Below are 60,948 nucleotides of genomic sequence, written 5' to 3'. Positions count from 1 at the left end.
TTTTTTTGCTATCCCAAGTAACTCCTTCTGTTGTTGTATTGTCAGTCGCTTAAATGCTTCTATGAGGTCATTATCTTGTGACAAGCCTGGTTTGTTGGCTGAATTGTATCCCTGGCTGCGTCCTCTTCCCCAGCCACGACCTTTCTGTTTTGCCCTGCACGTCTTGGCCCAGTGACCTTCTTTTCCACAATAATGACATTTTCCGGGTAATTTTCCGAATAACTGTTTATCGGAATCCTGGGATTTCCATCCCATAGCCTGAACAGCTCGGACTTTAGCTCCCATATCCCGATCTAATTGGTTACATCGATCCACCAATGCTGCAAAGGTAGTTCCTCTACCTTCCCAGTCCGGTAACACTACCTTAAGCATTTTGGACAGTTCTGGCTTTAGACCTGCCACGAAAGCTGCATTCAGGGCTCCAAACACTTGTTCATCCATTTCCTCATCCGTATTATTCATACCCGAATGTTCTAGCCATGTGCATCTAAACCGCTCGTCATACTCCAGGACCTCCTCTGTTTCTTTCTGTTGGCAGGCTGCAATTTTTCCCCAGTCTGTCTTAGCTGGACTGAAGGCATGCAGCCAGTGTTTAATCGCCTCCCATCCTGCGTCTAATTCTTGCTTATCCTGCCCCAAAGCTTCTTGTACCTTGTTGTGCAATTTTCTTCCCTGTGTTTTTGGCACCATTATGGTCAAAATTTGCACTCCGTCCCAGGGATGAAGTTGATATATATTTCTTAAGCGGTCCAATTGGTCCCCCTTTCTTTGGATTGGGCAATTCCTTGGACCATTTATCAATTTTCTCTGGGTCTGCCGGATCATGAAATAAGTATTCTGCATACACCCTTTTCCTCGTTTTTTTGGTTCCACCCTCATCCGCAGTCTCTTCTGATTTGACTACAACTCGTCTTTTTTTAAACGGGGCAAAGCGCACCCCTAATTCTTCATCCTCCAACCCTGTATCGTCAGAGGATTCAGAATCCGTATCTATTCCTCGGTCGTATCCAAACATGGGTACCCTGGAAATTGACCGATACATTTTCCTTTTCCGATTACTGTCTCTTGACCTAATGATTTTTTCCATTCTTTAATTTCACCTTTAAGATCTTTAACTTCCGCTTCCAACTTTTCAAGTTCAAGTTTTTTCTGTCGCAGCTGTGCACAAACAGCTTGCAATTGGTCCTTTGTACTGGTCAGGTCCCTATCATGTTGGGAACGCATTATAATTTCATTCCGCTTTCGGATCTGTCCCATAACGGCTAGGGACCATCGGATTCGCTCTTTATTTTTCATACGGGTCGTTTTTCCCCAGACCCTTTTAATCTCGTCCAAGGACCATTGTCCTTTGGAGGTTCCGTACTTTTGTTCGATCTTAATACAGGTTTTAGATAAGTTGAATTGTTGCTCTATGTATTCTTTCAACTGTTCGAGGATTTCATCTATCGAAACCTCAGGTGGTGCCTGCCCACCTTTAACAGTTGTAGGCAATTCTTTGCTCTTATCTTCTGCTGCCATAATACTTATTTCTTTACTGGGGTCTCGAGTCGTAGGCTTTTTAGCCGATCAGTGGGTCGGTGATTAATTATCTAACACACCGATAAAATTAGACGTCTATGGGACCTCCAGCCATAGACCAGAGGGTTCGCAGACCGGAGGCTTTCGAAATCGCGTAGAAGGAGAGGCGAATTTAGACTTTTGACCGAGAACTTTTATAAAGAGGAGTCCTTACCTCAGTATGTAGGTCCGATGTCAAAAATTCAGTTTCTTCCCTCAGCGATCGTGTTCTTGACGCCAAAATTGTTAGATCTCTTAATTTTCAATGAAATGCGAACTCCGGTTGTAGTTTTGAAATAACTTTTATTCTGGCAGCTGCAACAAGCTCTTGGCTTTAAGCCAGGCCTTTGTCCTTCTGAGAACACATGGCCAAAATGGCTGTTCATATACCTGATCAGTTTACAGAAAAGAACGCGCCTTCTTTGACCTTATTGGCTCAATTGATAGTTTGTTAACCTTTAATTGGCTCGCTACCAAAGGTCCTAAAATGTCAAGTTGATTGATGACTTAATGCAACATGCTCCCACTCACGTAGCAGCTCTGGCTTGGGGTCTGTGAATTCTCACAGCCTGTCTGAATGCAGCCTGTTTGAATTCTCTATCATTCAGTAAGACTTTCACCATCATGGGTGGCGGTTTAGTGTATGAGCTGTGGACCTCAGCCACATGAACTCTCTAAACTTCAGCATCCATGGTTGTTCCCCAGGCCTCATCCTGCATTGCAGACCCCTCGTCTGGTTCCTCTGACTCGCAGACTAGCCTTGCTACTGCCTTTTTGCACATCCTGGCCAAGTATCCACTGACATTACAAATCCTACAGGTATAAAGCTGGAACCTGCAGCTTTTGGCAGTGTGTCTGCCCCCATCTCCAGCATGAGCTGAGATTGCCGTTAACAAAAGGACTATTCCCAGGCATTCCTCTCTGATGGCCCGCTTAGCAGTTTCTCAGCACTCTGAATGGTCCCATCACAGGATGCATTGTTCCTCGTGATGGCGTGAATTGCCGATCCCCTTTCCATTGTCCCTGTTGTGGGCCCACCCTGGATTTTGTTGCTGCCTGGGCGGTGTCGAATTGCCCTTGCCTGTCTGCCTGGGTGGTGTCAAGTTGCCCTTGCCTGCCTGCAGGGTTCTGTATCACTTTTACAACATTAACTCCCTGGTTCATCGCAACGTTAAAACCAGGGCTGCGTGTATAAATTAGCTTGGTCTCCTCTTCCCCTGCCATAAAGATCTGAGCTATCGACGCCGCCCCTTCTAAAGTCAGGTTCTTGGTCTTTATAAGCCTCCTGAAAATGTCGGCATGGTTAATGCCTTCGATGAAAAAGTCACTTAACATCTCCCCCCTGCAGGCATTGGAGTACTTACAGAGACTGGCCAAACGCCGCAGTTCCGCCACGAAGTCCGAGATGTTTTGACCCTCCCGACGCCGGTGAGAGTAGAACCGGTGCTGGGCCATGTGTACGCTACTTGCCGGCTTGAGATGCTCACTGATCAGCTGGCTGAGCTCTTCGAAGGACTTGTCCGCTAGCTTTTCGAGTGCGAGCAGGTCTTTCATCAGCGCATACGTCTGTGGACCACAGCTGGTCAGTAGATGTGCCCTCTGCTTGTCAGCCGCTGTCTCTTCCGCCAGTCCTTTGTGATAAAGCTCTGCTGGAATCTTTCCACAAAGTCGTCCCAGTCCTCACTCACACACTAGCGTTCCTCTGTGCCACTGGTGGCCATCCTCGTGGTTCGATGATTCCCGTTTCTCGTCGCCAGATGTAGTGTCTCTGCACCTTGTTACAAACTCACACAAGGCATGTATATATCAGACACGGTCACTCTGTGACCTTCACTTTATTTCCAGGACCAAAGAGTGCTGACCCTGGGTGGGACCTCCCCTTTTATACCTGGAAAGTGAGGTGAGGAGTGTCTCCCGCAAGCTCACCCCCTGTGGTCAGGGTGTGCATTTCAAGGGTACAGGTACAGTGTGCATGAGTTACAGTTACATAACTATTGTCATTGCAAGATGGTGAAATCCATGACAGATAGAATGCATAATCATGTCATCCAGTACATCCACGGCAACCATAGAGAATCTCAATGTCATATTCGCGACACATGGTCTATCTGACATAGTGGTGAGCGACAATGGGTCATGTTTCACCAGTCAGGAGTTTCAGGAGTTTATAAAACTTAACGGCATAAAACATGTAAGGTCAGCACCGTTCAAGCCTGCGTCCAAAGGGCAAGCAGAACGTGCAGTACAAATTATAAAGCAAAGCATGAGGAGCGTTACCAAAGGGTCACTGCAAACCCACTTGTCTTGCATACTGCTGAGTTACAGGACAAGACCCCACACACTCACAGGGGTCTCGCCTGCTGAACTCATGATGAAAAGAGGTCTTAAGACCAAGTAATCTCTTGTACACCCGGATTTAAGTAATCATGTTGAATACAGAAGACAGAGTCAACCACGGTACCACGATCGCACAACTGTGTCACGCGAGATTTCTGTTAATGATCCTGTATATGTGTTGAATTATGGTCAGGGTCCCAAATGGATCGCTGGTATGGTCATGGCCAAGGAGGGCAACGGTGTATTTGTTATTGGCTCAAGAATGGGCAAACGTGCAGGAAACACATGGATCAAACAAAGCTGAGGCACACAGACGAGCCAGAGCAATCGGACGAAGAAACCGTCGATGACCAACCAACCTACCAGCAGCCTTCAGTGGACTCAAGGGTCATCAGTGAACCCAGAATTTCCATCACGGAGTTGTTCAATAAAAATGGACTTGCAATTCCTGACAGGGCCACTGCCACCCCCAACAAGTCAGCCATCCAGCCACCAGCCACAACAGACACCACACATTCACCCAAGGCCGGAATCGAATTGAGACGGTCAACCACCGGACCGTCTCAACCTGTGAATGACTGTGATAAGATCTCAGAGGAGGGTATTGTCATGTCTGTTTGTAGCCACCAGATGGTGTAATTGTTGGAGGCCACTGAGTAGCACGCACATGGTGCTGCTCTGGTGTAAAAGGCCAGCCATTTTGTGAGTCAGACACTTTGGGGCTAAATAAAGCAGAGCAAGGTTGTACCTTGCTTAGTTAAACAGTACTCAGTTTGAACCTTTATTGCATACATAACAGTTTAAATAAATTAAGAACATAAGGAGGAGGAGTAGGCCAAAAAATTAGGTATATTTTCTGTATTGCAATTATCTAACCGCATGCCCCACTTTATTTTCTCAAATATTCTTGTGTGAAAATCCAGCCATCATGAAATCCGATACAAATTAAATCAGCTATAGCCTAGCTGTTTCCTCCACATGGAGATTGCACATTGTGTCATATCTGCTGAGTATTAAATCTAATACATTTTCCTGATTAATATTCTGAATGAGGAAGCAATTGTTGCCAGTATCAACAAATAACTTGTTCTTGCCTCCTTCTGAACTACCAACTATCAGACCACTTTAGGGAAGGATAATTAAAATTTCCCATGACACGCTATCCTTTAGATCTATCACTAACCAGTTTTCAGGTACCTATAATATCTAAATTCATCATGGATACATGTGCCTGCAAATCTTAATTTTATTCTTATTGTCTACCATTAGCATAAAATTTTTTTGAAATGTTCTATTGATGCCTCCCATTTGATTTTCACCTTCCCTTCGCCCCACCCAACTAAATGTAGAATTCTCACCTCTACGTCAGAAGATCATGGGTTCAAGCCCTACTCCAGTGACAAGGGCACATAGAAATTTCCTTGGGGTTCTCCTACCCATCTGCTGTAACTTTGGAAGAGTCACGGAAACATCATTTATCTGGGGTTTCCACAGCTCTTCCTTCAGTTACAGGAGACTAGCTGGAGAACCCCCATGGAAATTCATCCCCATAATCTAGGCTGACGCCTCAGTGCAGTACAGAAGGAACACTGCTGTTTTTTTAAATCATTATATATGATTGTTCATTATGAATGATTGTGCTATGTTACCTAAAATTAAGCTCCTGTAAAACAAAAATTGAACTGTATATGGAAAAAGAGAAGATTCTCATGCCAGTGGCAGACCATCAACATCGACAAGGTGACTAGCCAACCTGTGCGAGGAACAGAAGGACCAAGTCATCGTTTGGATCTGCAGACCCAGATAGCATCTGGAAGGACACAGTGTTCAAGGTCACACTATTATGAATTGTAGAAACAGTAAATAAACTAAGAAAGGATTTAAATCAAATATGTTTGGTTCCGAACTCCCTCTTCTGAATCAAAACAAAATTAATGTTGAGACAGGCGAACAGAATATTAATCTACAATTTGGACAGCTGTAAATTGAGACCGCCTCTGGGTTTAATATAACACATTATTGGAGGTGCTGCCTTCAGATAAGATGTTAGCCCAAGGCTCCGTCTGACAAGTGAGATAAACAATCCCATGGTATTAATCAAAGAAGAACCGTGGAATTTGCCTGCTGTTGATGGCAATTATTTATTCCTCAGCCAGCAATGCAAATTAAATGGTCATTTATCTCACTGCTGTTTGTGGGAACTTGCTGTGTGCAAATTGGTGGCTGCATTTTGACCATAATACCACCCTGTATTACACTTCAGATAATTGATTCTTAAGTGCTTTTGGAACATCCTGAGGGCATGAAAGGTGCTATACAAATGCAAATACTTTTCTATAATTGAAATTACTGCAATAGAACTTAAAAAAATACTTGCATTTCTCTTAAGGCTATGAATATAATATTCTATAGCCAAAAGGCACCTAAAAAAGGCTATTCAAAGTATAACGAGCATCAATTTGTTGGTAATTTTTAACTTTTTTTTTTCAAATTAATTTGGGCGCCGCTGACTAGGCATTTATTGCCCATCCTTAGTTGCCCTAAGAAGATGGTGGTGAGCCACCTTTTTGAACTGCTGCAGTCCACATGGTGAACAGCGCCGACAAAGCTGTTAAGTGATTGATTTCACTGAGTGGCTTGCTCGGCCACCTCAGAGGACAGTTATGGAGTCAACCATGTTGGTGTGTGATTGGAATTACATCTTGGCTAGATCAGTTACGGACAGCAGGTTTCCTTCCCTAAAGGATATAAATGAACCAGTTGACTTGTTCTGACAATCTGACAGCTTCATGGCTTTTTTTTACTGAGACCAGCTTTCCATATTTTTCAACTGAATTCAAATTCTCCAAACTGCCCCAATAAAGCAACTGATAGAACATTGGGTATATCTGCAACTTTAATTACGACGTTCATATCTCATTGCTCTGGTACTTAAATCAACTTTTCTGAGTTTTGACCGTTTGGCATGTATGCTGAGAAATGTGCAGGTATGACTCTTATTTCTCCACTTGGAAGATGCTAGTTCTCTGCAATGTTGCTCCCTACAAGGAGCAACCAAAATTGGGAACTTGCTGGAATGAAGATTGACAAAATCAAACCCATGTTTTCATCATTGGATCAAAGTGCTTCCTCCCGATTCGATATTGTAGGCTGCTTTAAAAAAATGTATTCTTGGGTTAAAGGCGTCGCTGAGAATGTGATGGCGAACCTCCTTTTTGAACCACTGCAGTCTGTGATAGAGTTCTGGGATTTTGATCCAGCAACGATGAGGGAGTGGGGTTATATGATTTAGTCAGGATGGTGTGTGACTTGGAGGTAGTGGTGTTCCCATGCGCCTGCTGCCCTTCTATGTGGTAGAGATAAAAAAAGAGAAAATACTGGAAATACTCAGCAGGTCAGACAGCATCTGTGGAGGGAGAAATCGAGTTAACTGTGTTTCCCTCTACACAGATGCTGCTTGCCCTGCTGAGTATTTCCAGCATATTTCTGTTTGTATTTCAGATTTCCAGTATCGCCAGTATTTTACATAGACATAGAAACATAGAAAATAGGTGCAGGAGTAGGCCATTCGGCCCTTCTAGCCTGCACCGCCATTCAATGAGTTCATGGCTGAACATGCAACTTCAGTAACCCATTCCTGCTTTCTCACCATACCCCTTGATCCCCCTAGTAGTAAGGACTTCATCTAACTCCTTTTGAATATATTTAGTGAATTGGCCTCAACAACTTTCTGTGGTAGAGAATTCTACAGGTTCACCACTCTCTGGGTGAAGAAATTCCTCCTCATCTCGGTCCTAAATGGCTTACCCCTTATCCTTAGACTGTGTCCCCTGGTTCTGGACTTCCCCAACATTGGGAACATTCTTCCTGCATCTAACCTGTCTAACCCCATCAGAATTTTAAACGTTTCTATGAGGTCCCCTCTCATTCTTCTGAACTCCAGTGAATACAAGCCCAGTTGATCCAGTCTTTCTTGATAGGTCAGTCCCGCCATCCCGGGAATCAGTCTGGTGAACCTTCGCTGCACTCCCTCAATAGCAAGAATGTCCTTCCTCAGGTTAGGAGACCAAAACTGTACACAATACTCCAGGTGTGGCCTCACCAAGGCCCTGTCCAACTGTAGTAACACCTCCCTGCCCCTGTACTCAAATCCCCTCGCTATGAAGGCCAACATGCCATTTGCTTTCTTAACCGCCTGCTGTACCTGCATGCCAACCTTCAATGACTGATGTACCATGACACCCAGGTCTCTTTGCACCTCCCCTTTTCTTAATCTGTCCCCATTCAGATAATAGTCTGTCTCTCTGTTTTTACCACCAAAGTGGATAACCTCACATTTATCCACATTATACTTCATCTGCCATGCATTTGCCCACTCACCTAACCTATCCAAGTCGCTCTGCAGCCTCATAGCATCCTCCTCGCAGCTCACACTGCCACCCAACTTAGTGTCATCCGCATTTTTGGAGATACTACATTTAATCCCCTCGTCTAAATCATTAATGTACAATGTAAACAGCTGGGGCCCCAGCACAGAACCTTGCGGTACCCCACTAGTCACTGCCTGCCATGTGTTAGAGGTTACTGGTTTGGGAGATGCTGCGTCCATCTGCATTTCTGAGCGACGCCCTAAACTAAACGGGTGGGGGAGTGCAGTGAGAGCAGAGCACATCAGAGCATTCACACGTACACACACGCCATGTCCACACAACACCCAGTCCGGCCCCGTGACGTCAGCCGCGCGCGCGGCCACGCACTCGAACCTTACGAGAGCTCGCGCGGGGTAGCGTCAGCCAGCGGTTTCACTCATGCGCACTCTCCTTTAGTGTCCTCGCAACACAATCCGCACACATGCGTAGTGCCATTCTTTCGCGCACTTGAATGTATTGTAGCATGCCAGTGTTTTTTTTTAAATTGCGCGTGCGCAGTGTCTTTCTTTCTTTTTCCGTGTCGGTACGTCGCGGGCTGGTCGTCGCTGTCGAGTCGGGCCGACCTTAGGGTGAGATTGCCGGGCAGTTTTTTTTTATTAGGGAGCGGCTGACGAACTCCAAACGTCCTTCGCAGCGAGTCCATCTTCTCCTCGCCGTGACTCTGCTGCCTGTTGTAGAAGCGCGGGTTTTCGGGCGGTAGTTGTGCGTCGATGCAAATGGCGGCGAGCCTGGCGGGTAGGCCGTGTCTGCGCCTCCAGGCTGGGCTTGGGCCGGGCCGGGCCTGGCGTACGGGACGGGCCCGGGCTCTTCGGCAGTGGCTTCTTCTTCATTAGGGAAAGACGCCTTGTTTAAACCAGCACAGGCCACTGTGGCATTTGACGATTTTTTTTTCCGGAGGCCAGATGGCCGCCATCCCACCGGCTCTCCAGCCACGCGGTCTCCTGGCTTCCGCGCCGTGTGGCGGCTTCTCGCTGCGCCCTACTGACCCCTGTGTGGAGATTTGATAGAATCGCAGCAATATCGATACAGGCCCATCGTGTCGGTCGAAAACGAGTTACCCAGTGTCTTCCTACCTCTTTCCAGCACTATGTCCATAGACCTGTAGGTTATAACTCTTTAAATGCACATCCAAGTACTGTTTAAACGCGGATTTCTGCCTCTACCACCTTTTCAGGCAGTGAGTTCCAGATCCCCACCACCCTCTGGGTGAAATCTTTCCCCATCTCTCCTCTAATCCTTTTACCAACTACTTTTAAGTCTATGCCCCCTGGTTACTGACCCCTCTGCTAAGGGAAATTGGTCTATGCAGTCCACTCTATCTAGGCCCCTCATAATTCGCCACAATTAAATCTCCCCTTAGCCTCCTCTATTCCAAAGAAAACAACCCCAGCCTATCCAAACTTTCCTCTGCACTCTGGTGCAATCATCTATGCCTTGGCTAATGAAGGAAAGCATTCCAGATGTCTTTATAACTACCTTATCGATCTGCCCTATCTTTAAGGATCTGTGGACATACTTTCCAAGGTCTCCCTGTTCCTACACACCTCTCTGTATCCTCCTATTTATTGTGTATTCCCTTGTCAAATTTGTTAAAATCTCAATAGCCTTGGAATGTTTCACTACATTAAAGGCGCGATTATAAATACAAGTTGTTGCCCCTTCCCAAATGCATTACTTTTCCAGATAGAATTCCATTTTCCATTTTTCTGCCCAAATGACCAGTTTGTCTATCTTCCTGCAGCTTAAAGCTTTCCCCCTCATTGTCAACCACATGGCCAATTTTTGTGTCGCCTGCAAATTTCTTTTATCATGCCCCCTACAATTTAAATCTAAATCATTAATATATACAGGGTACTACAAAAAACAAGGGACTGAGAACAGCCCTGTGGAACCCCACTGAAAACAAAAGTTTCAGTCGCAAAATCTTTCAAAACTCTAGCATGTAGGCCATCAGGTCATGGGATTTATCAGCTTTCAGTCCCATTAATTTCTCCAGTGCTTTTTTTTTACTAATACTAATTTCTTTCTGTTCCTCATTCTCGCTGGTCCCTTGGTACTCCATTATTTCCACTAACACTTGCAGCTGACTGACTACCACAGGCAGGCAACTTCTGTTAACTACATTTTTAAAGTTCTAGGTTTAAATCAAAATGTTAAACTAAATTTCACTTTTTACAGTTTCTACTTAGCCAATACATACCAGAGATTCCCACTCTTTCCAAATTCCCAAATAAGCACTCTGCACACCTGTATATCCCTGACCAGGTATGAGTAGCAGGTTTTCTTTGAACCATTTGGGTTTTTATGCCAATTTAATGAGACTCTCCTATTTAGTAGTTTATTCAAAGCAGGGACTAAAATACAGATATTTATACCTGGACCTTAAGAAAGAAAGACTTGCATTTATATAGTGCCTTTCACGACCACCAGACATCTCAAAAGCACTTTACAGCCGATGAAGTTCTTTTGAAGTGGAGTCGCTGTTGGAATGTGGGAAATGCGGCAACCAATTTGCGCACAGCAAGGTCCCACAAACAGCAATGTAATAATGACCAGCTAATCTTTTTTGTTATGTTGGTTGAGGGATAAATATTGGCCAGAACACTAGGGATAAACTTCACTGCTCTTCAAAATAGTGCCATGAGATCTTTATCATGTTCACCAGACTGATTCCAGGGATGGCTGGGCTGTCATATGAGGAGAGACTGGATCAACTGGGCCTTTATTCACTGGTGTTTAGAAGGATGAGGGGATCTCATAGAAACATATAAGATTCTGACGGGACTGGACAGGTTAGATGTGGGAAGAATGTTCTCGATGTTGGGGAAGTCCAGAACCAGGGGACATAGTCTTAGGATAAAGGGTAGGCCATTTAGGACTGAGATGAGGAGAAACTTCTTCACTCAGAGAGTTGTTAACCTGTGGAATTCCCTACCGCAGAGAGTTGTTGAATATATCCAATGAACTGGCATCAAGAGGGAGTTAGATATGGCCCTTACGGTTAAGGGGATCAAAAGGTATGGAGAGAAAGCAGGAAAGGGGTACTGAAGGAATGATCAGCCATGATCTTATTGAATGGCGGTGCAGGCTCGAAGGGCCGAATGGCCTACTCCTGCACCTATTTTCTATGTTCTGAGAGAGCAGACCTCGGTTTAACGTCCCATCCGAAAGACGGCACCTCTGATGGTGCAGCACTCCCTCAGCACTGCACTGGAGTGTCAGCCTAGATTTATGTGCTCAAGTCCCTGGAGTGGGACTTGAACCCACAATCTTCTGACTCCAAGGCTACCCACTGAGCCACAGCTGACACAAGTGATTTGTGATCCTTTGCTGGAATATCCTTTTATTAATTGCTGCCTAGCTATAGTTAGTGCTATTTGACTGAGAATTAAATGTCTGGAGCCGACAACTGTGTTCAAAAAAGGTGGAATTAGAAAACTTCAAATCTGCTTTTATAAACAATAGCAAAATCATTTTGTTTTTTACTCCACAGAACCACCATGCAGCTGTTTCTACGCACACAAAATACCCACACACTTGATGTGACTGGGGAAGAGACAGTTGGGGAACTTAAGGTAGGCTTCCTACTACACAGTAAATTACTTTTTGAATTTTAAAATCTTAACTGTTAAAATAGTACACAGAAGGAATTGTTAAATATACAAATGAAAAATCACCTGATACCAAATCTCATGGCAGATTTGAGTACTTAGGGTTTAAAGAAGATTATTTTTTGAATTGGGTCTTTAGAAACAAGTAAGCATATCTCATGATGTACATTCTTGCATTTTATGAAGTCATTATACAATAAAGTGTACACTTGAATAGAAAAGTTGAGGCCATTGTATATCTAAATATGCAATACACCAATTTACATTTGTAGTTTGTGAAGTTGCTATGCACCCTTGCCGCACCGTGCCTGCAGGAGGAATGCATCACCACACCATTTCTATTTCCATTTGAAGTGTAGCTCAGGAGCCAAGGAAGCTTGTTTGGTCCTGGGTTTTGTGGTTATTTGGGGGTGCGAAAAGTGGGGAGGAGCTCCTATGTATTGGAGCTGCCACTACAAGGCTAAAAGTAAAATCCCAATTCATTCGCAGTTAACTTGATTAGATTTGGAATGTAATGTCTCAGATTGGACCATGGCTATCTTCGGGCTGCAAATCTGAAGCACACAGCACTTAAGATTGTTTTGCATGTTAGTCGTGTATGCTTGAAGATGTACTGTTTAAAATTTGGTATGAATATAGATAGGCTTTGTGATGGGTAAGAAACCCAAACTTGGTGCCAGTGATGGGAAGTAGATGTATAACACAATTTCCTGTGGGAATATGTGAATAGCATCAGTTTTATTTGCAAATTGATATTTACTAAATTTTAATTTTTAAAAGTGCTGTAACTGTATAGTGCAATGGGTTAGCATGCTGTCCTTTCACTTCTGGGTCTTGGGTTGAATCTAGATCCAATTGATGGGGAAATCTCTGTCGCTGTGAGTCCTACCTGAAATGAGTAGTCTCTTGTCATTTTGTAGGGCAGCAAATCCAGAATGGTGGCTGTTTACTGAGAGATTCACACTAGTACCATGTGGGAGGGCTCTTTTGGTGTTGGAGAAGGACAGGAACTTATGTGTGTTGTTGTCACAAAAGTGAATAATGTTCCATTCTGTAGTGCTGGCATCGTTTAGCTTAATGATATAGCTCCCCTCCAAAAATAGTATTCAGTTAAAGGTCTGGGGGGGGACATTCACACTGGCTACAGGGTGATGCTAAAGAGGGCAGACAACGTCTATGGCTGTTCAATTCAGTCTCAGGACCTAGCTGTCTAACCCAGTTCCTGGTGGTTTCAGGCGTAAACTGCAGGGCAGATTTTGTCTTGTTCAGGTCCCAAAAGAGCAAGTTTTCTGAGGGACAAGAAAGGTTTTTAAAAAAAAAAATTAAATGTGTAAACCAAAAATGAGTTAATGCTCCTGGAATATAATGACCACTTGCATTGATGTGTGTTTAATATATCAAAATGTTCTGAGGTGCTTCATAGATCAAGAAAAAATAGGATAATCTTGGCTCCAGATTATAAATATATTGAAGAAATGATCAGGTACACACCATAATATCGGCACCAAAGTAATCCCCTCAAACTTAGATTGTTGACCAACGATGACTGAATGGGCATTCGCACACAACACTAATGTGGGAGGGATTCACCCAGAGTTCACTTGCTAGATTGTCGGCACGTTCTTCGGATCTCCGCTTTGGCAGTACTTATTCTTTTAATTGCTGTTGTTGGCGCTGTAGGTCATTCTCTTGTTTGCAGTTGTGGAAAGTTTAGGAGGTTTGTATTCGTCAGGAGGAGATCACACCCAGACCTATAGTAAATGGGTCAAATCTGAGGTGTTTAGATTAAGTGGGTTTTAAGGATCAAGATTATACTTGCATTTATATAAAGCCTTTTCAGCAAAATGTCCCAATACATTTTAAACAAGTAAAGGCACAATTTTTAGCTTGTGTGTTGGGCTAATAGCACAAAATCATGCACTTCTCTGCTGTCTTCTCTATCATGTGAATCTTAAAATGTGCATTAGAGATTCTTGAAGGAGAATTCAATTTGGCCCGAGAATTGTTTTGTACTGCTGAATCTCTCTCTTTAAAATCTAGGCCCATGTTGAATCCCTGGAAGGAGTCTCCGCTGTTGACCAAGTGATCCTTTTGGCTGGCACTCCCTTAGATGATGACGCCATCATTGGCCAATGTGGCATCACTGAGCACTGCACTTTAGAAGTAGTTGCTCGATTGTTGGGTGGTATGTATTTTATTGACTTTAATTTCTCTGCTTAAGTGATGTAGTGCTGGATTATAGGATTTCATTGAATTTGCAGCTTAGAAACATGTCATTTGGTCCAACTGGTCTATGTTGGTGTTTTGGCTGCACACAAGAGCCTCCTCCCACCCCACATCATCTAAACCTATCAGCATGGCCATCTATTCCCCCCCCATCATAACACAAGAAATAGGAGCAGGAGTAACCATTCGGCTCCTCAAGGCATTCAATAAGGCCATGGCTGATCATCTACCTCAACTCCACCTTTCCTGCACTATCCCCATATCCCTTCATTTCATTAGTATCCAAAAATGTATCGATCTGTCTCTGGGGTAGAGGATTTGTAACCATTGTGAAGAAATTTCTCCTCCCCTCAGTACTAAATAGCCATCCCCTTATTCTGACACTCTGACCCCTAGTTCTAAACTCCTGTTAGGGGAGACAGTCCCCCAGTATCTACCCTGTCAAGCCCCTAAGAATTTTATATGTTCCAATGAGATCACCTCTCTAAACTCTGGGGAGTCTACTCAATTTCTCCACGCAGGACAATCCCCCTATCCCAGGAATAAGTCTAGTGAACCTTCGTTGCACTCCCTCTAAGGCAAGTAGATCCTTCCTTACATAGAGACCAAAACTGTACACAGAACTCCAGGTGTAGTCCCATCAAGGTCCAATATAGTTGCAGTAAGATGTCTTTACTCTTGTACTCCCAATCCTTTTGTAATAAAGGCTAACAGGCCATTTGCTTTCCTAATTGCTTGCTGTACCTGCATGTTAACTTTGTGATTTGTATACAGGTCCCTCTGAATACCAACATTTCCTAATCTCTCCATTTAAAAAAAAATATTCTGGTTTGCTATTTTTTCCTACTAAAGTGGGTCACTTCATCCATCTGCCATGTTCTTGCCCACTCCAGTTAAACTGTCTGTATCTCTTTCCAGCCTTACTTTCCCACCTAGCTTTGTATCGTCGGCAAGCTTGAATACATTAAACTTGGTTCTCTCATCTAAGTCATTGATATAGATTGTAAATAGCTGAGACCCAAGCACTTATCCTTGCGGTACCTCACTAATTACAGCCTGCAAACCTGAAAATGACCCATTTATTCCTGTTTGTTGACCAATCCTCAATTCATGCTAATATATTACCCCCAGTCCCAGGTGTCCTAATTTTGTGTAATAACCTTGTTTGGTACCTTATTGAATGCTTTTTTGAAAATCCAAATACACTACGTGCACTGGTTTCCCCCTTGCGCTACTAGTTATAACCTCAAAAAACTAACTGATGTCAGGCTAGCTGTTCTATAGTTCCCTGTTTTCTCTCTCCCACCTTTCTTGAATAGTGGGGTTAAGTTTGCTACCTTCCAATCTGCGGGGACCATTCTGGAAGATCAAAACCAATGCATCCACTATTTCTGTAGCCATCTTTTTTATAATCCTAGAATGTAGGCCATAGGGTCCAGAGGGTTTGTTGGGCCTTTAGTCCCATTAATTTCTGTAGTACTTTTTTAAGTTCCTTATTCTCACTGGACCTTTGGTTCCTCATTATAGAAACATAGAAAATAGGTGCAGGAGTAGGCCATTCGGCCCTTCGAGCCTGCACCGCCATTCAATGAGTTCATGGCTGAACATGCAACTTCAGTACCCCATTCCTGCTTTCTCGCCATACCCCTTGATCCCCCTGGTAGTAAGGACTACATCTAACTCCTTTTTGAATATATTTAGTGAATTGGCCTCAACAACTTTCTGTGGTAGAGAATTCCACAGGTTCACCACTCTCTGGGTGAAGAAGTTTCTCCTCATCTCGGTCCTAAATGGCTTACCCCTTATCCTTAGACTGTGACCCCTGGTTCTGGACTTCCCCAACATTGGGAACATTCTTCCTGCATCTAACCTGTCTAAACCCATCAGAAATTTAAACGTTTCTATGAGATCCCCTCTCATTCTTCTGAACTCCAGTGAATACAAGCCCAGTTGATCCAGTCTTTCTTGATAGGTCAGTCCCGCCATCCCGGGAATCAGTCTGGTGAACCTTCGCTGCACTCCCTCAATAGCAAGAATGTCCTTCCTCAAATTAGGAGACCAAAACTGTACACAATACTCCGGGTGTGGCCTCACCAAGGCCCTGTACAACTGTATTAACACCTCAAATCCCCTCGCTATGAAGGCCAACGTGCCATTTGCTTTCTTAACCGCCTGCTGTACCTGCATGCCAACCTTCAATGACTGATGTACCATGACACCCAGATCTCGTTGCACCTCCCCTTTTCCTAATCTGTCACCATTCAGGTAATAGTCTGTATCTCTGTTTTTACCACCCAAGTGGATAACCTCACATTTATCCACATTATACTTCATCTGCCATGCATTTGCCCACTCACCGAACCTATCCAAGTCACTCCGCAGCCTCATAGCATCCTCCTCGCAGCTCACACTGCCACCCAACTTAGTGTCATCTGCAAATTTGGAGATACTATATTTAATCCCCTCGTCTAAATCATTAGTGTACAATGTAAACAGCTGGGGCCCCAGCACAGAACCTTGCGGTACCCCACTAATCACTGCCTGCCATTCTGAAAAGTACCCATTTACTCCTACTCTTTGCTTCCTGTCTGACAACCAGTTCTCAATCCACATCAGCACACTACCCCCAATCCCATGTGCTTTAACTTTGCACATTAATCTCTTGTGTGGGACCTTGTCGAAAGCCTTCTGAAAGTCCAAATACACCACATCAACTGGTTCTCCCTTGTCCACTCTACTGGAAACATCCTCACAAAATACCAGAAGATTTGTCAAGCATGATTTCCCTTTCACAAATCCATGCTGACTTGGACCTATCATGTCACCTCTTTCCAAATGCGCTGCTATGACATCCTTAATAATTGATTCCATCATTTTACCCACTACTGATGTCAGGCTGACCGGTCTATAATTCCCTGTTTTCTCTCTCCCTTATTTTTTAAAAAGTGGGGTTACATTGGCTACCCTCCACTCCATAGGAACTGATCCAGAGTCTATGGAATGTTGGAAAATGACTGTCAATGCATCCGCTATTTCCAAGGCCACCTCCATAAGTACACTGGGATGCAGTCCATCATGCCCTGGGGATTTGTCGGCCTTCAATCCCATCAATTTCCCCAACACAATTTCCCAACTGATAAGGATTTCCCTCAGTTCCTCCTTCTTACTTATTTCCAGAATGTTTTGTGTCTTCTACCATAAAGACAGATACAAAGTATTTGTTTAATGTCTCTGCCATTTCCTTGTTTCCCATTTTAATTTCTCCTATCTCTGCCTGTAAGGGACCCGTGTTTACTTTCTTTTTAAGTAACTATAGAAACTTTTACAATCTGTTTTTATGTCTTGCTAGTTTAAACATTCTATTTTCTCTGTCAATTTCTTGGTCATCCTTTGCTGACTTCTAAAATCTTCCCAATCCTCAGGCTTGTTACTCTTGGCAACGTTTTTAGCCTCTTCATTAATCGATACTATCTAATTTTTTTTGTTAGCAATGGTTGGACCACTTCCCTTAAGGAAATGTATATTCATTGCAAATTATGAATTATGTCTTTTAAATGTTTGCCATTGCTTATCTAGTTTCCCAATCTATCTTGGCCAATTTGCCCCTCGTACCATGTAGTTTGCTTTCTTCAGATTTAAGACCCTAGTTTCGGACTTCACTAAATCGTTCTCAAACTCAATTTACAATTCTCATCATAGGCGGTCCCTCGAAGCGAGGGTGACTTGCTTCCACGCCAAAAAAGGATGAGTTCACAGATGTTTCAATGAGGGACCTAATATTCCAGGTCCTGAACTAAATCTTGAAGAGTGGAAGATGCCTGTGCGTAGATTTTTTTAACGTTGCACACCAGCCACCACACGGGCATGACCGAGCTCGGTCTTGGTCCAGTGGCAAGGGTTATCCAAGACGACTGGAGACCTGCTCTGCTGCACGGAACTAGTGCGTGCAGATATCGCAGTGTGGGCTGGCCCGTGCTGCCCCTGGCCGCGAAATCACTCCTCTCCTGGGCCCCGATCGCATCCCTCCACAGTCTCTTGCCGCTCCTGCTGTGTCTGCCCACGCTCCAATCACCAACCTGGACCTTGATGATGTCACTCCTGCACCAGCTCGTGCTGCTCCCTGAATTGTATCTAGCTTTTCTTTAAATGTATCAAGATTAGACTCTGCATCAAAATGTCCCACGATACCCCTTAGAGGTGTAATCAAACAAAATAAAGATAATCTTGGCACCAGATTATAAATACATTGAAGGGTGATCTGGTACATACAAGAATATCACTACCAAAGTATCCCCCACCCCTATCTTGAGTGACTATGAAAGAGTTCATAATTTCAGTTCCCTTCCCTCGCTTTTTTTCCCGTCCCTTCCCCACATGTAATGGCATGGCTGAGGTTGGGGAAAATTCGCTTTGAAGTAGAGCTATCATAAATTTTACAGAATGGTTTTAAAATAAGATGAACATTAATTTTTTTTGTCAAGAACATGTGAATTTACCAGTGGTGTCGAAGAGTATGCCCCTGCCTAATATAGGTGCTGAATTACATACTCTACCACAGAGTTGCTTTGGTTCTGAATTTCCATTGCCAGTTGCGTTGTCTTAAAACCAACTCAACCCAAATAGACCTGTTGCTTTCCATCGTTCCCAAAAAGAATGATATTCACTTGTTGGGCACTGGACAACTCGATCACTAGGTGGACAGCAAGTACAGCTCCTCATAAGTGGAGTGGCGAGAAGCACAGCTCATTGACGTGACTGCATTGCCACCATCCTTCTGATAACAGTATGGATGCATGCTATACCTATCCATGTAGGCACCTGAATTAATGTTCTTGCATTAGCCTCCAGATAGTTTCTAGCAGCTGTTGCAAGTCTGTTTCTTTATTGACTGTATGATGGATATCTGTCTTCAATACGATGCAAGATGACCTGAGTAGTAGTGAAAGAAAAGTTTAATCTGTAGACCAGTTTGATGTCTGTCTTGAGGTATGCAACTGAAAGTACTATGTCTTTTCTCTCCTTTTGTTAGGTAAGGTGCATGGATCCCTTGCTCGAGCTGGAAAAGTAAAAGGTCAGACTCCAAAGGTAAGTTTAACTGAAATCATGCCCACAACAAAAGCATAAGAAGCATAGAAATCTACAGCTCAGAAGGAGGCCATTTTGGTCCATCGTGTCCGCGCCGGCCGACAAGGAACCACACAGCCCTCGATCAGAAGTCCTGAAGGTTACATATAAACCTATGAACAATAGCAGAAAGGTAAAGAGCATCTGGCCCAACCAGTCCGCCCAACACAACTGCGATACCCCATGCATCGCAACATTTTACACTCTACCCCAACCGGAGCCATGCGATCTCCTGGGAGAGGCAAAAAATCAGATTTAAAAACCCATTCTAATTGGGGGGGGGGAAATTTCTCTCCGACCCATCCAGGCGATTGAAACTAGTCCAGGAAATCATGCTGGCCGTATTCGATGCCCTGAAGTACAGCCAACAAGAGGTTATCCAATCTAATCTGACTTACCAGCTCTAGGTCTGTAACCCTGCAGGTTATGGCACTTCAAGTGCCCATTCAAGTACCTTTTAAATGTGGTGAAGGTTTCTGCCTCTACCACCCTTCCAGGCAGTGAGTTCCAGATCCCCACAACCCTCTGCTTGAAGAAGCTTCCCCTCAGATCATCTCTAAACTTTCCACCAACCATTTTAAAACTGCCCCCTCGTAATTGACCCCTCCACCAAGGGAAATAGGCCCTTGCTATCCACTATATCCAGGCCCCTCAAAATTTTATACACTTCAATAAGGTCTCCTGTCTCCTCTGTTCCACTGAGAACAAACCCAGCCTATCCAATCTGTCCACATAGCTAAGATTCTCCATTCCAGGCAGCATCCTCGTAAATCTCCTATGCACCCTCTCCAGTGCAATCACGTCCTTCCTATAATAAGGTGACCGGAACTCCATGCAGTATTCCAGCTGTGGCCTAACCAGAGTATTATACAATTTAGGCATAACCTCCCTGCTCTTGTATTCTATGCCTCGGCCAATAAAGGCAAGCATTCCGTATGCCTCCTTAACCACCTTGTTTACCTGGCCTGCTACTTTCAGGGATCTGTGGACAAGTACTCCAAGGTCCCTTTGTTCATATACACTTCTAAGTGGCCTACTGTTTAATGTGTATACCCTTTCCTTATTAGCCCTCCCCATGTGCATTACCTCACACTTCTCCAAATTAAATTCCATTTGCCACTGTTGTACCCACCTGACCAGTAGATTGATATCCTTCTGCAGTCCATGACTTTCCTCTTCATTATCAACCACACAGCCAATTTTAGTGTCATCTGCAAACTTCTTGCCCCCTATATTCATATCTAGATCATTGATGTCTACCACAAAAATCAAGGGACCCAGTACTGAGCCCTGCGGAGCCCTGCTGGAAACATCCTTCCAGTCACACAAACATCCATCAATCATTACCCTTTGCTTCCTACCTCTAAGCCAATTTTGGATCCAACTTGCCACTTTGCCTGGATCCCATTGGTTTTTACCTTTGTCATCAGTCTGCCATGTGGGACTAAATCAAAAGCTTTGCTAAAGTCCATATACACTACTTCGTACGCACTACCCTCATTGACCCACCTGGTTACCTCCTCAAAAAATTAAATCAGGTTAGTCAAACACAATCTTCCCTTAACAAATCTGTGCTGACTGTCCCTAATTAATCCTTGTCTTTCTAAATGTGCATCATTATCCTGTCCTTTAGGATTTTTTCCAATAATTTTCCCACCAGAGGTTAGGCTGGCAGGCCAGTAATTACTCGGCCTATCCCTTTCTTCCTTCTTAAACAAGGATACCACATTACCAGTCCTCTGGCACCATGCCTAAATCCAAAGAGAACTCGAAAATGATGGTCAATGCCTCTGCTATTTCCTCTTTTGCTATGCTCAAGCCTGCGATGCATTTCATCCAGGCCTGGGGACTTAGCTACTTTCAAAGCCGCTAAGCCCTTTAATATCTCCTCTCTGTTTATTTTATCCAGAATTTCACACTCCTTGATAGCAGTATCTGCACTGCCCCTTTGTGAAAACAGATGCAAAGTATTCATTAAGAACCATACCAACATCTTCCGCCTCTACACAGAGATTACCCTCATGGTCTCTAAAAGGCCCTACCCTTTCTTTAGTTATCCTCTTACTCTTAATATATTTATAGAACATCTTTGGATTTTCCTTAATTTTACTTGCCAAGAATTTTTCATGCTCTCGCTGAGCATTCCTAATCTTTTTAATTTTACCTCTGAACTATCTATATTCCTCCAGAGATTCTACAGTATTTAGCTGTCGGTATATGACATACGTTTCCCTTTTTTTCTTTATCCTCTCCTGTAAGTTCCTAGACATCCAGGAGGCTCTAGAATTGTTATTCCCACCCATTTTCTTTAAGGGCACATGTTTGGCCTGAGCCCTCCGGATCTCCTCCTCGAATGCCTCCCATTGTTCCCTGACACTGATTTACCTACAAGTAGCTGTTTCTAGTCCACTGTGGCCAAATCACTTCTCAACTTAGTAAAGTTAGCTTTTCCCCAATTTGAGAATTTTATTCCTGGTCTATTCTTGTCCTTATCCATAACTACCTTGAATCTGATTGAATTATGGTCACTGGTGCCCCTGCCACCTGCCCAGCTTCATTTCCCCAAAACTAAAACCAGAACCGCCTCCTCCCATGTTGGGTTTGTTACATACTGACTAAAAAAGTTCTCTTGGGCGCCTTTTAAGAATTCCGTGCCCTCTATACCCATCACACTATATTTGTCCCAATCAATATTAGGATAGTTGAAATCCCCTACTATTACTGCCCCTATGGTTTTTAGACTTCACTGAAATTTGCCTACATATTTACTCTTCTATCTCCCTCCCACTGTTTAGGGGTCTATAATACACGCCCAGCGGTGTGATCGTCCCTTTTTTATTTTTCAGTTCGACCCACATGGCCTCATTTGATGATCCCTCGAACATATCATCCCTCCTCACAGCTGTAATAGTTTCTTTAATCAATATCAATCCCTCCCTTTTCCACCCCCTCTCTGTCTTGACTAAAAATCCTGTAACCAGGAATGTTTAGCTGCCAAACCTGCCCCTCTTTTAGCCATGTCTCTTTAATGTCTATAATGTCATACTCTCAAGTGTCTACCTGTGCTCGCAGCTCATCTGCCTTATTTGCTATACTCCTTGCATTGAAGTATATACCATTTAACTACCTTGATTACTACTTACTAAACCTTGTTTCCTCTGTCTTACAGATTCACTTTCTACATTCTTGCTTTCCAATTTCAGCTTTACTTCCTTCTCTATTGAATTTGTTCTCGGGTTCCCATCCCCCCTAGTTTAAACTCTCCCCAACAGCACTAGCAAATCTCCCCGTGAGGATATTGGTCCCGGTGAGGTGGGGTGTAACCCGTCCTGTTTGTCCCATCTCCCCAGAAGTGCTCCCAATGCCTCAGGAATTTAAACATAGAAACATAGAAAATAGGTGCGGGAGCAGGCCATTCGGCCCTTCGAGCCTGCACCGCCATTTAATATGATCATGGCTGATCATTCAAAGTTCTCCCTCCTACACCAACTCTCCAGCCACGCGTTCATCCTATCCTATTCTTGTACTCATTAGCACGTGGCACTGGTAGTAACCTGGAGATTACTACCTTTGAGGTCCTACCCTTTAATTTTTCTCCTAACTCCCTAAATTCTGCCTGCAGGACCTCTTCCCTCTTTTTACCTGTGTCATTGGTCCCGATATGGACCACACCCTCTAGCTGTTTACCTCCTGCCCCCAGAATGCCCTGCGTTCGCTCTGTGATTAGGAGATTTTGCTGTAACATTTGTGGGATGCTTATGTGTCTATATAAATGAATATAAAATTAGTTTCATTGTAATGACTAGCCTCACTTAAGATTTCTTTTGACTAGACGCATGGTTGAGGTTTCTGCTTGATTTTATTATAGAGACACTGAATTTGATAGAAGTAGGACAGTTCCCTAATACGATGAACACTTTCCTATTAGAAACTATCTCTGCTGTTGGCTGATGTTTGTGTTTGTTTCAGTTTGGTTACAGTGCTCAGTGTTCATTTTAGCTATAAAGGCACAGCAGTAAACGTTTTTCTTTTTTTATGGAGGAAAGCTGTCTTTGTATTACTTAGAGCAGAGATGTCTAGCCTTGGAGCTGGGAGCTATATATGCCTGTCATAACCAGCAGTGGGCTGCATGTGATTACACAACAGTATAACAATAAAAACATGCAAATGTGAGACCCCTACGTACATTTTTTTAAAGGATAAAGGCCTCTAATCGTGCATTCTGCTGTGTCCAGTTACAAAATTTGGTTGTTTTATGTTAGTATAATCATCCTTGTTTGAATTTTCACAAACTAATGATGCAACCGATAACTATTCTTTACATAGGTGGCAAAGCAAGAGAAGAGGAAAAAGAAGACTGGGCGTGCAAAGAGGCGCATGCAGTACAATCGGCGTTTTGTAAATGTTGTGCCATACTTTGGCAAGAGGAAGGGGCCAAATTCAAACTCATAAGTTTGTTTTGATTTGATAATGAATTGAGATATGCGTTTCAGTTTTGTTTGCCTCTTACACAGGTGTGGTTGGCTTTACTGGGATTATTTCAGAAATCAAGTGATTGGCTTGCATGATATTAGTCATTTAAATTCTGTAATGTGGCTAATAAAAATACTTCTCATTTATATATAGTCTCAGTAGATTTTTTTTGTTTCTGGCAGTTTGTACATTAATGAATATTCATCTCATTTTAATTTGTTCTCGAGCATAAACTATATAGTTACTGATCCCAGTTCTATTGCCACCATAAGATGATTAATGTTATAGAACCATCTATCAAAATATATGCCATCATGCAGGTGTACTTAAATGGATTCCTTCCACTCCTGAAGTGTGATTTTTTTTTTAAATGCACCTGCTGAATTCTATATCAGATGTGCGGAGGGAAAGTTGCTTGCCTATCATTAGAAACATAGAAAATAGGTGCAGGAGTAGGCCATTCGGCCCCTCGAGCCTGCACCGCCATTCAGTAAGATCATGGCTGATCATTCCCTCAGTACCCCTTTCCTGCTTTCTCTCCATACCCCTTGATCCCTTTAGCCGTAAGGGCCATAATATATCCAATGAACTGGCATCAACAACTCTCTGCGGCAGGGAATTCCACAGGTCAACAACTCTTAAGAGTGAAGAAGTTTCTCCTCATCTAAGTCCTAAATGGCCCACCCCTTATCCTTAGACTATGTCCCCTGGTTCTGGACTCCCCCCCCCCCCTCCCCCAACATCGGGAACATTCTTCCTGCATCTAACCTGTCCAGTCCCATCAGAATTTTATGTTTCTATGAGATCCCCTCTCATCCTTCTAAACTCCAGTGTATAAAGGCCCAGTTGATGCAGTCTCTCCTCATATGTCAGTCCCACCATCCCAGGAATCAGTCTGGTGAATCTTCGCTGCACTCCTTCAATAGCAAGAACTTCCTTCCTCAGATTAGGAGATCAAAACTGAACACAATATTCCAGGTGAGGCCTCACCAAGGCCCTGTACAACTGCAGCAAGACCTTCCTGCTCCTATACTCCAATCCCCTAGCTATGAAGGCCAGTATGCCATTTGCCGCCTTCACCGCCTGCTGTACCTGCATGCCAACTTTCAATGACTGATGAACCATGACACCCAGGTTTTGTTGCACCTCCCCCTTTCCTAATCTGCCATTCAGATAATATTCTGCTTTTGTGTTATTGCCCCCAAAGTGGATAACCTCACACTTACCCACATTATACTGCATTTGCCCACTCACCTAACCTGTCCAAGTTACCCTGCAGCCTTTTAGCATCCTCCTCACAGCTCACCGCCACCCAGTTTAGTGTCATTTGCAAACTTGGAGATATTACACTCAATTTCTTCATCCAAATTGTTAATGTATATTGTAAAGAGCTGGGGTCGCAGCACTGAGACCTGTGGCACCCCACTAGTCACTGCCTGCCATTTTGAAAAGGACTCTGCTTGCTGTCTGCCAACCAGTTCTCTATCCACGTCAGTACATTACCCCCAGTACCATGTGCTTTGATTTTGTACACCAATCTGTTCTGTGGGACCTTGTTAAAAGCCTTTTGAAAGTGCAAATACACCACATCCACTGGTTCTCCCTTGTCACATCCTCAAAAAATTCCAGATTTGTCAAGCATGATTTCCCTTTCATAAATCCATGCTGACTTGAATCGATCATGTCACTGCTTTCCAAATGCACTGCTATTTCATCTTTAATAATTGATTCCAACATTTTCCCCAGTATTGATGTCAGGCTAACGGTCTATAGTTATCTGCTTTCTCTCCCTCCCTTTTTAAACAGTGATGTTACATTAGCTACCCTCCAGTCCATTGGAACTGATCCAGAGTTGATAGACTTGGAAAATGATCACCAATTCATCAACTATTTCTATGGCCGCAACTTAAGTACTCTCTGATGCAGACTATCAGGCCCTGGGGATTCATCGGGTATCAATCCCATCAATTTCCCGCTTTATAAGGATATCCTTCAGTTCCTCCTTCTCACTAGATCCCCGGTCCCCTAGTATTTCCGGAAGGTTATTTGTGGCTTCCTTTTTGAAAACAGAAGCAAAGTATTTGTTTAAATGGTCCGCCATTTCTTTGTTCCCCATTATAAATTCACGTGAATCTGACTGCAAGCGACCTACGTTTGTTTTCACTAATCTTTTTCTCTTCACATATCTATAGAAGCTTTTGTAGTCAGTTTTTATGTTCCCAGCAAGCTTCCTCTCATACTCTATTTTCCCCCTCCTAATTAAACCCTTTGTCCTTCTCTTCTGTATTACAAAATTCTCCCAGTCCTCAAGTTTGCTACTTTTTCTTGCCAATTTATATGCCTCTTCCTTGGATTTAACACTGTCCTTAATTTCCCTTGTTAGCCATGGTTGAGCCACCTTCCCCGTTTTATTTTTACTCCAGACAGGGATGTACAATTGTTGAAGTTCAACCATGTGATCTTTGAATGTTTGCCATTGCCTATCCACAGTCAACCCTTTTAAGTATCACTCGCCAGTCTATTCTAGCCAATTCACGTCTCATACCATTGAAGTTACCTTTCTCCAAGTTCAGGACCTTAGTCTCTGAATTAACTGTGTCACGCTCCATCTTAATAAAGAATTCTACCATATTATGGTCATTCTTCCCCAAGTGGGTGCGGGAGCTGGGTAAGGTGAATGAATGCTGGGTCCATTGTCTTTACAGATGTTCTACCAGGTGCATTAGAACCATCAGCCCTTTCCACAAAAAGTGGCAAAGTTGTGGATATTTTTAAATACATTTTATTCTTAAACTCCTTGTTTTGGCAGTGTAGTGGTACTGAACAATTGTACATATTAGTTATCTAGAATAATGAAGGTTGGTGCTACTGTACAATCGGTGATTTTTTTTTTGGCAGTGGTTTCCCAAGTGAGGTAGAGTAAAGTCATTTAAGCTGAAAGATGCATACATTAGGTGATTAGTCAGGTGACTACAGTGTATTAGCAAATCTGTCAACTGGAGACTTTTCATTTAAAATCTAGCAGAGACCCGCGAAACATTTGCGGTTAAATTAGTATCTTTATTGCAACAGTATTTGGTTAGATTATCATCTTTGTCTATAGAATCAATGATGTCCTGGGAGGACAGACGCACCAACGTTGGAGTTCACGACCATGCCAACATCCCTAGCATTGAATCACTGACCATACTTGATCAGCTCCGCTGGGCAGGCTGCACATTGTTTGCATGCCAGACATGAGACTCCCAAAGCAAGCGCTCAACTCGGAACTCCTTCACGGCAAACGAGCCAAAGGTGGGCAGAGGAAACGTTACAAGGGCACCCTCAAAGCCTCCCTGATGAAGTGCAACATCCCCACTGACACCTGGGAGTCCCTGGCCAAAGACTGCCCTAAGTGAAGGAAATGCATCCGGGAGGGCGCTGAGCACCTCGAGTCTCATCGCCGAGAGCATACAGAAATCGAGCGTAGGCAGCGGAAAGAGCGTGCGGTTAACCTGTCCCACCCACCCCTTCCCTCAACGACTATCCCACCTGTGACGGACTGGTTCACGTATTGGACTGTTCAACCACCTGAGGACTCATTTTTTTTTTTTTTTAAAGAGTGGAAGCAAGTCTTCCTCAATTCCGAGAGACTGCCTATGATGATGACAATGATGTTCCCTCTCCCTCCCACCCTACACGGTCTATTTCTAGTAAGTGAGTCACGTAGCACAAATTTTGAATTATGATTTAAGCCCTTAAATTCAGAATTCAAATTAAGATTAGACTAATGCAACAAAAAAAATCTGAACACAATTGGTAAATGCGATTAGGGTGGAACTTTTGGCTCACATAAACACCAACACAGGCTATCAAAGCCAAATGCCTTCTATATTTAAATATTATGAAGTTAAGGTCCATTATTGGGGAGAGTGACGTGTGTATCTATTGAGAACATCCATCACACTATTATAGACATTAAACTTTGTTCAGTTGTCATTAGTATTCCATATGATTCTTTTAGTGTTTTTATATACTTTCCTTTTGTTTTTCTGACCTTGAGATATAGTTGAAATGAAGAGCCCAAGTCAAGAATAACTAGTGATTAACCTCAACTATTTAGACTGACATCCCCACTGGGAGTATCTGAGGAGTGGCCTTAAGTTAAACATAAGAAATAGGAGCAGGCCATACGGCCCCTTGAGCCTGCTCCGCCATTTAATACGATCAGGGCTGATTCGATCATGGACTCGGGACCGCTTCCTTGCCCGCTCCCTTAATCCCTTACCGGTTAAGGAACTGTCTATCTCTGGCTTAATCCCAAATTCCCACCTCAAGAAGTTCCTCCTCATCTCAGTTTTAAATGGGCAGCCCCCTAGTTCTAGTCTCCCCCATCAGTGGAAACATCCTCTCTGCATCCACCTTGTCAAGCCCCCTCATAATCTTATATGTTTCGATAAGATCATCTCATTCTTCTGAATTCCAATGAGTAGAGTCCCAACTTCTCCTTAAAAGTTATCCCTCTCATCTCCAGAATCAACCTAGTGAACCTTCTCTGAACTGCCTCCAAAGCAAGTATATCCTTTTGTAAATATGGAAACCAAAACTACGCAGTATTCCAGGTGTGGCCTCACCAATACCTTGTATAACTAGCAAAGCTTCCCTGCTTTTATACTCCATCCCCTTTGCAATAAAGGCCAAGATTCCATTGGCCTTCCTGATCACTTGCTGTACCTGCATACTAACCTTTTGTTTCGTGCACAAGTACCCCCAGGTCCCGCTGTACTGCAGCACTTTGCAATTTTTCTCCATTTAAATAATAACTTGCTCTTTGATTTTTTTTCTGCCAAAGTGCATGACCTCACACTTTCCAACATTATACTTCATCTGCCAAATGTTCATCCACTCACTTAGTCTATCTATGTTCTTTTGTAGATTTTTGTGTCCTCCTCACACATTGCTTTTCCTCCCATCTTTGTATCGTCAGCAAACTTGGCTACGTTACACTCGGTCCTTTCTTCCAAGTCGTCAATATAGATTGTAAATAGTTGGGGTCCCAGCACTGATCCCTGCGGCACCCCACTAGTTACTGATTGCCAACCCAAGATTGAACCATTTATCCCGACTCTGTTTTCTGTTAGTTAGCCAATCCTCTATCCATGCTACTATATTACCCCCAACTCCGTGAACTTTTATCTTGTGCAGTAACCTTTTATATGGCACCTTGTCAAATGCCTTCTGGAAGTCCAAATACACCACATCCACTGGTTCTCCTTTATCCACCCTGTTCGTTACATCCTCAAAGAATTCCAGCAAATTTGTCAAACATGACTTTCCCTTCTTAAATCCATGCTGACTCTGCCTGCCCGAACTATGCTTTTCCAAATGTCCTGCTACTGCTTCTTTAATAATGGACTCCAACATTTTCCCAACCACAGATGTTAGGCTAACTAGTCTATAGTTTCCTGCTTTTTGTCTGCCACAGGGTATAAGGTAGTCTTAGAAAATACTGCAATTAAATGATTTTTTTTCAATTCATAAAAAACTTATTACAGTGCAGGCCATTGGGCATGTGTCAATTCTTCTCGTGTGAACTGTGGTGCATAATTTGACTGCGGGGAACATATTGCTGATCCTGTACATACCAATTATTTGTAACGAGAGTTGTTGGATGATCATCAGGAACAGGAATCTTGGCTGTTTTTTCTCTCTTCCCCAGGAGTTCGGCAGCCAGTTTCTGTGCCCTTGCTACTGAGACACCTGATTTTAAGGGCAATTCATCTAACGCTCCCACTCAAAGCTATTCCATGAAGCTAGTGTGTGTTTAGGATGCATATATTATATATGCAGTTAACCTTTGTACATTACCATTCTACATGTAGAATGGAATTTGTTAATGTCATTTGATTACCTTTTTGGTGGAGGTGCTGCAGTGCCACCAATGGCTGGTGTGTGCAATTATGAGAAAAATCAAGGTGGTTTCTATTGTAAATGTAGAGAAGCACAAAATAGGACATTCAACTCTGCCCATTTAACCCTACTATATAGCTAAAAATTACTTTTAAAACAGTTACTCCAGCCTAATCCCACTTTACAGCTCTTGGTTGTAGCCTTGTAGGTTATAGCATTTAAAAAGTACTTAGAAATGCACTGAGGGTTTCTGCCTCTACCACCCTTTCGGGCAGTGAGTTCCAGGCTCTCAAAGCCAAATGGCCTGTTTCTATATTTAATTATTTTCACCCTTTGGGTGAAAAAAAGTTCTCAACTCCCCTCTAATCCTCCTACCAATTACTTTAAATCTATGTTGCCTGGTTATTGACCTCTCTGCTCAGGGAACTAGGTCCTTCCTATCCACTCTATCTAGGCCCCCATAATTTTATACACCTCAATTAAGTCTTCCCTCAGCCTCTGTTCCAAAGAAAACAACCCCAGCCTATTCAATCTTTCCTCATAGCTAAAATTCTCCAGCCCTGGCAACATTTGTAAATCTCCTGTACATTCCAAATGTTGAATTCCAAAGTATACAGCATATTCACTTTCCCAAGATGCACCAGTACCAGTCGGTTCAATTGCAGGAATATTTTTCTTTAGCTTCTAGCAGTTTCTTTATTATTTTGGAAAACCAAAGAGCAAATATCAAATATTTCAGGTGAAGTAATGTTGTTTAAAAAAAGGCTGTGAGGAGGAACAAAAGACACCAAGTACACACCTGTTGTAGTTATTTTGTATTCTATAAAACTTAGAAAGTGCATATGACTTTTTCATTGTCAAGTTCATTTATCAAAAAGAAATTAGGAGTAAACCGGCAGACAAGATGGGCCGAATGGCCTCCTATGTTGTATCATTCTATGACAAACAGCTGCTAATTATCACCTGACAGAAAATGAAAATGTTCTGATTATCAGCCGTCAGTCATGGAAAGACCTGAAATTTTAGGATCCTAACTCCGCCAAAGGAAGTTACTGAATGTAACATTCTATCATTAGAAAATGGTTATCGGTGGAACGGTTATTTTTAAAGTTAGTTTTTCACTGATGCACACTAGCATTGTAAAGACTCGCTACAAATGCAAAACTCAAATTGGACCAATGCTAAATAGATGATGTGGAATTGATAGGCATTTCTGCGGTCGCAACCGAGACTCCAGGATGGTATGTTGCCTCCCTGGTGCAGGAGTCAAGGATGTCTCGGAGTGGCTGCAGGGCATTCTGGAAGGGGAGGGTGAACAGCCAGTTGTCGTGCATATAGGTAAAAAATGGGATGGGGTCCTACAAGCTGAATTTAGGGAGCTAGGATTTAAATTAAAATCTTAGGATTGCTGCCTATGCCATGTGCTAGTCAGAGTAGAAATAGCAGGATAGCACAGATGAATACGTGGCTTCAGGAGTGATGTGGGAGGGAGGGATTCAAATTCCTGGGACATTGGAACCGGTTCTGGGGGAGGTGGGACCAGTACAAACCGGACGGTCTGCACCTGATCAGGACCGGAACCAATGTCCTAGGGGGAGTGTTTGCTAGTGCTATTGGGGAGGGGTTAAACTAATATGGCAGGGGGATTGGAACCTATGCAGGGAGACAGAGGGAAGTAAAATGGGGGCAGAAGCAAAAGATAGAAAGAAAAGTAAAAGTGGAAGGCAGAGAAACCGAAGGCAAAAATCAAAAAGGGCCACATTACAGCAAAATTCTAAAGGGTCAAAGTGTGTTAAAAAGACAAGCCTGAAGACTCTGTACCTCAATGCGAGGAGTATTCACAATAAGGTGGATGAATTAACTGGGCAGGCAGCTATTAACGAATATGATATAATTAGGATTACAGAGACATGGCTCCAGGGTGACCAAGGCTGGGAACTCAACATTCAGGAAGGATAGACAGAAAGGAAAAGGAGGTGGGGTAGCGTTGCTGGTTAAAGAGGAAATTAACGCACTAGTAAGGAAGGACATTAGCTTGGATGATGTGGAATCTGTATGGATAGAGCTGCGGAATACCAAAGAGCAGAAAACGCTAGTGGGAGTTATGTACAGACCACCAAACTGTAGTAGTGAGGTTGTGGACAGCATCAAACAAGAAATTAGGGATGCGTACAATAAAGGTACAGCAGTTATCATGGGCGACTTTAATCTACATATAGATTGGGCTAACCAAACTGGTAGCAATATGGTGGAGGAAGATTTCCTGGAGTGTATTAGGGATGGTTTTCTAGACCAATATGTCGAGTAATCAACTAGAGTGCTGGCCATCCTAGACTGGGTGTTGTGTAATGAGAGAGGACTAATTAGCAATCTTGTGCGAGACCCCTTGGGGAAGAGTGACCATAATATGGTAGAATTCTTTATTAAGATGGAGAGTGACAGTTAATTCAGAGACTAGTGTCCTGAACTTAAGGAAAGGTAACTTCGATGGTATAAGACGTGAATTGGCTAGAATTGATCGGCGAATGATACTTAAAGGGTTGATGGTGAATAGGCAATGGCAGACATTTAAAGATCACTTGGATGAACTTCAACAATTGTACATCCCTGTCTGGAGTAAAAATAAAACGGGGAAGGTGGCTCAACCGTGGCTAACAAGGGAAATTAGGGATAGTGTTAAATCCAAGGACGAGACATATAAATTGGCTAGAAAAAGCAGCAAACCTGAGGACTGGGAGAATTTTGTAATACAGCAGAGGAGGACAAAGGGTTTAATTAGGAGGGGGAAAATAGAGTATGAGAAGAAGCTTGCTGGGAACATAAAAACCGACTGAAAAAGCTTCTATAGATATATGAAGAGAAAAAGATTAGTGAAGACAAACGTAGATCCCTTGCAGTCAGAATCAGGTGAATTTATAATGGGGAACAAAGGAATGGCAGACCAATTGAACAAATACTTTGGTTCTGTCTTCACAAAGGAAGACACAAATAACCTTCCGGAAATACTAAGGGACCGAGGGTCGAGTGAGAAGGAAGAACTGAAGGAAATCCTTATTAGTCAGGAAATTGTGTTAGGGAAATTGATGGGTTTGAAGGCCGATAAATCCCCAGGGCCTGATAGGCTGTATCCCAGAGTACTTAAGGAAGTGGCCCTAGAAATAGTGGATGCATTGGTGATCATATCGACTCTGGATCAGTTCCTATGGACTGGAGGGTAGCTAATGTAACACCACTTTTTAAAAAAGGAGAGAGAAAACGGGGAATTATAGATCGGTTAGCCTGACATCAGTACTGGGGAAAATGTTGGAATCAATTATTAAAGATGAAATAGCAGCGCATTTGGAAAGCAGTGTCAGGATGGATTTCTGAAAGGGAAATCATGCTTGACAAATCTTCAAAATTTTTTTGAGAATGTAACTAGTAGAGTGTGTGAATGTTTAAAATGTATAGAGACATTGAAGTTGAGAATGTGGGAATTGTATAGGGACAGTATAAGCTAACAAAGAATTCATGGAGGAATAGCCATGACATCTCGGACTCGAGACTGCGAAATGTTACAACACTAACACATATTGAAACAAAACCCACAGCTTGCAGAAAAACCTCAAGGTCTTATTAAATCATGTTATTAACCTGAAACATTAACAGAAGGTCTTTGTTTAAAATCAGACCATACTTAGGTCGGCTTATGAGTGGACAAAGGGAAAGAGGGACCAAAAGAGATAGGTTGAACTAGGATGTCACTCTAGCCCTATCTTGTTATCTTTTGCCAAGAATGTATAACTGTTGTCGCTTTACGATGTAACTTCACTTATCCGTAGGGAGTGTGTACGCTCGACCGAGAATGTATATCCTCTGTCTGATAAGTCTTGCCGGCCGGTAAAATAAAGACTGCTTTGTTCAAAGCACAAGAGGTATTCGACTCAGTAATTTTACTGAACCAGATTGAGAGAAAAGAATCCAGGAATTTACATTTGGTGTCAGAAGTGGGATCTCAACGGACGACTGCCGAAAACTTGCGAATTAAGAGCCAGACTAGCCTTGGACGAGACGAGGGGAAAGTGGCCACTGGAGTGAGTATGATTTCAATACTGCTCCAGTTTCCCCCGGTTTCAAAAGTCTGAGGAAAGTTTAGCCACTCGCTGGTTCTCAGGTAGTGTCTGAACGAGATCCAGGACAATCTGGTGAATACCTTTCAAACTTAGAATAGGGATAGAGATAGGGAAATTGCGCGATGACGCAAACCAAGCGGCGACTTGGAAAGATAGGTTATAGTTAGAGCTAGATAGGGATAGATGGATCAATCATGGATCCAAAAATTAATAGGAAAGAAAAGAGACTCTTGTGAACGTCTGTTTAAATGAGAAATGCTTCTGTGATTTTTACTGTAAAAAAAAAAAGCCGGGGAGTTGTGGTTTGTTTTAGCTCCACTTACTTTTTCAAACAGAATGAAAGTTTCTTTAACCCTTCGTAGTGTTGTCCTGTATGTGGGAAGTTTAAGAGTGTGAACCTTATTGAATTACGTATATTCGGATGATAAGTTACGGAGCCAGGAAATGCACAAAGGATAGGTTTGTTGAAAAAAAAGAAAAACTTGTTGAAAGAAAACATTCAGAGAAGGCACAGCAAAACAACTGAGATGGATTCAAAAGGATTCAAAAAAAATATTACATTAAATAACACGACCTTGAGGCTGGAACAATTGAGATAATGAAAAGCAGTCCACAGCCTACGTGCCAGACTTCTCTCTAGTTATGGAAAAGACAAAAAAAAAAGTAACGTACTAAATAGGTGCTGAAAAAAAATGTTCTGAGATTTTAAATTATGAGAAAAATTCCACTGCAGTCCAAAAGAAAAAAAATCACTCCTGTCCAGTAGGCAGAAAAACTCCATTAAATTAGGGCTTTCATTGACTGATTGAATTTAAACTGCGCAGTGACGCGAAAGGATAGGGGAATTTGGAGACTAAAAGAAATTAAATAAGGCTCATAAGAAATCAAATTTAGAAAATTAGGCTCACAGGGAATAAAATAAGGCTTATGGGGAATTAAATAGAGGATAGGTGTTCAATTCAGGTACGACGTCGACCTTGTATATCACTTGGCCCGTCTAGGCACTGATTGAATTTAAATCCCGCAGCAACTCGGAAGGTAGGGCCGACACGAACGCGCAGCGGCGCTGACGTGCAAACGACGCGAGACGCGCAGCGGCGCGAGCGTGCGGCCGAGTGGAGGAAGGCAGACGCAGACGCACGGCAACGTAAACGCGTGGTGACGCAAGACGTGCGGCGGCGCGAGCGCGCGCGCGCGAGTAAACGTGGGCCGACGTGAATGCGCAGCAACACAAACCGCGAAAGTCAGTGCTGATTTCTGTAAGTCCGTTTATTGTTGAGTTTGTTAAGCTTGTTTAGGTGGAATCGCGTGGAGACGCGAGCCGCGGGGCGACGCGGCTTTGTGTTAAGTTTGTTAAGCTTGTTTAGGTGGAATCGCGTGGAGACACGAGCCGCGGGGCGACGCGGCTTTGTGTTAAGTTTGTTAAGCTTGTTTAGGTGGAATCGCGTGGAGACGCGGGGCGAGGCGGCTTTGTGTTAAGTTTGTTAAGTTTGTTTAAGGTTGAATCGCGTGGTGACGCGAGCCGCGGGGTGACGTGGCTTTGTGTTAGATTAGTAAGTTTGTTAAGTCTGTTTTTCAGTAAAGTCTGTTCGTTTTAAGTTTGTTTAAATCGCACGACTACGTGAACGCCTAACGACACGATAATGGGTAATCAGTTGGATAAAACAATGGATGCGGGTAGTCCGCTACAAGTTATGTGAAGAATTCCCTGAAAGAGCTGAAGACTTTAGAAAATTATCAGGAGCCCTGAACAAATTATTGCGAGATGATTAATGGCCTCTAGGTAGCACTAGAAGCGTAGAGGTAGCAAAAAAAGCACAGGGATTAATTTGGAGAAGGGGACGAGGAAAAGGGGACAAACATTTAATTGCAACATGGCGACATTATTGTCAAAAGTTAAAAGATGCATCACTTCTGTCAAGTTGGCAAATAAATTAGGACTTTCATTGACAGAGGGAACACATGTTAAAACTGTAGACGTCTTAAAAAAAGAATGTGCGCACGAGAAACTTACTAAGAGATCCTCTGGGACCTCTGAGAAAGGTATTGACCGACTACGTAGTAAAATGGCTGGCTTTGTGTTAACCGAGGCTGATGATGAAATTGATGAGTGGACACTGACTCAGCGCCCAACGGCGTCTCCCGCACCCCCGGCCCCTCGCTCCAGTCCTCTTCCCAACACCCTCCATCTTACACTCCGGCGAGAGGAGTTAAAAATAACCCCATACCACCAAAGCAACAAACCCAAACTGACTCCTCATCCTCTGATAGCGATTCGGATCCCCAGTTCACAAGCAATATAGCCGAAAGAACCAGATCTCATACTCGAAAGGGCAGAACTATATCTCGACATCACAGACAGTCCCGTAAATCTTCGAGTCAATCTACCAGTCCAAGTTGTGAAAGATATAGCAAACACCCCCGCCGATCGAGACGCAGAACTGTCAAGCAGTCAGACAGCTCCGAAACATCCTCCGACCTAGAAATGATTTCCAAGATCCCAAAGTCCCGACACCAATTCCCTGTCAGACCAATGCCAAACCCTGATGCACAACAAGCTGCAGACCACCCCACTATAGATGTCTATGTGATCTTCGAACAACTATTTGATTGCTCACGCTATCTGGACAAATGGAAAGGGCAGTTAGATATTATTGGCAGGAAAAGAAAGGGGAGGGGGGAGGTGCGCCCCCAACCCGGGTCAAGACTGAATACGTGACTAGAAAGGAAGAGCCATCTCGGGAGGAAGGATCAATAGATTTTACTCCTGGAATGATCCTAAGTGTTATCATGGAATGATAAAAGGGGGGAATGTGAATGTTTAAAATGTATAGAGACATTGAAGTTGAGAACGTGGGAATTGTATAGGGACAGTATAAGCTAACAAAGAATTCATGGAGGAATAGCCATGACATCTCGGACTCGAGACTGCGAAATGTTACAACACTAACACATATTGAAACAAAACCCACAGCTTGCAGAAAAACCTCAAGGTCTTATTAAATCATGTTATTAACCTGAAACATTAACAGAAGGTCTTTGTTTAAAATCAGACCATACTTAGGTCGGCAAGAGTGGACAAAGGGAAAGAGGGACCAAAAGAGATAGGTTGAACTAGGATGTCACTCTAGCCCTATCTTGTTATCTTTTGCCGAGAATGTATAACTGTTGTCGCTTTACGATGTAACTTCACTTATCCGTAGGGAGTGTGTACGCTCGACCGAGAATGTATATCCTGTCTGATAAGTCTTGCCGGCCGGTAAAATAAAGACTGCTTTGTTCAAAGCACAAGAGGTATTCGACTCAGTAATTTTACTGAACCAGATTGAGAGAAAAGAATCTACATTTACAAGTGGACACGGGAGAACCAGTGGATGTGCTGTATTTGGACATTTAAAAGGCTTTTGACAAAGTCCCACACAAGAGATTAGTGTGCAAAATTAAAGCACATGGTACTGAGGGTAATGTATTGACGTGGATAGAGAACTGGTTGGTAGACAGGAAGCAGAGTCGGGATATACGGGTCTTTTTCAGAGTGACTAGTGGGATGCCGCAGGGTTCAGTGCTGGGACCCCAGCTATTTACAATGTACATCAATGATTTAGATGAAGGAATTGAGTGTAATATCTCCAAGTTTGCAGATGACACTAAGCTGGGTGGCAGTGTGAGCTGTAAGGAGGATGATAAGAGGCCGCAGGGTGATTTGGACAGGTTAGGTAAGTGGGCAAATGCCTAGCAGATGCAGTATAATGTGAATAGATGCGAGGTTATCCACTTTGGTGGCAAAAACAGGAAGGCAGAATATTATCTGAATGGCGGCAGATTAGGAAAAGGGCAGGTACAACGAGACCTGGGTGTCATGGTACATCAGTCATTGAAAGTTGGCATGCAGGTACAGCAGGCAGTGAAGGCAGCAAATAGCATGTTGGCCTTCATAACTAGGGGATTTTAGTATAGGAGCAGGGAGATCTTACTGCAGTCATACAGGGCCTTGGTGAGGCCTCACCTGGAATATTGTGTTCAGTTTTGGTCTCCTAATCTGAGAAAGGACATTCTTGCTATTGAGGGAGTGCAGCAAAGGTTCACCAGACTGATTCCCGGGATGGCAGGACTGACATATGAGGAGAGACTGGATCGACTCGGCCTGTATTGTCTGGGGTTTAGAAGAATGAGAGGGGATCTCATAGAAACACATCAAATTCTGACAGGACTGGACAGGTTAGAGGCAGGAAGAATGTTCCCGATACTGGGAAGTCCAGAACCAGGGGTCACAGTCCAGGGATAAGGGGTAAACCATTTAGGACCAAGATGAGGAGAAACATCTTCACTCAGAGTTGTTAACCTGTGGAATTCTCTACCATAGAAAGTTGTTGAGGCCAGTTTGTTAGATATGGCCCTTACAGCTAAAGGGATCAAAGGGTATGGAAAGCAGGAAATGGGTACTGAGGTGAATGATAAGCCATGATCTTATTGAATGGTGGTGCAGGCTCGAAGGGCCGAATGGCCTACTCCTGCACCTATTTTCTATGTTTCTATGTAAACATGCAGTATAACAGCCATTAATTTTTTTGTCCACAATTTTCAACTGAATGAATGTATCGACTCTTATGGCAGCCGCCAATAGCTCCGTCACATACCACGCTTCACATCGGAGCCTATGGGGGCAAGTACAAACAACTATTCAGCCTGGGATATCATAGCTGAAAAAGCCTTTCACGACCACCGGACATCTCAAAGCGCTTTGCAGCCACTTAAGTACTTTGAGTATAGTCACTGTTGTAATGTGGGAAATGCAGCAGTCAACTTGCACACAGCAAACTCCTACGAACAGAAATATCTGGTCATTATGTTGATTGAGGGCTAAATATTGGCCAGGACACCGGGTATAACTGCTCTTCGAAATAGTGCCATGGGATCTTTTACATCCACCTGAGAGGGCAAATAGGGCCTACGTTTAACGTCTCATCTGAAACACGACACCTTCGACAATGCAGCACTCCCTCCACACTGCACTGGAGTGTCAGCTGACGCCAATTCTGTTCTCACTCTGCATCCTAGTCCACACTTTCTTTCTGGAGTCACTGGATAGTGACCATAGACAGGTAAGCTGCCTAATTTATTCTCTCAGTTCGGGCACCAGTGTCAATGGTAGAGCCCCAATTGAGAGAAACTGACAACACTGGAGAAATATGCCTGGCTCAAGTGCACAAAAGGACTGTCGGATGAAAGGCATGGATATATAGGGCTGAAATGCAACTCAATTTAACACGACACAGTGTAAAAACAATACAAGTCATGGACATTTAAAGTCTGCAACGGCGCCAACGCATTTTTATTTTTGTTTATAATATTCTGGTCATTGTCCCAAGCATCACCATGTTCTGCATTGCAAGAATTAAACTAAACATCTGCAAAACGATTACCAGCCATATATCACACACTTCTCCAGCATGGTTTGTAATCATGTACAGCACTTGAAATTCAGCAAGGTTTTATACAAATACACAATTTTGTCCATGAGATGCATATTTTTTGTATTTAGCAATCTTGTTTTACTGAGATCTTCTTGAGCAATATTGGACGATTCAAAGATGGTATTTTGAAGCATCAACCTGAAGATGTTGCTTTTAGTTAATCAATATCCACGAGCTCAACTTCAAAAATGAGTTTAGAGTTTGGTGGAATCCTGTTACGCAGTTAAGGAGAATCACTTTGCATCAAACATTCAAAAACAATTTTTTCAGTAAGTTACATCATTACTTAGCAAAATAAAAAATTATACCCTATGCAACTTATTAGATTACCAATGGATCTAAAAAATTGATACATTTTGTAGTGAACCCCACAATCCTTTGCTACTTCCAGTGCATTGGTCAGGTTAAACTACAACATAAGATTGAGACATTTGTACATTGCCTATTTCCTACTGAATGCAAATATCCACAATTACAATCCCTGCATAAAGTACAAACATTAGAGTGAATATTTCTGACTATAAAAATCTTCCTATAGAATTGATCAAATATTCTCAAGAAAATAATTTCACTGGTGTACCATTCAATAAAGTTAATAATCACACAATCTTTATATAGAAGTGCTCTAGATGTGCTCCTCCCCATCCACAATAGGAATAAAAGATTTATCATCAAGCTCTTATAAAGAAAGGGATACTTGGCATCTGGCTGCCCTTTCTTGCCATATCCCCAATCAGATTCAATCTGTAGCCGAGCCTTTTCTCCTTTACTCATAGTCAGAAGTGCTTCATCCCACTGCAAAGAAAATAGTCTTTAATGATAAAAGTGCAACAACAAACAAGCGCTAGTCATTCAAAACATATGCTTCCCCATTGGTAAAGATGATGCAGACGATAGGGCCGAGTTTCACCATTGGTCTGTGCTGAGTTGGTTAATTTCAAATCAATTGCTACAATTGGTCTCGCTGTCTTAGAGAAAGGGTGGGAAATTGCAGTCAAGATTCCAGCTCCTGATTGTATTCGGTAAATCCTGCTGTAAGATGCAAGTGTTTGTTGACTACAGGATCAGACTGTTATAATGTCCTCCATTGTCAACTTGCTTCCAAATATTCAGGACCTAGGCTCACATGAAAAATGGTCACTTCGAACATTTACCAGAGGGCCACCAGTGCTAGTTAACAGAGCTGCAGCAAGTCAGTGCCTTCGGGACAGAAGGCGAGAAGAGTGGGAAAAAAAGCAATTACCAATTTAAAGGCAATTTTGGCAAATACAAATATACAATTTGTCAACTCTATTAATTATGCTCTTACCCCTCGGATAACTTTTCCAATTCCTACTTTAAAGCTCAGCGGCTTTGCTGCCTTTTTCTTTTTTGAACCTGTAAAAAAAAATGCCAGTAAAATTTTTAAAGTTAATTCTCTTGAAGCTCTTTTACCCTTGTAAAAATAATTTATTCTATATTCAGCATTCTTTATGCGATATTGCAATGGGGTCTTTGTATCCACTTAAGCAGGCCAACAAGGCCTCAGTTTAATGTCTACCAGCAGCAGCGGAACTACATCCAAGAACGTTGGTATGGTAGTATAGTGGTTATGTTACTGGACTTGTAATCCAGAGGCCTGAACTAATGATCCCACCATGGCAGCTGGGGAATTTAAATTCATAAATAAATCTGGCATAAATAGTGAGCATGAATCACCAGATTGTTGTAAAAACCCATCTAGTTCACTAATGTGCTTTAGGGAAGGAAATCTGCCGCCCTTACTGGTCTGGCCTAATATGGGACTCCAGATCCACAGCAACGTGGTTAACTCTTAACTATCCTTAAATGGCCTAGCATGCTGCCACCTTTGAGGGCAATTCGGGATGGGCAATAAATGCTTGCTGGCAACATCCACATCCCATGAATGAATAATTTAAAAAGAATCACTACTTTCAGCAGAGATGGGGAAGAGGCAATCTTTCAAATCATACTTTTTTTTTAAGTCAAAGAGAATCAATTGAAACTATTTGGGACTTTTTTGTATCACCAAGTGTATTTTATATATTATGTTATTTATAACAATTCCTTAGAAATATCCTTTTTGGAATTCAAGAAACAAGTTAATTTATCACAATTCATTAAGAGTAACATAATTTAAAGATTAACATGCTGTGCCATGAAATAACAGGATGCAGGTTGTGCCCGGGATTGCTATATGGCAAATTAACCTAATGGTGTCAATGGTGTCATGGGAAGGCAAGATACTTCTCCAGTGGAAACAAAACAAAAATGAACCAGGAAGGAAAGTAAACTGGCACCACTCTCAAACCTCCTTTGTATCTAGCAAATAAAACAAGTCGTGGATACAGTTCTGAAACTGTCACTCTTTAAGAGGGCCAAAATCACCCGCTGCGTTTTTAAACAGCAGCTTACATTGATGTATCTCATTTAAAAATAATCAAAGCTCCATTGGTGTAAATGGGTGTTCAATGTCAATCATTCCTCACATTTCTTTGTTATTGACAGCTCTGTAGGAAGAAATGTAGACTGTTGCCCCCATCATTAAGAATGGGGAAGGAGTTTAAAGAGTTTCCCCTCCGAATATTACATTTGAAATGTATTAGAAGAGGACATTCTGCTCAAGTGTTTTCATCATCTCTGAAGAATGCCTAATATCCTCTCCCTCTATTACATAAAATCTGGGTAAATGACTACATTGCAAGATCTAAAATTCCAGCATGGCTGATTTGAATTTATAATTAAATGTGACAAGTTTACTCATTTAAAAAAAAAGCACAAAACTGTCCTTTAAATGTACAGATGTGAATGAGCTTAGACTAAGAAACATCATACTTTACAAACTTGCTCATACCCTGAATTAATTCCTCTAAATTACAAAACATTTCTGTTTTTTAGGATTCTTACTAGAAGCAACATTTGAGTCGAACACTGTGCCATCTTCTAATGTCCCAGTGTACCAACAGTGCACAGTGTCACCCTTCTTGGGAAAGTTGGTCTTGTCTCCTTTTTGCAACATGGTTTTGGTATATTTTGGTGGTTCCTAGAATTGATCACAAGATGTTGAAACTATAGCTAAAACAGAAGCTCATTCTCTTATTTAGCTTTCAAATCAGTAATAGTTCAAACAAGCAAAAGTGAAAAAATAAAACCAACATTATCCAAGGCCTGAATATTGGAGCTTTTGGAAACAATGACCCAGAATTTTCTCAACAAATAATGGCAAGTGAACGATGCATGTCGTTATCAATGAGCAATTCAGCTAGCAACTTGTAGCAAGGAAGAGATACCCTGTGAATTGCGAATTGCCACAGGTTGCTGGCCAATCTGTGCAGCTCCGCCATTAGCCTTGTGAAAACGGCTTCTCGCCCTCAACCCCCCCGTCACTCCATGAAAATTAAGTCTAGTAAGTAACAGCATAAGTACCCTTTTAATGGTGCAATCATTGTTGACACTGCCAATCAACCTTGCTTGTTCAGAAAGTGAACCATTAAAAATGTGGAGTCTCATTCCTTCAGGTTGTGAATTAAGAGGTGACATTAAAAAAAAATCTTACTTTTCCTTTGTCTCTTTTTTTCTCTCTCTTAATCCAATCTTCCTTTCCCTCTCTATTTCTCTTTCTCTACCTGAATTGACATTTAATTCACCCACTCTAATTCACTTTCCTTCCAAGTCCTTCCTCTGTTTATTTCTCAACACTTTAATCTCATTGGTTAAGGAGATACATGGTTTGTCCCGTTGTTCACCAAGGTCCCAGATGCCCTGTCGCCATCGCTGCGCCGTTATCAGTTCACAGTTGCAGCAACATTGTGGGCAAAATCTAAAATTTAAAACCCAAACATGCAAAAACAAGTCTAACTAACGGGGTCTGCCAGGAGATGCCCCACTCCAGCAAAATCTGCGCCAATGAATTATTTAATGTCATATTCCATAGTATTTCTATAAATCAAATTGAATAAGTTAACACTAATAGAACTGCCTTACACATTTGTATTCAATAATGCTGTCTTTTTAGCACACTAACCTCATTTACAGTCACTTCAGGTTTTTTGTCCTTTGGTTTGTCCTGAGCAACCGCTAACTTCACATCTTTAAGTTGCTGGGTGACATTCTCCGCACTCTCAGTCCCTTTAAACCTCTGCAGGTCAAGGAACACAATAGGTCATTTCTTTCTCTTTTTTTTTAAAAAAGACCACAATAACCACCAAAAGAAAGAAATTGCGATTTTATTTTACTGTTTTATGCAAATATGGTAAAAGTTGATGTAAATCTTCATCCTGTACATATTTTGGCAGTTTAAAGGGTCATTACTAGCCAACTGGAGAGGAGTGGTTATGCTAACAGCACAGAACTGTCCTCCAAGAAGCAGACTGCAACATATTATGGTCAATTGTTGAAGCAGTACAATTGTCATTTATTTCATTACTGTTAGTGGGATCTTGCAGTGTGCAAAATATCTGCTCCATTTGCTATGTCTTTTAGATGAGACATTAAACCAAGGTTCCAGGTGTTCTGAGCTGGACATAAAAGATCCTCAGCGCTATTTGGGGAGGGCTCTCGGAGTGTTATCGTCTATCCCTCAATCAAAAATCAATTAAAAAAAACATTATCTGGTCATTTATCTTATCGTTGTTTATGGGACAGTGTGTGCAAGTTTCCCTGTATTACAACAGTGACTCAGTTCAAAAGTCGGAGCCCAGGAGAGGGGCGAGGCCAGGGCCCAGGACAGGGGCAGCGAGGACCAGCAGCAGGGTCGGGGCCCAGGGAAGGTGCAACACAGGCCAACCAAGAGTGCGTTGGAATACTCACATCTAGAGGGAATAGACTGTATTTGTGCAGATAATTTGCTTCAACTGAATAGGTTAGAAAGAACCAGAGGTCACAAGCTCAAGTTATGTAAAGGCAGAACTAGGTTACATGTTAGGAGGTGGTTCTATTCCATCAGAATAGTGGACCTATGGAACAGGCTGCCAGCTAGTGTGGTGAAAGCTGATTTTGCTGAATTCCTTCCAAGCAAGAACTGGACCTGTTTCTGGCTGGGGTGGAGATCATCTCTTACAAGAGATAGGTACCGTATAACATTAATCAGGACCAGAGTGGCCTGCTGGACTAGTTCTGATCACTTAAGGAGATCGAAGAGGAAATTTACAGATTTTTTTCTTTAATTGGCTTCTGGGTGGGGAGTGTATGTATTGTGATGCACAAGACATCACAATTATATGGAATAGGTTGGATGGACAAGCAGGTCTTTTCCTATCTCTCATTTTTTTGTATGTTCACTAACATAAGTCACTGAACTTCAAAAGTAATTCATTATGCAAAGTGCTTTTGAGACATATCCCCATAAGATGCTACGTACTGAGGTGAATGATCAGCCATGATCTTATTGAATGGTGGTGCAGGTTCGAAGGGCTGAATGGCCTACTCCTGCACCTATTTTCTATGTTTCTATGTATTTAATCAAATGAATTAATAATCCATCCCTGCATTGGATACTTCTAAAGTGAACCAATTTTTGGCTTACAAACCAGAAATTCACAACCGTCGATCAAATACAGATTTTGTTTGAATCAATAATCTGACGTGCTCTAATAAAACTGGCTGAAATTATAACAATGTGAACGCTCGGTATTTAAAGCACACTTGAAAATGTTATAATTGCATCAAATAATGGGCACAATTTTCACCTTAGTTTCAAAAAGTTGTTTGTAGGCAGATATTAGCTGCTCCTTCTTTGCAGTCTTGGCAACATTCTTGATGTTTCCCAGTAACTTATGTTCACCAAGAAACTAATTTAAAAAAAACACAATGCCATGTTGAATACTACTGTGAAAGAAAGAATAATTAATACAATAGTCAACTTCTGAGATTAAAAGATAATCGTTCTCACATACGTTTAAAATATAAACCAATTCTATAAAGTGTTTGCCATGTTTATGCATTTAAAATAAGACTTGCATTTATAAAATTTAAAAATCAGTAACTTTACAACACCCCACATCTGGATCCGAAGATGTGAACTTTGGGGTGACCGGGACTGTTGTAAAAACGATTAGGATTGATTGTGCAGCAAGCGAGCAGGCCAAGCCGCGTGCCTGTGTGCCCGGGGAGTGGAGCCTGACTCTGGGCAGCAGGCGCCGCTCTGCTCCCGGGACAAGCTCTCCCCAGCCCGGCGGCCAGGGACACGCTCCCCGGAGCCCGGCTCCCGCTCTCTCTCTCTCTCTCTCTCTCTCTCTCACCGGCTCCGAGGCGCTCTGCTGCAGGAACTGGATAATCTCCTTCTTGGCCACATCCTCGCTTCTCAGCTGCTCCTCGCTCCACTGCCTCGCTGGATCGGCGGCCATGACGGTCTCCTGCCCGTCTCCCTCCCTCCCCCTCTCAGGGAGCCGAACCCGCCACACCGCCGCCCAGTGGCCGCCCACAGCACATCGTCACAGCCGCCATCTTGGCCACACCGCCCCCGGGCATTTCAGTGCCAGCAACATCCCAAGTCACAGGCCGCAGCAGAAAATGACAGCAAAAATCATTGCTGGTACTTTTTAAATTATTATCTACGGTTCTCATAGAACGAGAATGAAGTGTCTTGCTGATTGTACATTGGTAAAAAGGTGCTCGTATGGAAAAGGTATCCTGGCTAATATTTATCCCTCAATCAACATCACTGAAAAACAGATGATCTGGTCATTCTGACATTGCTGTTTGTGGGAGCTTGCTGTGCGCAAGTTGGCCGCCGCGTTTCCCTACATTACATATTGACTGCACTTCATAAAAGTACTTCATTGGCTGTAAAGCGCTTTGGGATATCCGGTGTTCGTGGCGAAATGTGCGCTATAAATGCAAGTCTTTCTATAAAGACGTCAGCAGCAGTGATGTCTGACAATTTGATGTCAGGTACAGCACTGCGAGCCTGTAGGTGCAGTAATGGGCAGCATGGTCTGTCAGGGTTACACAGTTTTTGCATCCAAATTCCTTGATTTACATAAAATATGCCTGACATTCAAAATAACCTAGAATTTCTATAAATATAGTATATTTGATATTTAATACACAATTTTATTGATGAAAGACGTATTTATTTTAAAAATAAATTTTAAAAGTTAATTTTTCCCAGCAGCAGACATGCCTCAGTTTGACGGGAAAACTGGTGGCTTCCCCACTCAGGCCCCAGTTAAAATGCACCTGGGATCCTTTTGATGTAGTCGAACCCTGATTTGCACCAATTCATGAGGCCCCTGCCTGCTTTCGGTCAGTGTCTCATCCACCTGAAGGTTAAAATTGCATCATTGGGAAAGGTTTTCCATCGGGGGTGGGTAGGGAGGAGGGTTAAAATCACCCCCATAGTTTTTTCCTCAACCATTAATCCTGAAAGTGAATTCCACAGCCACACAACTGTTTTTCCTGCCCTCTGTTCTAAATCTCTGACCTCTTGTATCTATGGTCCCTCATTCCAGACCCCTCAACGACGAGAATAGTTTGCTTTTATCTATTCTGTCCCATCTTTTCATAACTTTAAACACTTCTATTCTATCATCTACACTCTGCATTGTTCTAATGAAAAACGACCCAATTTTTCAAGTCTTCATATTTTTATTTCTTCATGCCAGCCAGCATCCGAGTGAATCTGGGTTATACCTGTTCCAAAGCCTTAATATTCTTCCTAATGTTTGGAGCCCAATACTGCACACAGTACTCTAAACTAAGGCTTTATAAAGGATCATCATTACCTCTTGGCTTTTATATTCTATACCTCTTGTGATAAAACCTAGAATTTCATTAGCATTTTTTTACAGCCTGATCAACCTGAGATAGTGCTTTTAATGTCCTGTGAACCTGTATCCCCAAATCCCCCTGTCCTTTTGCTCTTCCATAGCACTGAGCATATTTCTATTCAGAGTAAAATTACTGCTGTTTTTTTACCTGTAATGTCTGTAAGCTTGTAATGTTTGTAGCTCCACACTGTGGATGTGGACGTATTGTATACTGCAACTACAGAGTTAATAATAAACAGAACCAGACATGTTCCGGAAGCTTCCGACAGAACTGCCCGCCATGTTAGAAAGCTGTGTGTGTGCTGTGTTCTGTGAATATATCAGATTTGGCAATGAGATGGGATTTTTCGGATGATTTAAAGCTGAAATTTTGTTGGTGAAGGATTCAGCCAGCCGACAGAGAGACTTTGGAAGCTTCTGTCTTTGGAAAAAGCTACAAAATCCGAGATAAAATACAGCACACGGTGTGAACAGCTAGAAATTAAAATGGCAGCACCCACAGATGTAATGGGACATTTGGGTGAATATAGACATGACCGGGAACGTTTTAAAGCATATGTGGATCGGCTAGAAATGTATTTCACTGCAAATAACATAATCGAAGTTCCAGACAATGCAGTCCAGAATCAGACGATATTGGAACGGAAGAGAACTATCTTCTTATCGGAATCTGAACCGGCATTGTATGAAACACTGATAAATCTGCTTGTGCCTGACAAGCCAAAGGACACAACGCTTAAAGAGATTTTAACGAACCTGGAGCAGCACTCTAACCCCAAACCATTAGAAATTGCTGAAAGCTATCGTTTCGGTATATGAAATCAAAAGACTGATGAATGTATCAGTGATTACATTGTAGCATTAAAAAAGCTATCAATTCACTGTAATTTTGGAAACTTTCAAAACCGAGCATTGCGGGATCGTTTTGTTTGTGGGCTGAATAATGATGCAATCAGAAGAAAGTTATTGATGACGGATGACTTGACTTTTGAGCTTGCTTGTCAGACAGCGAGGTCAATGAGCATGGTCGATCAATATTCCCGAGAATTTCATAATAATTACAGTTGTCAGTCAACCGAGGTAAATCGCCTGAAGATTCAAAGTAAAAGGCGGTGGGGGCCCAAAGTTTCAGAAACTGGAAATTCTAACAGAGCGTCGAAGTCGTGCTATAGGTGCCTGGGACAACACATTGATCAAAGTTGTCCATATGTGAAGGCAGAGTGTTTCTTCTGCAGAAAGACCAGGCGACTTGCGAAGGCATGCCGACTGAAGGGTAAAGCATTTTTCAAAGCTCTGAGTCCAGCGTTAAAAGCTATGAGTAGAAATCCCCAGAGACTACATAGCATGGAAGAACAACAACAGGACGTGGGGATGTTAGAGTTGCACGTCATCAGGAGCACGAGGTTAACGCACAGCGATTCAAAAAGTATCAAAATCCACATAGAGGTTGCGGGATTCAAAATACCATTGGAAATCGACACGGGTGCATCCATGAGTGTAGTTCCGGAGTCGCTATACCGCGACAAATTGTGTGATTTCCAACTGAAGAAATCCAAGATAGAGATGCGAGGCTACTCGGGAGAGAAAATTCCTGTGGTAGGTCGTATCACCGTACCGGTGAGATATAAAGATCAATTTCAGAACTTGCCTCTAATAGTAGTGAAAGGAGACAAGCCTGCCTTACTAGGAAGAAATTGGTTGAGATCACTGAAGCTGAGATTTTCCGTGTGGAAACGAGATTTGCATCAACGGATGATGTTATCAAGAAGTATCCGAAGGTGTTCTGCGAAACGGGCAGTTCGATCCAAGGCTTCAAGGCGCATGTCAGGGTACAGAAGGACGCTAGATCGGTTTACTGCAAACCACGTTCCGTACCATATGCACTCAAGGAGAAAGTTGAGCAAGAACTCAAAAAGACTAGAGACTGAGAACATTATTTGTAAGATTGATCGATGTAATTGGACTACACCCATTATTGTTGTACCTAAGTCCGATGGTGAGGTAAGATTGTGTGGTGATTATAAAGTAACTGTAAACCAGGTTCTAGAGAGTAATGTCCCCAATACATTGCAGAATATAGAAGATTTGTTCACAACACTGACAGGTGGTTAGATTTTCTCAAAACTGGATCTTACGAATGCCGACTTACAGCTTGAACTAGATGAGGAGTCCAAGTCATGCTTGACTATAAATACTCATCTAGGCCTATATCAATTTAATAGGCTACTATTTGGAGTGTCTTCCGCCTCTGCCATATTCCAAGGGGTGATGATCCAGATTTTGCAAGGTACTGAAGGGGTAGTATGTTATTTGGATGACATACTAATTTCAGCACCAAATAGGCAAATTCATAATAACATATTGAATGAAGTCCTCAAATGGCTAGAGAAGCACAGAGTACGAGTGTCTGCTCATAAGTGTGAGTTATTTAAAAATTCAGTGGAGTAATTAGGGTACAGAGTAGACAAAGATGGTTTACATCCAACCATGGAAAAATTGGATGCAATTAGAAATGCACCCACTCCCAGGAATGTCACTGAACTTCGTTCATTCTTGGGTCTTTTGAACTATTATGGGAAGTTCCTAACAAATTTGGCTGCAGTATTACATCCACTGAATGAATTATTGAAAAAACAGGTCCATTGGAAGTGGTCAAAAGAATGCGATACAGCATTCAAGGAGTGTAAAAGCAAGTAGAGAGCACCATGTTAGTTCACTATGACATATCTGAGGAGATTAAGCTAGCATGTGAAGCCTGTCTGTATGGAGTTGGGGCAGTAATCTCTCATGTATCAAGTAGTGGGGAGGAGAAACCAATTGCTTTTGCCTCATGCACTCTCAGTGCCAGTGAGAGTAATTATGCATAAATTGAAAGGGAAGCCTTTGGCATTAATTTTTGGGGTTAAGAAGTTTCACAAATTCTTGTACAGTTGTAAGTTTCCCATCGTTACGGACCATAAGCCCCTGATGGCAATCCTCCATCCAAAGTCCCCAGTTCCAACATTAGCTGCAGCCCGAATGCAGAAATGGGCTTTGATTTTGTCAGCATATACATATGATATTGAATACAGACGATCAGCTGATCACTGTAATGCTGATGCTATGTCTAGATTGCCTTCCCCATCACAAGCTACACCAGATAGGGAAGAAGTGTTTTATTTTTCATACATTAATGAACTGTCAGTCACAGCTGAAGAGATTGGTAGAGCAACCAAATGTGACCCAGTGATGTCAAAGGTGTATGATTATATTGCAAATGGATGGCCAAACCAGGTAACAGACAAAGATACACATCCATTCGTCATTCGTAGGAATGAATTATCAGTCGATAAAGATTGTATCATGTGGGGTGCAAGAGTGGTTATACCAAATAAATTCAAGTCCAAATTATTAGGAGACCTCCATGACCAGCACCTGGGAATGTGCTTGACCAAGAGTTTTGCATGCAGTTTTTATGGTGGCCAGGTCTTGATAAAGATATAGACTACGTCACATCGTGAGTCAGTGTACAACATGTCAATCGATAAGCAAGCAACCACCATCAGCACCATTACAGCCATGGAAATGGCCTCCCAGGGTGTGGCAAAGGCTACATATTGATTTTGCTGAACTAGAAGGACAACAAGTGTTCATTGTGATTGGTAGCCATTCGAAGTGGGTTGAGGTGTTTCCAATGTGGAAAATAACAACAAGTAAAACATTGGACATTTTACGAAGATTATTTTCTTCATTTGGTCTCTCAGAAGAAATTGTTTTGGATAATGCACCACAATTTCGTTCAGAAGAATTTGCACAGTTCATGAGCAAAAATGGTGTGAAACATACCAAGGTTCCACCATACTACCCTGCCTCGAATGGTGCAGCCGAGTGCACTGTACAAATTGTAAAACGTGCCCTCATAAAACAAATGTTAGATCCAAATCCAAGGAAACAACAGTTGTCATTGGATCACAAATTGGCTAATTTTTTGATTACGTATCGTACTACTCCTCACACAACTACTGGTAGAACACCAGCAGAGTTGTTTCTCAAATGACAGCCATGAACCAGATTCTCGTTGTTAAAACCAAATTTGGCACAGTCCGTAGAAGAGACACAATTAAGACAGAAAGAGAATCATGACAGAGGTAGAGTAAAAGAGAGAAGTGTGAAATTAAACCAGAAGGTGAGAGTGAAGAACCATCACCATAAATGGTTAAAGTGGTTACTAGCAAGAGTGGTGAAGATATGTGGTCCTCGCACATATTTGGTAAAGATGTTTGATAATGGACAGGTTAGGTTTGTTCATATTGATCATATTTTACCTGCAGACATGGAAGGAGTTGAAGGTGGGAATGATTTAATTATTTCTGACTCATCAGATAGTTTTGATATACCAGTATCTAGTGTACTGGAAACAAATCCAAGGGAAAATCAGAATATAAGTCTGGGTACGAGTCAGGAAAACAAACAGCCTGAAGTTAGAGTGAGTTCAAATCAAAATCAATGAAATTCCGAGGAGGAAAACGTTCCTCAGGATGAGCCTCAAATGAGTTTAGATTCGACACCATGTTTGGAAGGTTCAGTTCGAGAGCGAAGGTATCCTCTTCGAAACAGAAAACAAGTGGTTAAGTTAAATTTGTAAATATGGAAAAAAAATAAGTCTATATCCTGTGTTATGTATAAACATGCAAGTTATGTATGATGTTATAATAACTTCTTCATTAAGGAGGGAGAAGTGTAATGTCTGTAAGCTTGTAATGTTTGTAGCGCTACATTGTGGATGTGGACATATTGTGTACTGCAACTACAGAGTTAATAATAAACAGAACCAGGCATGTTCCAGAAGCTTCCAACAGAGCTGCCTGCCATGTTAGAAAGCTGTGTGTGTGCTGTGCTCTGTGAGTATAGCACATTACCAAAATGCATCACCTTTACTTACTGATATTGAATTGCTCATCCTGAGAAATGTTTTCCTATATCTCCTATTTTGGTATAATCTACAAATTCTGACACCACTCCCTCTAGGCCTAGAACTTTTTCCAGTTCTGATGAAGGGTCATCAACCTGAAATGTTAACTCTGTTTCCCTCTCCACAGATGCTGAGTATTTCCAGCATTTTCAGTTTTTATTTCTGTTTTCTCTCCTCCCCTAATTCCACACCCCTTAATCTTCTCTAGTAACTTCTTGCGTGGTACCTTGTCATGTACCTAGAGTTCATGTACACACCATCCACTGCATTTCCCCCATCTGTCTGTTAGGTTTGAGGACCTATCAAGCACAATCATCACTTTTGAAATTCATACTGGTTACACCTAATTATTTTCTGATTATCTAGACATGTGGTAAATTTAATCCTTAATTAAATACTCTAAAATTTTCCCCAACATAGACATTAAACTATCTGGCCTGTAATTGCCTGGATTAACTGTTTCTTTTAAAAAAAATAGGTACTACATTGACCAGTCTCCAGTCCTCCAGCATTCATCCACACTCAATAATGAACTCTGAAATTTTTAGGGCCGATGCAATTTTCTCCCTCATCTCTCCCATGATCCTAGGACAACATGCCAAGCCCAGAAAATTCAGAAAGGAGGTGGAGCAAGGATGCAACTTCTAAATTTAAAAGGATCATGCAGTTAAAGAGCTGAGTAGACTCTTGGATTGAAATAATAAAATCATAGAATGGTTACAGCACAGAAGGAGGCCATTCAGCCTGTCGAGCCCGTGCCGATTCTCTGCAAGAGCACTTCAGCTAGTCCCACTCCCCTGCTCTTTCCCCGTAGCCCTGCAATTTTTTTTCCTTCAGGTACTTATCCAATTACTTTTTGACAGCCACGATTGAATTTGCATCCACCAACCTTCCAGGCAGTGCATTCCAGATTCTAACCACTTGCTGCATAAAAATGCTTTTCCTCATTTCACCTTTGGTTCTTCTACCAATCACCTTAAATTTGTGTCCTCTGGTTCTCGCCAATGGGAATAGTGTTTCTCTCTCTACTCTGTCCAGACCCCTCATGATTTTGAACATGTCCTCTCAACTTTCTCAGCTATAAGGAGAACAACCCCAGCTTCTCCAGTCTATCCACGTAACTGAAGTCTCTCATCCCTGGAACCATTGTTGTAAATCTTTTCTGCACCCTCTCTAAGGCTTTGACATCGTTCCTAAAGTGTGGTGCCCAAAATTGGGCACAATACTGCAATTGAGGCTGAACCAGTGTTTTATACATACAGGTTCATCATAATTTCCTTGCTTTTGTACTCTATGCCTCTACTTATGAAGCCTAGGATCCCATCTGCTTTTTTAACTGCTTTCTCAACTTGCCCTGCCACCCTCAACATTTTGTCTCTTTGTTCATGCACCCACTTTTGAATTGTACCCTTTAGTTTATATTGCCTCTCCTCATTCTTTCTACCAAACTGCATCACTTTGCACTTATCTGCATTACATGTCATCTACTACGTGTCTGCCCATTTCCTCAGCCTGTCTGTCCTCTTGAAGTCTATCACTATCCTCCTCACTGTTTACTATACTTCCAAGTTTTGTGTCATCTGCAAATTTTGAGATTGTCCCTGTACACCCACATCCAAGTCATTAATATATTTGAAGAAAAGCCGTGGTCCTAATACCGACCCCTGGGGAACACTACTTTGTACCTTCCTCCAGTCCAATAAACAACCTTTCACCACTGCTCTCTGTTTCCTGTCACTTAACCAATGTCGTATCCAAGCTGCCACTGTCCCTTTTATTGCATGGGCTTCAACTTTGTTGGCAAGCCTTTTATGTGGCACTTTATCAAACGCCTTTTGGAAGTCCATGTACACCACATCAACCACATTGCCCTCATCAACTCTCTCTGTTACCACATCACAAAAATCAATCAAGTTAATTAACCATGATTTGCCTTTTGTTATGTCTTGAATAAAGAGTCAGACTAGATACTGTAAGCTCAAAGTAAGGTGTGACCATAGTCCTTTATTACAGATTTCAGAGTGCCTCTCCAGCCTGTGAGGCCTCCTTATATACAGGTGCTCCCAAGGGATTGTGGGACTCCAGGGGGTAAGCCCTCTGGTAGTTAGACATGGTATTTACAGGTTTACGTACATAACAACACTCCCCCCCACCAAAGTCAATAGTGTAACTATTTACAATGTGAGTCGATCTGGGGCCTTCCTTTCCCTGGTTGATCGTCTCAGTGCAAATGCTGGTGTTGGTGAGTCGTTTGTTGGGTCTTCACTGGGCTGCTGCACAGCTGGCCTTGCTGGGTTGCTGGGGGTGGTGAGTCTTGCTGGGCTGCTGTGAGTGATGGGTTCTGCTTTGTGGTCAACCACTGGGTCGGTTGCCACTTGTGTGTGTGTTGGAGGGTCGAAAAAGGTAGGGTCTATTGTTGGTTCTGTATAGTCCGTAAATCTGAGTTTGGTTGGTCCAAGTATTTCCTGCAGGTGAGTCCATTTGAGAGTTTGACCACAAACACCCTACTCCCCTCTTTGGCCAAAACAGTGCCAGCAAGCCACTTGGGACCTTGTCCATAGTTCAACACAAATACAGGATCGTTTATCTCAATTTCGCGTGACACATTTGCGCGATCATGATATGTATTCTGTTGAAGCCACCTGCTCGTGTAGATCAGAGTGGACTAATGAGAGCCTTGTCTTAAGTGCCCTTTTCATGAGCAGTCAGCAGGAGGAATCTCAGTGAGCGAGTGGGGTCTTGTGTGGTAATTAAGCAGGACTCAGGATAAGCGAGTTTGCAGTGAGCCTTCAGCTACCCGTTTCAAGCTCTGCTTGATTGTTTGAACTGCTTATTCTGCCTGACCATTGGATGCTGGTTTAAACGGGACAGACATGACATGTTTGATCCCAATGCGAGTCATGAACTCCTTGAATTCGGCATTGGTAAAGCACGGCCCATTGTTACTTACAAGGACATCAGGCAGGTCGTGCATGGCAAACATAGCCCATAGGCTGTCAATGGTGGCAGCAGACGTGCTTGCCGACATTATCACACATTCAATCCATTTGGAGTATGCATCTACAACCACTGAAAACATTTTTCCCAAGAATGGGCCTGCATAGTCGACATGGACCCTGGACCACGGTTTGGAGGGCCAGGACCATAAACTTAGTGGCGTCTCCCTGGGTGCATTGCTTAAATGGGAACATGTATTACATTTGTGCACGCAGGACTCTAGATCCGCATCGATACCGGGCCACCACTCGTGGGATCTGGCTATCGCTTTCATCATTACAATGCCTGAGTGGGTGCTGTGGAGATCACTGATGAAGATGCCCCTGCCATTTTTTGGCATCACTACCCGATTACTCCATTGGAGGCAGTCTGCCTGTTTGGACATTTCATCTTTGTGCCGCTGGTACGGCTTTATTTCTTCTTGCATCTCTAATGGGACACTAGACCAACTCCCGTAGAGCACACAGTTTTTTACTAAGGATAGTAAGGGGTCCTGGCTCGTCCAGGTTCTAATCTGTCAGGCGGTAACAGGTAATTGCTCACTCTCAAATGCTTCCATTCCCATAACCAAATCTGCGGGCTGTGCCATTTCCGCCCCTGTTGTGGGCAATGGCAGCCTACTGAGAGCATCGGCACAGTTTTCTGTGCCTGGCCTGTGGCGGATGGTGTAGTTGTATGCGGACAACGTGAGCGCCCATCTCTGGATGCGGGCCGATGCATTCGTATTTATCCCCTTACTTTTAGAAAAGAGGGATATAAATGGCTTATGGTCAGTTTCTAATTCAAATTTCAGTCCGAACAGATATTGATGCATTTTCTTTACCCCGTAAACACACGCTAACGCTTATTTTTCGATCATACTGTAGGCCCTCTCAGCCTTAGACAGACTTCTGGATGCATAAGCAACCAGTTGCCATTTCCCAAATTCATTAGCTTGTTGCAATACACACCCGACCCCGTACGACGACGCATCACGTACTAGTACCAAACGCTTACATGGATCGTACAACACAAGCAATTTGTTTGAACATAGCAGTTTCCTAGCTTTCTCAAAGGCATTTTCTTGGCTTTTACCCCATACCCATTCATCGCCTTTACATAAGAACATAAGAATTAGGAACAGGAGTAGGCCATCTAGCCCCTCGAGCCTGCTCCGCCATTCAATAAGATCATGGCTGATCTGGCCGTGGACTCAGCTCCACTTACCCGCCCGCTCCCCGTAACCCTTAATTCCCTTATTGGTTAAAAATCTATCTATCTGTGACTTGAATACATTCAATGAGCTAGCCTCAACTGCTTCCTTGGGCAGAGAATTCCACAGATTCACAACCCTCTGGGAGAAGAAATTCCTTCTCAACTCAGTTTTAAATTGGCTCCCCCGTATTTTGAGGCTGTGCCCCCTAGTTCTAGCCTCCCCTACCAGTGGAAACAACCTCTCTGCCTCTATCTTGTCTATCCCTTTCATTATTTTAAATGTTTCTATAAGATCACCCCTCATCCTTCTGAACTCCAACGAGTAAAGACCCAGTCTACTCAATCTATCATCATAAGGTAACCCCCTCATCTCCGGAATCAGCCTAGTGAATCGTCTCTGTACCCCCTCCAAAGCCAGTATACCCTTCCTTAAGTAAGGTGACCAAAACTGCACGCAGTACTCCAGGTGCGGCCTTACCAATACCCTATACAGTTGCAGCAGGACCTCCCTGTTTTTGTACTCCATCTCTCTCGCAATGAAGGCCAACATTCCATTCGCCTTCCTGATTACCCGCTGCACCTGCAAACTAACTTTTTTTTGGGATTCATGCACAAGGAGGAGTCCGTGTTCCATGTTTTTATTGAGTGCACGAGGTTGCAGCCCCTGTTCCATTATTTGAAGGGGCTGCTCCTGAAATTCTGGCTGCACTTCAGTCCCACACTCCTGATCTTTGGGCACCCTGTGCGGAGGGGAGCGGGTAGGTCCGAAGGCCTCCTCGTAGGACTGCTCCTGGGCACGGCCAAGGGTGCCATCAGCCGATCCAGGCAGCGGGCGGTCGAGGGGGTCGTTCAACCTGACTGCCTGCCTCTCTTCCGCTCTTACATCCGGTCCAGGGTGTCCTTGGAGATGGAGCACGCGGTGTCCACCGGTACGCTCGCGGCCTTCCGCGAGAGGTGGGCACCGGAGGGACTGGAGTGCATCATCACGCCCGGCAACCAAATTTTAATTTGATTTTACGTTTTTTAAGTTTAATTTGTTTTAATTGCCGGTGCTTTTAGTGTCCCCCTTCCCTTTTATAGGGGGCACTGGGGAAAATTGTGATTTTAGTGCCCAAAAAAAAAACCAAAAAAGAAAAACACAAAAAAAAACAAAAAAAAAAGGGGGGGAAAAAAAAGGGCCTTGTAAATGTCTGGAGTGTCACCCAGGTCGGGTGGCACCGTTTTATGTTTTTATGTTTTGCAGGTAAACTCAAAAGAGTTTCATGCACAAGGAACCAATGGTGGAGCAGTGGAGGTGTGTCCTGCTCAGTTGGAGCTGTGAGCAGTGAGTGAAGGAGCCATCAACTTGACCTCCTGCCTGGAGAGCCCTGAGACCAGCCCAGGAAGAGAAGGAAGGAAGGGGTTTCACCACCACTTTCACCCAGAGGGAGAGGAGGAGAACAGAAAACATTTCAACAACTTTACCATTCTGCAAGGAGTTGGAGAGAGGGGGAAAAACCACAACAACATCCAGTGTGGAAGGAGGGAGACTCTACAATTCTACAGGTGGGTGTGGGTGCATTTCCCAAAAAGACTTTGTTGTATCGGTGGGGGGAGGAAAGAAGACCACTGAGGGCCGGAACATCGCGGGGGGTGTGTGTGTGTGTGTGGTAGTGTGTGTGGGGGCCTTGCTTACAACTAGGCCCCCCCCCCACAATTGGAACCCCCCCCACCCCCCACATTTGCCTAGCCTGGGATAGCTGGAGCTACCAGGCTGAAGATTGTTTAATCACCCAATTAACATCGTTAAGAGTGTGTGCCTGGTGGCTCTAGCTATCCCAGGTGAAGACGTCTTCTCCCCTCACCTGAAGACCATCCCAAAGACTGTGTTTGTGTTTTTGCCATCTGGGGAGTGCACCCACCCACAGCTGCGAGGGGAGACATGCCCTTGCAGCCCCCCCCACTTCCCACCCCCCTCTCTCTCTCTCCGTTACCCTCTGTTTCTCCCCTCTCTCTCTGAGAACCCTTTTCTTCCTAATTTAAAAAAAAAACAATTAAGACAACTGAGCAGAGGGAGCAAGGCCTCTCCCCAATTGCCAACGAGGGGAGAGGTGCCTCGTTAAGGGCTCCTCTGCTCAGTTAAATATACGAGGCCATTAAAGACCATTAAGGCCTGTGACTTTGGGGTGGGTGTAGCCCTTAAAGGGACCCCGTGATGGCGACCCCATCCACGCCGGTGGCAGGGCCAGCGAAGACGTATGCGCAGGTGGCAACCGCTTCCACGGCACCTCCTGCGCCACCCGCTGCCCTGCCACCTTTCAGATTAATTACGAAGAAACACGGGGTCAAGAGCTACACTCACCCCACAATGACCATCGAGGAGTGCGTGCGGGCGATGGCTGGGGTAGTCGGCCCCTCGGCCATTGTCGCAGCCTCCAAGATGTCTGGGAAGGCTGTTTTCTTCCTGGGGTCGGAGCGGGCGGTGTCCCTGGCCCTCGAAAAGGGGCTCACGGTGGGCGGGACGTTCCTGCCGGTGGATCCTCTCGAGGCCACCGCGCAGGGGGTCATCGTGTCGAACGTCCCGCCCTTTGTTCCCGCTGAGCTCCTCCTCCCTCACCTACAACAACTGGGGGAGGTAAGGTCGGGGATCAACCCCATACCGCTCGGCCTCAGGGAGAACAGCCTGCGCCACGTGTTCTCCTTCCGCCGCCAGCTCTTTGTCCGGCTGGCGCGGGAGGAGACAACGGAGGGGAACTTTAATGTGGTGCACGTGGGGACTGCCTACCGCGTCTTTTGGACGTCGGACGGCGTGCGGTGCCATGCCTGCAGGGAGGTGGGGCATGTTCGTAAGAACTGCCCCGCCTCCAAGGCCGCCAAACCACCGAAGGCGGCCAAGGCTGGCGCCGCCGCCACCCCTCCCCCTAGTTGCGTCCGCGTGCCGGGAGCCGTAGGTGCGCGGGCATCGTCGGAGGCCTTTGTTTTCAGGGCCTCCGGCGGGGGGGAGGGAGAGCGTCCGACCGGAAAGAAGGCGCGGAAGAAGGCAAAACATCAAGAGGCGGGTCCCCTCGGTGCGCCAGATAATTTGACCACCGCGCTCAGCCCAACCCAGTCACCGGCGAGCGCGGGGTGCCCCGAGCCCGTGCCCGAGCCCTTGAATAACACCACAGAGGGGCCCGGGCGCGGGAAAGGAAAGGAAAAGGGGGGGGGCGGAGCGGGAGGCCTCGGCAGACATGGGGGTCTCCCTGCCTCCGCGCGCCCCCAGGAACAAAAGGAGGTGCGGCTCCGATGAGGCGGAGGGGGAAGAACATCCCTCTGCGGAGGAGTCGGTGCCCGCCGCGTGTCCCGCGTCCCCCACCAGCGCTCCCAAATTGCGCTGCAGGCGCGAAGAGTCTGTCCCTGGGGAGGGTGAGGCAGTCGAGGCTGCCCAGCCGCTGCCTCCTGGGGATGGAGTGGAAGATCTGCCTGTCGTGGGGGGCGTGGGGCCAGCGGAAGAATTCATTGCCGCCGGGCCGGGCGTCCCGGGGACTGAGGCGGGCGGGGCCGAAAAGGCCGAACCTGAGCCCGCCCAGCCAATACCCAACTTCCCCCGGGAGTCGCTCGACCCGGCAGAAACACGAACTGATTTTAATGAAACTGTAGATGCTGGGCCGGGGGGTGGCAGCGGGGAGTGGGAGGAACACCCACCCTCGCCCCTTACTTTGGAGCTGGTGCACTTGGGGAGCCTGGGGATTTCCTATGGCCGGGTCTCTCCTTGTTCCCCGGTTCCTGGGGCGGAGGGGGAACCCCTTCCGCTGTCATTTCCCGACCCAGCACCATTTTTAAAAGAGCCCAGTGGGGACTCCTCTGCCGACGATCCTGGGGGTGGGATCGGGGCAGTGCCAGGGCCGGTTGGAGCGGCCGGTTCATTTGCCGTACCTTGTGCGGTCGATGGGCTGGCTGCTGGCGGCCACCTCCCGGAGGACGGGGACTCGGTGGGGGACGCGGGTGAAGACCTAGAGACCACCGCCAGCGAGGCGGTGGATCTGCTCGCGGCCGCCGCCGAGACCATCCTCATTCCTGCAAAGGAACTCCGGGACTTTTTGGCCCAGAGCCGGGGTCGCTGCAACCAAGCCCGACTGGCCCTGGAAAAATGGTCCGAGCCAGAGCTGATCAAGGCGTCCGTCCGCGCCGCCGTCAAAACCTTGGCCGCGGGCGGGCCCCTGACAAAGGCGCAACACCTTGAACTGCGCGAGCTCGAGGGACTCCTCGCTGGGCTGCGGAGGGAGCGGAGTTCAACAAAAGACTCCGCTCCCTCCCCCACAATAGGTTAAGGTAGAGGTTGCACTATGCTTTTGCCATGAAGATAACCATAGCCAGCCTCAACATCAACGGCGGCAGAGGGGCACGCCGTAGATTTGACAATTTTTCGCTCCTGCGGGAGGGGAAATATGCGGTGTGCTTCCTGCAAGAAACCCACACCGTTCCGGGAGACGAAGCCACGTGGCTCCTGGAATGGCAAGGAGAGGTCCGCATGAGCCACCTCACCGCCATTTCTAGTGGGGTGGCCATCTTGCTGGGCCCGCATTTTCAGCCGGAGATCTTGGGGGTCGAGGAGCCCGTGCCAGGCCGCTTGCTGCACGTAACGGTTCGCCTGGGGGACGTGCCGCTCCATCTCGTGAACGTGTACGCCCCTCATCCCGGCCCGCAGCAAACGCGCTTCTTTGAAGAGGTGTCCGCTCTTCTTGGCTCCGTCGACGTCGGCGACTGCATTGTCCTCGGGGGGGATTTTAACTGCACCCTCGAGGCGAGGGACCGCTCCGGTGCCCCGCAGTGCATGACGGCGATG

The 60,948-nt window shown here is 43.9% G+C and overlaps 2 protein-coding genes across 2 annotated transcripts; one reads left to right on the top strand and one right to left on the bottom strand.

Annotated features, from left to right (window-relative positions):
- Positions 1 to 8,771: 8,771 nt before the first annotated feature.
- faua (FAU ubiquitin like and ribosomal protein S30 fusion a) lies at positions 8,772 to 23,904 on the top strand. The gene is made up of 5 exons (XM_070879419.1): positions 8,772 to 8,893; positions 11,818 to 11,899; positions 13,976 to 14,120; positions 19,191 to 19,246; positions 23,612 to 23,904. The coding sequence occupies exons 2-5, from the start codon at positions 11,825 to 11,827 to the stop codon at positions 23,735 to 23,737; spliced, it is 402 nt and encodes a 133-aa protein (XP_070735520.1). The 5' UTR covers positions 8,772 to 8,893; positions 11,818 to 11,824; the 3' UTR covers positions 23,738 to 23,904.
- A 15,157-nt stretch (positions 23,905 to 39,061) lies between these two features.
- Positions 39,062 to 45,613, bottom strand: fkbp3 (FKBP prolyl isomerase 3). The gene is made up of 7 exons (XM_070879418.1): positions 45,473 to 45,613; positions 44,921 to 45,022; positions 43,258 to 43,371; positions 42,141 to 42,276; positions 40,543 to 40,610; positions 39,931 to 40,028; positions 39,062 to 39,445 (listed from the first exon to the last, which is right to left on the bottom strand). Exons 1-7 carry the CDS (start codon positions 45,575 to 45,577, stop codon positions 39,391 to 39,393), a joined length of 678 nt encoding a protein of 225 aa, XP_070735519.1. The 5' UTR covers positions 45,578 to 45,613; the 3' UTR covers positions 39,062 to 39,390.
- Positions 45,614 to 60,948: the final 15,335 nt, after the last annotated feature.

Source organism: Pristiophorus japonicus, chromosome 4 (assembly GCF_044704955.1).
Source record: "Pristiophorus japonicus isolate sPriJap1 chromosome 4, sPriJap1.hap1, whole genome shotgun sequence".
In the NCBI taxonomy this organism is placed as follows: Eukaryota; Metazoa; Chordata; class Chondrichthyes; family Pristiophoridae; genus Pristiophorus; species Pristiophorus japonicus.
The sequence above is the reverse complement of the archived record's forward strand: the minus strand, read 5'-3'. Positions and strand labels throughout refer to the sequence as shown.

What these genes read in the sequence shown, in the direction of transcription:
- fkbp3 (XM_070879418.1), bottom strand. Translation starts at nt 45,577, where the DNA reads ATGGCCGCCGATCCAGCGAGGCAGTGGAGCGAGGAGCAGCTGAGAAGC. An exon ending in AGCAGAGCGCCTCGGAGCCG is followed by an intron (nt 45,023 to 45,472) that starts GTGAGAGAGAGA and finishes TTTTTAAATTAG; the next exon opens with TTTCTTGGTGAACATAAGTT. An exon ending in CTGAAGTGACTGTAAATGAG is followed by an intron (nt 42,277 to 43,257) that starts GTTAGTGTGCTA and finishes GATCAATTCTAG; the next exon opens with GAACCACCAAAATATACCAA.
- faua (XM_070879419.1), top strand. Translation starts at nt 11,825, where the DNA reads ATGCAGCTGTTTCTACGCACACAAAATACCCACACACTTGATGTGACT. An exon ending in AGACAGTTGGGGAACTTAAG is followed by an intron (nt 11,900 to 13,975) that starts GTAGGCTTCCTA and finishes TTTAAAATCTAG; the next exon opens with GCCCATGTTGAATCCCTGGA. An exon ending in AGTTGCTCGATTGTTGGGTG is followed by an intron (nt 14,121 to 19,190) that starts GTATGTATTTTA and finishes TCCTTTTGTTAG; the next exon opens with GTAAGGTGCATGGATCCCTT.